Genomic DNA, 71301 nt, shown 5'->3' with positions numbered 1-71301 from the left:
GAACTTCTCTCTTAAAAGTGTCTTTTTAAGATGTCAGAATGTTAGAAAAGTATCCAGTGCGTAGTGGATGCAGAACTGAGTGAGAACCGGGTGAAGGTGGGAATGCTGCCAGGCTTGGAGACTGAGATGGACGTGCTGAGGCCTAATAAAATGATACGTGCTACTTGAAGATCTACTATAGCTGCGATATTCATCTGTTTTGACAAAAACTTTGAACTCAAATAAACTCTCCCACTGGCTGGTGACCTTGCAGAAGGATTTAACACCTCATTGAGACTGCACATGGCCTGACTTGACAACATCAATGCAAGGCATAGGGGTCAAACAGCCATCAGTGATGGAAATGTTCACAGCGCAGCCACACAGGGCCTGCGGGAAAATGAAGAGAGAATGAGGAAAGGGTTAGGGATTGAGTGGGTGGGAAGAAGGGAAACTAACAAAGTGGGAAAGAAGATCCCTTGGGTGGGGAGGAACAGGAGTATCCCTATAACTTATCACTAATCAAGACTGGCGTGCTGCAGTCCATGGGGTCGCAAAGAGTTGGACAGGACTGAGCGACTGAACTGAACTGAATCAAACTTCTCCCACTCCCTGACTCCCTTCCCAACCATCTGATGCTGGCGCCACCTGCTCGTGACTGACTAGAACACTGACAAAATGATGGACTTGGCGCCATCCTGACAAGTGTGTGAGTGTAGCCTGGGGACAGATAGTGTTAGAGGGAAAGCTAGCCTTTGAGCACAATCAGGGATGTTCTGAGGCATCCCAAACTCCTTTTTGGCCTTCCTTACAGCCATTCTTTCTGATATCATGCAGGATCTTGTACTCAATGCCAACACCTGGCCGATCAGGGTTGAGGTGTCCTCTGCGGGCTTCCCAGGTGGCATTAGCGGTAAAGAACCCGCCTGTCAATGCAGGAGACATAAGAGACCTGGGTTCACTCCACTATTCTTGCCTTGAGAATCCCATGGACAGAGGCGCCTGACAGGCTACAGTCCATAGGGTTGCAGAGTCAGACATGACTGAAGCGACTTAGCACGCACTAGCTGGGATCGTTAGTTATAAGCTTGATACAGTCATGGGATATCTTCTTCAGGACACAGAAAGCACATGCACCACAGGTGGTTCTGCAATTTATCACAAGAGTGCAATCTTTCTGGGCTTACCTTGGACTGCTACTCAACCAACTGAAGCCAAGGTGACCAAAGATTCTAAAGACTCTCCACATCCCTCTCCAACAATACGACCTGGGTTAACACCATTGAAGGGCAGAGTGGCATGATGGCTGAAAAAGAAGAGCCACAAAAAGTGGAGTCACCCTAAAGGAGGAGTCCCCATGAAATTGAAAACAGAGCCACTGAGCTACCTGTGTTGCCATTTCCACCTGGAGGAGAGAGGAGGTCGGGGTCAGTGTAACCACACCAGTCTCTTCAGCTGCCTTGGTGCCCATATCCAGGCCATGAGAATCAGCCTTTATCGCCTACAGATAAGTTCATACAGAGCAAGTAAAGCCTGGGGAGAATTACTACCTGCTTTTTTATTATACAATGAATAACCCTTCTCACTCATTCAAAAACAGTCTGATTCTTCTAACTTGAAGTTTAGACAGGATGAGTAACCACACACACAGAAGACCCAGGACTAGGGAACCTGGAGGAGGAGTGTCTCAGGACAGTGACCTTCGTTTTGCTCCCATTGACGAAGACTACTCACCAGGAGAGGCAGTGGCTTGGAGTGCCCATGACTGGCCACGGGTCACATGACAAGTTACACCTGACTCACAGATCTTTGCTTTTCCTTAGGAGCTGGCCTATAATCTGAAGTCATACACTAATACAGCCTAGCATCCCACCCTCTGACCTCCACCTTCAATTTCTCCAAATTGTCTAAATTGCCCTCCAGCCACCAGTTAGTCAAGGAATTACAGTCTGTGGGTCCTTAGTTTCTTCTTCTCCATCACCAGCCTCTGATCTGTTCTCTCTCTCCACGTATATTATGGGCTGAAATGTGTACTCCATACAAATTTGTTTATTAAAATCTCAACATCCAGTACCTAAGAATGCAATGGGATTTGGAGGTAAGGCCTTTAAAGAGGTGATTAAGTTAAAATGAGACCCTTAGGGTGGGGTCCTAATCTAATATGACTAGTATCTCCCCACCTTCCTCCCAACCCTGCTGGATCTTAGTTCCCCTACCAGGGATTGAACCCATGCCCCTTGAAGTGGACGTGCAGAGTGCTAACCACTGAGCCCCCTGGTGTCTTACTGGTGTCCTCATAAAAGGAAGAGATACCAGGGATGGGCACACACAGAGAAAAGGCCAGGTGAGGACACAGCAAGAAGGCAGCCATCTGCAAGCCAAGGAGAGAGGCCTCTGGAGAAACCAAATCTGCCTGCGCCTCAATCTTGGATTTCTAGCCTCCAGAACTTTGAGAAAATAATTCTCTGTTGTCTAAGCCACCCGGTCTGCGGCATTTTGTTATGGCAGCTCCTGGAAACTAACAGAGCGGACTTCCTGGTCCATCAGTTGAGCCACATTTTTCACGCCCTCCCGTCACTCTTGTGTCATCACTCCTGTCTGGCAGAAGTCAAACCCTCTGCCTCTTCCACACCTGACCTCAGGTACGTGGTGGAGACCTATTAGATAAAATCACACAAACGGATATATCGTACTACCGTAGTTCTATGGTCTACGACTAATGGGCCTCTCCAATACTACATGGAATTCATAATTTCAGTCACCCTCTATCTTTGGTAAGTTTCTTCTCTGTGCACTGAAGGCTTCCCAGATGGTGTAGTGGTGAAGAATCCACCTGCCAATGCAGAAGATGGGGGTTCCATCCCTGGGTTGGGAAGACCCCCTGGAGAAGCAACATACTCCAGTATTCTTGCCTGCAAAACCCCATGGACAGAGGAGCCTGGTGGGCTACAGTCCACAGGGTCACAGAGAGTGAGGCACCACACACACAGGTGCACCTAGAATACATAAGTGAACAAAGTCAGAAACCTCCCTGGTTTCTTGGAGCTTATATCATTGGTTCCAGCATTAACTCTCTTATTCTTCACAAATGATTTCAAACATTCTCCTCTTTGACAAACTTCCATCCCCCAGTCTCAGATGTGCTGGGTGCCACTTCATAAAGGAAGTAAAAGCCACTAGAAGAGAACATTTTTGTCACCAATGGATAAAACATTTACCACCTTTCTTCTTCCTCCTTCCTGTTAGTGATAAAAGTTTCCCAGATGGTAGTCCTTCTTTGAGTTTTCCAGCTGGGAAAGCTGCTTTTATTGCCCCAGGCATGTACATTTCAGTCTATGTTGTGACTTCTGGCTGACTTATCTATTTTCTTCCAGAACATGCATCATTGCTCTATTACTAGTCTCGGGTGCTTCGGATTTTCTTGGCACTCAAAAGCCATTTGGGAAATGAATGAGGAATGAGGGGGCTGGCTGGAGAGAGGGCCCCCACAGCATGTCCTGGGACAGAGCCCCCAGAAAGGACCAGACTCTGAGGGATGCTCCCTCAGGCTGTCTAGCAGAGGCCACCACAGCTTTCTCCTCAGGAACTGTGCTCTGCCTCTGTGGCTTCTGGAAGACAAGTGCAGGAGACTCACCCTTATAGATGAGGTTCAGGCACAGCTTTCTGGACACGGGGGGAAGCCTGCAGTGCCCCCATCAGAGGGCTGCTGCTCTCAGTTCCTCTATCAGGGTTCTGCAGCCAGGGCTCAGCTCCGTGGCCTCTGAAGCCACTCCACCCAGGGGAAGCCTTGGAACCTCAGCACCCCTGTGCTCAGCCTCAGCCTCAAGCAGCCTTCTTTAAAGGGCTGCTTGTGGTCTGGGCCTGCTGGAGCAGGCACCTCCCTTCTCTGCTGCAGGTCCACGGAGATAACCATGGTAATGATATTTAACACAGAAAACTGCATATAACCCCCAAATCTCATCTACTAACTGGAGAATATTCATATATCCTAATAATGTAGTTGTGAGGAACAGAATAAATAGGCAAGCACTTTAGACAAATTTAAGGCCTGGCCTGGTTAGAGTTGCCACATAGATTTGGCAAATAACACTGTCCAGGGCCCACCCAGCCCATGCCCCTGAGTCCTAGAGCCATGGCAATATCAAGACTGGCCCAGGGAGACCTCAACAAGGCCCCTAGCCACTAAAGTTGAGGGGTTGGCATCTCAAACTGTCTCTAGAGGATCAATATTCTTTTTGGGTATGCTTTTATATAATTATACCAAAGGTATCACTGTACAGTTAATTTCTATATATTTATCATGGAAATCTTTCCAGGGAAGTTCACATAGATTGTCCTAATTTTGTGTTTGGGGTGTGATATACTTGATGTTTTTTTCAGATGTTTTTAAACTTAAGGATCAGAGAAGTTAGCATCTCCCAAATGGGGGCTCCTGGACAAAGGGATGTCTGCAGGCATGTGAAGGAGCAGTGCCCAGGCTCCGATGCTAAGACTGTGTCTAGCACAGAGGAGAAATCACACAGCATGCTTGAAGCTCTTTCTGGAGCCCCTAAATCTTAGCAAGTTGTTTGGCAGATCAAAACTACTTTGTGAAAAGTATAAATAAATGATACAAATAATCTCAATGTTCATTTCACTCATTTCAGACTACCTCTGGTGACAGTATAGGCAAACCAATGTTATAAAGACAAAGATAACTTATAAGGGAAAAAATACAGTAAGGGATGGGAGAAGGGGATGTTTCCAGATTTTCAGACATAATTTTCACAATGCTTCACGTCAAAAATTCTTCCCAGTGTTGGGATTAGGGTTAGGCAAGTTAGAAAGTTGCCTCAAATGCAGAGAGGGGGTGACAAGTGACTTAGTAATGTGGGGAAAATATACATTAGTGCAATATTTTAAAAAATTAAAATTAATGGTAAAAAGCCTTGATGAACAATATATAGAAATTATACAAGACAAGATCTGGCCCCACAACTTAAAAAGTCTAAGAGGTGTACAAGTTGGGGGGGCTGGGAGGGGCTTGTGGCACAAAGTTAAATTGTGACAAATTTCATGCATTCTATATATTACTCACCAAAGAAACCTAAATGTACTTGCTTGTTAAATATCTGGACACTTCTCACATAACATTAGTAAAAAGTGGTGTGATGTGTTTACCTGAGATACTGAAGCTTTTATAATGAAAAGTTTTGGTCACTTTTCATTCTCAATACATAGAGAAGAACTTGATGAAAATTTTGATCCTGTCAAAAGAGAAAGAGCCCCATAAAGATGTGGCAACAAGATGGTTATCACTGTTGTCAAAGAAGGCTATCAAAACATTGGACTGCCATAGAATTGTAATTTCAACTAGGGGAGAAGAAAAATATGTCCTATAATTTGGAAATGCATCATGGATGAGATGGAGGAAAGAATTAATATGAATCAGAAATTCATATGCTGTCTCTCCAAAACTTTCAGCAAGCTAAAATTAAATTAATTCTCTCCATTGAAAATGAGATAAGCAAAGAAGTAATTCTGACAAAATTATTGTTCAATTTGTCTTCAAAATGTCAGTAAATTATAAAAAATTCTGGTTTTGGTATAAATAAAATGTTTAGTTAAAATAATCTGAATTTTAATACACCCACATTTCAATACTTTTTAACTACTATAAGGCTGTTGAAGGAGTCTTTATGAGTTACCAGGGAAGCCTGAAAATGAAAGTGTTAGTCTCTCAGTCCTGTCCAACTGTTTGTGACCCCGTGGACCGCAGCCCACCAGACTCCTCTGTCCATGGCATTGTCCAGTCAAGAATACTGGAGCGGGTAGCCATTCCCTTCTCCAGGGAACTTCCCAACCCAGAGATAGAACCCGGGTATCCTGCATTGCAGGCAGACTCTTAACCGCTGAGCCACCAGGGAAGCCAAATTAATCATTAGTTCAGTTCAGTCGCTCAGTCGTGTCTGACTCTTTGTGACCCCATGAACCGCAGCACGCCAGGCCTCTGTCCATCACCAACTCCCGGAGTCCACCCAAACCCATGTCCATCGAGTCGATGATGCCATCCAACCGTCTCATCCTCTGTCGTCCCCTTCTCTTCCTGCCCTCAATCTTTCCCAGCATCAGGGTCTTTTCCAATGAGGCAGCTCTTCGCATCAGGTGACCAAAGTATTGGAGTTTCAGCTTCAACATCAGTCCTTCCAATGAACACCTAGGACTGATATCCTTCAGGATGGACTGGTTGGATCTCCTTGCAGTCCAAGGGACTCTCAAGCGTCTTCTCCAACACCACAGTTCAAAAGCATCAATTCTTCGGCGCTCAGCTTTCTTTATAGTCCAACTCTCACATCCGTAAAGTTTAATAAAATCATTGTAATAATCTTCGTCTCCGGATTGGAGATGCCTTTCCCCCTTCCCCCGGAAATAATCCTGAATCTGAAAACACATCACAACATGCTCTGATTTCCAGCGGTCAATCGCAGCTTTAACGGGCACCGGTGTAAACCGCTCTGGCCAAAATCTCCTCCCAGGAAGGGGAGGGTGGACGCAGAGGCAGGTGCAGAAAATGCGAGGCTCTGAGCGAAGCCGCGGCAAGGTTCCCCTGGGCAGTCGGGTTGGAAAAGGAAGTTTACTCACGGCTCCCGCGTCCCCACGCGCTCCCTGAACCCCGGCGGCGCCTCGCCCGGGCTCCCGGGATCTCCCGGTGGATCCAGCGCTGGAGTTCGCAGCGCTGGAGGCGGGTTGCGCTGGGTGGGCGGTGTGGTCAGCGCGCTATGGCGAGTTCGGGCGCCCCCTCCCGGCCGCTGGGGCGCAGCGAGGGCAGGTTGGAGAGCCTTGAGTTGTATGTCTGAGACTCAGTTTCACTAAAGCGCTGAGTTTGGGGACTCCTGGTCTCTCAGACGACGGCAATGGTGATCACCATTCTCCAGGACTGGAGAACATCATTCTTGTTGTCATCAGTGAAGGAGCTGGCAGGCCCCCGCCCTCCCACCTGGGGCAGAGGGTGGTTGATTATGCTGCATATTTATCCAGCTGCTCTGAGGACCTTCCTGCAAATGAGATGCTTAATTAGGCCAGAATTGTCATTTTCAGCACTTTTCTCATTTTAGTTTCCACCTAAAAACTTCCCCTGTCTATTTCCGGCATCAGAGAATGTCACAGCTTTGATGCTTCTTTTGTGTAATTACACTGGAAATGAAATACACTCATGGAAAAGTCTCAGTCCAACAGGATGTATTCATCTAAATCAGTCAACTCAGGTTGAAATAAAACCCAAAGCTCAATCTAACTCTCTTCTTTAAGTCTAATAAGAAAACTTAAGAGGTGTGACCCCCTACTCTATTTTGACAGTTTTTAAACTGCACCAAAATATATCTAGCCACAACTCTCTGTATTTCCTTTTTAAGATCTAATACATAAGGTTTGAATTCTTCCACAATGATTTACAGGACCATAGCTCTCATTTTCTGATGGTCTACAGATAATAGTAGCATAATATTGAACATGGATTAATTCATACAGTTCTCTTCATTCTGTCACTAAAGTGTGCTGACTGCATAAATAGTGACAATGTGCTTGGTGATGTGGATTCCAGGACAGTCAGGTAGGGATGGTGGCTGCCCTCCTGGGAGCAGGGGTGAGGACCTCGGAGGCAGGATGAGAGGAAGGAGGCAGCAGGAGGTCAGAGCAGCTGAGGGCCAGTACTCAGAGCTGAGGAAGAGGAGGGACTGGGCGCAGCAGAAAGCTCTACTTCCAGACAGTCTGGGGCTCCTGAGTGTAACTGACACCAGAATTTGATTTCCCTTCTAAAAAACCAAGACAACTTCAGTTGTGGTCACAGAGGATATCATGTTCATCAAATATAAAGTTTGCAAATTACAGGCTGAGAATCTGAACTTAATGAATGATAGTAGCCTTTCCTATCAATATAACCAATAGTAATGTCTTTAGTTTATTCTCAGTTCAACCAGGAGAAGCTTTGACTATAAGGCCCTTAATGCTGTCAGGGGTCTGTATGTTGAGGCCCCCAATGCAAACTCTAGGAGAGGGGGCTGCCCATAGGATTATGAAGAAGCAGAGCCCAAGATTCCAGTCTTAGAGAAGTGCCTGGAACATTCTGGAAAAAAATCTTACAGCACTTGAATCCTTTTGCAGAGAACCAGCACCTCAGAAAATTGTCCAAAAAACCAAACCAAAACAAAACAAAAACATGGCTGCTCTGTGAAAAATACAAATGAGATAAACTGTCCCTTACCTCATCCTCAGTTAGTCTCAGACCACCTCTGGTAAGATTATTTTAAGACAAAGATTTTTTTAAGGGTTAAAGAGACCAGGAAATCAGTTATACAACGAGATAGGGGAGAGGATGGCAAGAAATGGGACATTCCTATACTTTCATCCAGGGAAGATGGCAACAGTACTTCTAAAGCTATTTCTTGGGTTAGTATTGGGGTAAACTAAGAAAGGACTTTTCTTAAGTATGAAATGTAAAAGGCACCAAATCTAAGATGTCAAGATAGGTAATATTGTAATTCAATGTTAAAAAAAGAAAATGCCAAAACACACACTGAACGAAACATGAAAATTTTAAATAAAGACAAGAAATGACCCTGCATTTGCAGGGCCATGTCTTACAAGGGATGGTTTCACGTCAATGAACTCTGGGAAATTTACGTTGAATCTATAAAATTCTTACCAAAGAAAATGAAAAGATAGACCGGGTAAACTTCCTCAATGCTTCCTACAAGACATTGCCTCTTTTTCCTTCCCTGCTTCCTCCCTCTCTCTCTCCCTTCCATTCTTCCTTTTTTTTTTTGGCTGCACAGCACTGCATGTGGGATCTTAGCTCCCTAACCAGGGATCAAACTGGCACCTTCTGCACTGAAAACTTAGTCTTAATCCTTGGACCACCAGGGATATTTCCACTAACTCTTCTTTCCATACGACACTCAGGTGGGGTCCTGGCAGCAGTGTTTCAGAAACCCAGGTTAAAAAAAAATTAAGACTGTTACAGAGTCACAAAAAATTGTCAAGCAAGAACAGAAATGATCTTGAATATATGAATGAGTTTGCTTCCACTAAAGCAAAGAAAGCAAAATTAAATTCTTGTTGTAATATAAAGAACTGTAGTTTAAATAGAATTTAATAAAATGCTGTTTAATACTCATATGCATTTTAATACCATATAGCAAATATTTAAATATTTTCATTAAAATATCTCAAAATATAAACATTTTAAACAAGTTAAATATGATCAATATGAATTGTATTTAAATATTAATAAATTCATACATATAAAAATGCAGTGCTATGAGTGTTTCAATATTCCTACTTCTCAGTTAATTAATGCGTACTCCCCCACTTCAAGGCCGATACCTTAAAAGACACCCTGAAAGTCCCAGAGCATCTCCAGGGGCGCACAGCTCCCCCGTCCTCGGCCGGGGTGGGGACCGCGCTCCGATTCACCCCCAGGAAGTCCCCAACACCGTCCAGTCGTCCCATCGCCGCGGCCAAGTTCCCTGTTCCCTGAGCTGTCCTTTCATCGCGTCAGAAACGAGCCCGAATCTGTAAAATAGGCCCCAGCTCGCTCTGATTCTCTGCCTCAAACCCCTTGGTAAACGTATTTTCTTTGTAAAGACATGCAAAGTCGCTCAGTTCTGTCCGACTTTTTGAGACCTCCATGGATTGTAGCCCACCAGGCTCCTCTGTCCATGGGATTCTCCAGGCAAGAATACTGGAGTGGGTGTATTTCCTGCTCCAGGGGACCTTCCCAACCCAGGGATCGAACCCAGGTCTCCCTCATTGCAGGTGAATTCTTTACCGTCTGAGTCACCATGAAAGACCTTTGTAAAAATGGCCTCGCTCAAGTTTCTGGGCGAAAAGAAAGCACCAAACTCAGGGGAAAGCAGAAAACGCAAGGTTCCGGGCTTGCCACCACACGAAAATGTCTCTGGCGAGGGCTCGGAAATGAAAGTTTCTTCGTGCACTATTAAAGCCGCACCAACTTGGTCTCTGAGCAGCGACGGTTTCCTGAAAAATGTCTCTGGCGAGGGCTCGGAAATAAAAGTTTCTTCGTGCACTATTAAAGTCGCACCAACTTGGTCTCTGAGCAGCGACGGTTTCCTCTCTGGCTGCCAAACCCGCTGAAACGAAGTCTCAGAACTCGCAAAGAGTCTAAGAAAACCGATAAAAAACATCCTGAGCCTTCTTGCGGACTGCTAGAAAACCGCGCTGTGACAGGACTGGGCGGAGAAACCTTTCGCTCATTGATTAGTGGTGCCGCGCGCCCCCTAGTGGCCCTCCAGTGAATCACGGAAACTCTCTATGGCCAAGATCTATCTGCTAGTGGCAGGAGTCATGCTCTGCTCCATCCCTGCTTGTTCTCTTGACAACAAAGAAATCTCCAGACATTTGAGACAGATGAAAAGGATCCCCTCTCAGTCATGCCTAGAGCACAGACACGACTTCAAGTTTCCTTGGAGAAGAGAGAATATCACCTCAATCCAGATGACTCAAGGCACCTGTTATCACCAAGTGATGCTCCAGCAGATCTTCAACCTCTTCACCACGGAGAGCAGCTGGGGTGCTTGGAACAGCGCCCTCCTCGACAAACTACTCTCCAGCCTGGGTCAGAGCCTGGAAAAGCTGGGAGAAGTGACTCTGGATTGTCCCGATTTGGCAATTGATGTCCAGAAGTATTTCCAAGGAATCCATCTCTACTTGAAGGGAAAGGCATACAGCCCCTGTGCCTGGGAGGTTGTCAGGGTGGAAATTGAAAAGTGCCTTTCCCTCATGTAAGAATCCTCAAGAAAAGTCAACAGATAAAATGAAAATTATACTTGTGACAACTCTCTACTCAATCAGATTGTTGTTTTCTCAACTCTCCAAAGTGAGCTGGACTTCTGTTTGCTTACAAGCTGAAAAATAACTGAAATAAAAATCGTAGTTTTGCAAAAATAGAAAAACAAAGTCTCTTTTCTTAAATAAACAATTTTATAACACAATGTAAAAGATCTTTATGTATTTGGGGGTATTTACTATTTTCAACATCTGAAGTTTACTTTTTTATGGGAGTTTTTAGGAGAGTATGTTGTTATTAAAGGTATTTGTCAGTTAACCTAATGTTTAACCTCTGTAACAGGTAAACAGAAAAGTGTCAGGAATTTGATTCTAATGGACACTTTCCTTTACTTCTTTGAAGAGCGCAATGCAGGCCTTCTTGATCAGGTGAATCTTCTAGTTTGCCATTCTCCAAAAAGTGAGTCAGGGAAATGGGTCCCCTTGTTTTTCAATTTTTCCATTATTAACATGTGACTTCAATTTTATCTGTAGTACTTGAGTCTATTCTCCTTGAAGGCAAAGGGAAAAGATTAGTGGATCACATGAGATGTTTCCAAGGGCCAGGACTACACGGGGGTAATAGCACTTCTGCTCACATTACCTGGCCCGGACTTATCCTCATTGGAGTCTCATTGCAAGGAAGTTTGGAAATAATTGGATGATTAAGACAAAAGGAGACAAGTTCAGTGCACAAGACCATTTTTTCATTTTTTCACTATTTGTCCTGATGGAGCTCTGGGTGGGTGTGCAAGGGGAAAACCAATATCTTGCTTGCACACACTCTGATTTAAACTCTTATTTCATAGTTTCAGCTTGGGGAAGATGACAGAGATGTCACTCGGAGTTCAGAGCATCATAGACTATTTGAAAGAAGCACTCAGATTGACTCCCAAAGGCATAGGCTAATGAGGAAAACATCTACAAGTGTAGACAATGTGTTTCCTTACTACCTGAGGGAGGCAAGGAAAGAATGATCAGGCGGCTCCTTGCAAGAACTTGAGAATCACTGAACTAAAAGTGGACAGTGAGTCTTCCACTCACCATACATTCCAAATATTGAAAATGCAAACTTTAATAAAATATTTCTGCAGATGATCTTTAAAACGTATCTCACACAATATTTCATCATATCTTCCCTTGTAGAAGCATGAAGAATCTTTAAATTATTGTGTTCTCACATCACACACACATATATATATATATATATCTAATAGATATTGGTATTATTGTTTCTCCTATCATTATCATCCTTGTGAATTGATGTTACTTGAATATTGATTGAGCTCAAGAAATGTTTCCGCCCAGACTAGACGTCTAGGAAACAGGGTTCAGTAATATAATTTCTTTCCCTTCAGAAATTTTACAGACTCCAGAGGTATTCTGAGGATAAAACAGGGCATGTAATATCTTACTATTCAAGCTTCTTCAACAAAATAGCATAGACTGGGTAGTTTGCAAAGACCAGAAATGTATTGCTCAAAGGTAGTTCTCAAGTCTGGATATCCAAGAACTGTGTGTCAGTTTGGTCCAGCTGTGGTGAGAGCCTGCTTCAGGTCTCACACTGCAGAATTCTCCTTGTATCATCACAGGGAAGCAGAGGGAGTGGTTTATATCCACCTCTTTTATAAGGGCATTATTTATGTGAGGAAATAATCCTCACACCCTAATCATGTCCCAAAAGGTCTGTCACCTATATCATTACTTTGGGGTTTATGACCTTGTGATACGACCTTGGTGGGGTCCTAACCATTCAGAACATAAAGGTCTTTAAAGTCTACATGCTTGACACGCAGAAGTAAGAAAATAGTCACACTGAATTAAAAAGAATGAGCAGGTTAGTAGGCAAAATAAGGAAAGCAGGGATTCAGATCCAAACTCTAGATTTTCAACCTGTTGTAAGGCTTTAATTATTACATGTCAAAAACTGGAAGCCAAACTAAAATAAAGCTTACCAGCCATGCAATGGAATAAAACAGAGCATGGAAATGATCATTCATCATTCCTTGTGAGCAGTCTCTGAAGCATCTCAGGATCAGTGTAGTAGTAATTGCCATGTTGGTAAAGATCCACCAGAGAGTATTGTGGTAAACTGCCTGCTTCTTGCTGTGAGCTGTGAGCATCAAGGAGAGTCTGAGTTCAGATCCATAGCTCTGCCAGCTTTTTCACCATATTTCAAAAGCATCAATTCTTTGGCACTCAGCTTTATGGTCCAGCTCTCACATCCATACATGACTACTGGAAAAAACATAGCTTTGACCATACGGACCTTTGTGGCCAAAGTAATGTCTCTGCTTTTTAATATGCTGTCTAGATTGGTCATAGCTTTTCCTCCAAGGAGCAAGTGTCTTTTAATTTCATGTCTGCGGTTACCATCTGCAGTGATTTTGGAGCCCAGGAAAATCAAGTCTGTCACTCTATCCTTTGTTTCCCCATCTATTTGCCATGAAGCAATGGCACTGGAAACCATGTTCTTACTTTTTTGAATGTTTTCAGTTTTCAGCCAGCTTTTTCACTCTCCTCTTTCACTTTCATCAAGAGGCTCTTTAGTTCCTCTTTCCTTTCTGCCTAAAGGGTGGTGTCATCTGCATATCTGAGATTATTGATATTTCTCCTGGCAATCTTGACTCCAGCTTCTGCTTCATCCAGCCCGGCATCTCACATGATGTCCTCGGGATATAAGTTAAATAAGCAGGGTGACAGTATACAGTCTTGATGTACTCTTTTCCCAGTTTGGAACCAGTCCATTGTTCCATGTCCCGTTCTAACTGTTGCTTCTTGACCTGCATACAGATTTCTCAGGAGGCAGGTAAGAAGGTCTGGTATTTCTTTCTCTTGAAGCATTTTCCACAGTCTGTTGTGATCCACTAAGTCAAAGGCTTTAGCCTAGTCAGTGCAGTAGAAGCAGATGTTTTCTGGAATCATGACCTAGTTGAGGACAATTAGGGACGAGGCATCCTCCTGAGTTTAATATACTGCTGGGCAAAGGCTGAAAAGTGTGTTGCACTTGCTACTTGAATCCCCAGACCATGTGTGCCTTCAAGGAAGGAGACACTAGTGGTTTTAGCAACAAACTCAATATGACTGGCACCAGCAAGAATAGAGTGGAAATACCAGCCACTGTCTATTATAATTCCAGGAAATGGGGCCCAGATGAAGCAAAATAGCTTGGTCATTTGTAAATACCTTCCAGTAGTAGGAGGAAATCTGAGAAACTGCTTTAGCCAAAATGACTTGTTGAGGACTTCCCTGGTGGTGCAGTGAATAAGAATCTTTCCTCAGGAGAGACAGGTTCGATCCCTGGTGCAGGAAGTGCCCACCTGCCACAGAACAACTAAGACAGAGTTCCACTGATCCTGAGACCCTGCTCTAGAGCCCACGTGCTGCAGCTGCTGAAGTCTGCATGCTGGAGCCCGAAGAAGACTCACAGGAAGGAAACCAGGAGCTGTGAGGAAGAGTTGAGCCCCACTGGACACAACTAGAGAAAGCCAAGGGCTCCCCTGGTCAAGGGGGACTCCAGCCTGGCTCTGAGGAAATACTTCCACAGAGTCACTCTCTATCTGCAAGAGAAGGGACACAGCCCTTGTGCCTGGGAGGTTGTCAGAGCAGAAGTCATGAGAGCCTTCTCTTCCTCAACAAACTTGCAGGAGAGATTCCGGAGGAAGGACTGACACACACCTGGTTCAACACGGAAATGATCCTCACAGACCAACAAGACCACATGCCTCCTGCGCGGCCACCTCAAGGGCTCTTATTTCTATTGTCATTGAGCCCTGAAATGAAACAGGTTGTCAAATGTTTTCTGGAATATTAAGTAACATCATGTTCTACTCTATAGACACTGGTTCCTCACAGATGCTGAAGCTAATCTATCTACATATTTAACTACCTGGACATTTATTTATCTATTTTAATATTTATTTAACTATTTATAAATATTTACATTATTTTGTTGATAAAATACTAGGTATGTATACTTATGGGAAAATGGATATTTTGTATTTAGTCCGTTTATGATTTTTCTTCCTTTATTAAATTCTTACTCTAAAAGACTTATTTTTTTTTCATTAAAACAGAAACACCAATCCTGAATGGCAACCTGATTGAAAAATGCATTTTACAATTCCTTGAGCCCTCTTTAGGATTTGCACGCTAGAAGTAAAAATATTCTACCTTTAGCTATGTTGTTTGTTGCCCTGAGGAACTTGAAGTGAACATAACCACTCCAATGCTTTTTGTAACTCTGATTTTTTTAAAAATAAGTAACCTAAAAGCAGTGATGAAAAAAAAATCCATGCTTCAGGATTTCATGAATTCTTGGGAAGGATTTTCTGCCTCTTGTTGGTTGTGGAATTTTTTCCCCCAGAAAACAATTGGAGAGATGCTTGAAGACGTGGTATTCAGTTGGCGAGAGGTCAGGTGAATATCTTATCCTCACACTCAAATATCACAATCATTCGCTTCCTCCCAGTGTAGGAATCCCTATTTCTCTCCTCATTCACTCTGCATGAAGGTGTCCTCTCCATTCAGACAGCTGTGTTCTTCTCCATTAGTTTCTGTTTGTCAATTTCCCCTTAAGCCTGCAAACCACCAACTAAAAGCAGAACCTGAGAGAAAGTTCTAGATCTGTCAGAGACTCTCCTATGACTTCACCTGCTCTGCCTGCCAAGCACTGCAGGTCCAGACTGTCCAGGCTCCCAGAGAAACACAGTACATAGAGGGAACCCCGTCCCCCAGTGAACAATGGTGGAGACTCCAGGGCTCCTCTGGGCGTCTACCTGGGCTCTCGCCCGTGCTGATTGCACTAGGAGGAACTCGCCTCGTTCAGGAATCTCAGTTGCTCAAAAGCCCAAAGCACGGGAAACTTGGAGTTGAAAGTCAGCAGCAGCTTGAGAACTTGGAAGAAGAACAAAGATGTTTAATTGTTCACTGGAGCAGCAGCGGGTCCTCAGGACACGGAACAACACAGATGAAATACCCTGAGGCAAGTGTTTCTCCACAGCACTCCTTTTCAGAGAATGAGAAGACTGACGTGGACCCTGAGGGCACGGAGACAGAGCACGAATGCCTGGCCTCTAGCTGTGTCCCCAGCATGGGTGACGTTCACACCACAGCAGCCTGCAGAGTCCTGGAAGGGGCGAGGGTCACTCCTTCATGCAGACTGTTTTTTCCTTAGGACCCAGCAAGTTATCACAGAGCAGGGCAAGAGGTGCCTGGGGACAATGCAATCCAAGGAAGTTCTTAAATTCCATCATGGTGTCTTTGCATCTTTGAGAGACAAAATCAAACAAGATTGAATAGAAGGGACACAGGCAGGACTTTTAATACATTTAGAAACAGTGGGTCAGAGCTTTCCTCTCAGGACATATGTCAGTAACATGCACACCGGAAGAATACAATTTCTCAAAGAAACAAAGATCTTTGTGGAAATTCATGTATTTAATGTAGGCAATCTTCAGGACATTGACGGATCAATCATCTTTCTCTTCTTTCTGGTTGGGACATATAGCACTCAGTAGCTATACGTAAAGTCAGAGGAACTTTTAAAATAATTTTATTTATTTATTCATTATTCACTGTGCTGGGTCTTCATTGTCGCTGTTCTGCCCATAGTCCAAGTCCCCGGTCGGGAAAGAAGACTCCTCGAAACAATGCAACTCGCAATAGGGGAATTTATTACTGACTCGAGCCAGGGCCTCCCGCCCTCACCAGGTGTGTGAGGACGAAAGGCCCTGAGCCCCAGTTCTCTCGGGTATTTATTAGGTCAAAATAAGCAGCAGGTAGTTGGCGCAATCGGATTGGTTGGTGCAAGTTGATAGGTTACACAGTTGCAAGGTAATTGTTGGCCCCACGTGGGGCTTTCAGCTTTCCCCTGATAGGTTCCCTTTTCTCTGGCTAGGCATATGTTGATTGGCTGGCTCTAGGAGGCCTGATTATTATGTTACCCTGGGAAACCAGGCCTACTCCTAATCTAGGCTGCCTGCCATGGCGTTAGCCGTGACAGCCTCACATTTCCCCCCTGTCTGTTGTTCAAGTAGAGGAATCTTCCTCTTTACTCTGTGAAATTGACTGATATTGTTGTCTCAGTATCATAATTTGGATGGAATTTAGGCGCTCCCTAGTAAATGAGACCATACGGTTTAAAATGCATGGACCAAAGGTCAGTAACAATATTAATACTATGAGTGGACCCAGGAGGGTGGAAATCAAAGTACTCAACCAGGGGGAGCGCTGAAACCAAGATTTAAACCAGCCTTGTTGGGCTTTTCGTTCTCTCTTTCACTGGGCTAGTCCCTCTCTTACTTTTTAGAGAGATTTTTGTACCACCCCTGAATGGTCGATATAGAAACAGCATTCTTTTTTCAGTGCTGCACATAATCTTCCTTGTTGCAGAAACAGCAAATCTAAACCTCTCCTATTCTGTAACATTACTTCAGCCAAGGAGCTCAAGGATTCTTGGAGGTGCGAAATGGACTGTTCTCTTGGTTTCGCAACCCCAAGCGGCGCAATAAAAAGAGTCAATTTCCCCACATTTTTCAATTTGGTTCTGATCCCTTCCTCCCCCCGGGCAGACATAGACAGGCACCTGTTCGTAGTACTGTGGGCCTTTTCGCTCACAGTTACGGGTGAACAGACCGAAAAAGCCGTGGGCAAAGAACTTGGTCAGTTGGTGGGGACCAAACCCATTACCGTCAGCCACCAGCACGCACAAATCAAAGGTCAGTACTGGCCACCATGTCCCTTTGGGGCCACGTTGGAGCTCGAATTAAGCATTTTTCCAGTCTCAGGATTGTAGATTACCCAAGTCAGGTTAGCTGGCTGATGGGGGTTGTGGCTGGTTCCTCCTGGGCCAATGAAAACTGTTATCAGCAGGAGAGTTAAGAGGGCTCTCGTCATACGAGTTTCAGTTTCAAAAGATTTGATGGGTGAGGTCTTGCCTCCCATTTTGCTTGCATCTTCTCCTGTTCTTCTGGGGTGGCTTGCCGCACGTGATTGCAGTGAACCCAGGGCCCGATCCCGTCGACCTTAACAGCAGTAGGAGTGGTAAGGAGAACAACATAAGGGCCTTTCCATCTAGGTTCTAATGCTTTAGATTAGTGTCGTTTTACCCAAACCTAATCACCCGGGCCAATATTATGTGAGGAGATGGTCCCCTTGCTTGGACTCTCGTGTATCAGTGTTTGCTGAAATTGTCCCAAGGTAGGGGGTGGTAGGCATTTTCCCTCGAATATAGGACACCACAGGAGGGGGTCTTTTATATAGAATCTCAAAAGGGGTAAGATTCAGCTTATAAGGGGTGTTACGCGCTCGAAAGAGCGCAAAGGGAAGGAGGGTCACCCAGTCCCCGCCAGTCTCTATTGCCAACTTTGTCAGAGTTTCTTTTAGGGTCCGATCCATTCTCTCAACCTGTCCTGAGCTCTGGGGATTATAATCACAATGTAACTTCCATTTTGTCCCCAGAGCTTGGGCCAGCCCTTGTACAATCTGGCTCACAAAGGCAGGTCCGTTATCAGAGCCCATAGTCACTGGCAGCCTGTATCTAGGCACTATCTCTTCTAAGATCTTTTTAGCAACCACTGTTGCTATCTCTCCCTTAGTGGGGAAGGCTTTTATCCACCCTGAGAAGGTATCTACCAGAACCAACAGATAGCGATACCCGTACTTGCCTGGTCTTACCTCAGTGAAATCTATCTCCCAGTGTTGCCCTGGCTCTTCCCCTAGTTACCTTGTTCCAGTGTTTGATTTAAAACAGAGTGTTGGGCGCCAGTGTCCACCATGAAGCCAACGGGTTTCCCCTCTACATGTATGGTTACCCAGGACTCGGGGAGGGGTGTCGAGTCTTGACTCCCCTAGTCACTGTCTTCCCCCGCATATAGAACTCAAGTTCCAGGGGAAATTCTCTCTCTGGGTTGTTCTTTTCTTCAGGTCCCTCTTAGGGCATTCATTTTTCCAGTGCCCCCGTTCTTTGCAGTAAGCACACTGATCTTTCTTTAGGGTCTGCCTTTTTGGTCTCTCTGTTTTTCCCGTCTGGGGGTCTCGAGGCTCCCTCAATTCTGTTCTGGCCTTTATCCCCACAAAAAGAATCTTGGTTAGCTCTCTCTGGTTTTTCCGGTTTTCTTTTGCCCTATGTTCTCTATCTTCTTTCCTGATCTTCTCAGCTAGTTCCCTTTCCTCCTGACGAAGTCATTCCTCCCTTTCTTCTGGGGTCTCCCTATTATTAAATACCTTTTCAGCTGCTTTCAGTAAGTCTTGTATTGTCTGCTCTCTTAACCCCTCTATCTTTTGTAATTTTTTCTTAATATCTGGGGCTGCCTGATTCACAAACACTAGTAGAACTGCAGCGCGTGATTCCTCAGCCTGGGGGTCCATGGGTGTATATTACCTAAAGGCTTCCATTAGCCTCTCTAGGAAGGCTGACGGGCTCTCAGTGGGCTCTTGCCTTACTAAATTTACCTTTGCCAAATTTGTCAGCTTCCTAGCTGCGGCCCGCAGGCCAGCCATTAGAGTCTGGTGGTACACTCGGAGACGCTCCCTACCTTCCACTCGCTCAAAATCCCAGTTAGGCCACAACAGAGGAAACCCCTCGTCCACGAGATGAGGCTGGGCGGTTGGTCTCCCGTCGACCGGCGGGACCCGTTTCCGTGCCTCTGCCAGGATTTGCTCCCATTCTTCCGTGTTGAAGAGCACCTGCAACAGCTGCTGGCAATCATCCCAGGTGGGATTATGAGTGAACAAAATGGGAAAAGGGCCAGTATTGATAGGTTCGCTCTCCGTCCGGGTTAGCTGGTCCCACCCGGACGGGGAGTGCCTGTACAGTAGATGAAGGTTCCCCATGATCTTGCTCACCCCTATTTCCTCTGTTTTTTCTCTGGGGTTGGGATTCCCTTGTCCCTTCTGATTCATTGGGGGGGGGCTCTTCCCCCTGGGGGAACCTGCAACGGAGGAGGGGCATATGGCGGGGGCCTAATTTCTGTCTCCAAGTTAATCAGGTTCTGGTCCGAGGATTCCTGCAAGACTGGTTTTGGGCCCTTATTTTTCTTGGCTTCCTCTGGGGCAGTGGGAGTTTTCATAACCAGGGCCTGTACATTAGGAGAATCAGGGAGTTTGTGAACAAAAGGTTTTAACCATTCGGGCAGATCTTTTATTAGATCTTGCCAGACCATAACATATGGGACTTGGCTCGGGTGGCCCCAGGGATCAGGAGCCATAACTTTTTCTTTTTCACTGCCCGAATAATAGAAGGTTGAAAAGTTTTTCTGAAGGCCATCCAACCTGGAAGGCGGGCCACTCTGCAGAGCAAAAGGTTATTAATTTACTTTTTGTAACCAGTAGCGACAGATCATACGCTCTGGCCCTGACATCCAAGAAATGATCAGTCATGAGAGAGAGTGAGGTAGATTTTCTTGCCCCATAGCGAGAGTCAGAAGAAAGTCACTGAGAATTACCACCAATAAATCCTATCGGGAGTGGTGGCGGCCAGGAGGTTGGGCTTGTGGTATGCTTTGTGGAACTATTTGAGTGCCTTAGTCGTTGCACGGAAGTTTTCTTGCTGGGGGCGGGCACCCTAAGGGTTTCTAGCCCGTTCCGTGACCCCCTTATCCTTTCACAGGAGTCTTCCAGTGGCAGGTGCCCTATCAGCTCTTAAGTGCCTGTCCCGTGCCCACACAGACGGGTTTTTATTTGGCCAGATTTTCGGTTTAGAATACGAGAAGAAAAGAAAGGAGTTTCACCCTCTCGGGCTCCCGTTACTGGGGCTGACTTGTTGGGAGGCCTTCAGAATCCGCCAGGGAGTAGCCCTGGCCGGGACTCGTCAGTTGCCCCGACAACTGTCTGCCTGTTCACTGAAACTCCCAGAAACAGAAATGAGGCTCCAAGGCTTTATAGGAAGAAGTAGACAATGACACACCAGAGAACAACGAGACAGGAGACAATGCCGGCAGTTACACAGAAAAACACACAGACAGACATACATCGGCCGATGACACATCCTCTGGAACAAGGGTCATCTTACCGTATGGCGTCCACTGTTCCCCAGATTCGGGCTTAGGAGAGGAGGTCTCCTTCCCGCAGAGCTGGCTGCCTCCCAGCGCGCTCACTGGCTGCGGCTTCACGCCAGCCGGAACGGCCAGTCCGTTCCCTCATGGAAAGCTTTCCCTAACGCCAGACACCTTCCCGCTTCACAGCAGGGCCCCGGATTTACTCTGGTCTTTTTCTGCGCCAGACACCTTCCCGCTTCACAGCAGGGCCTCGGCTTTACTCTGGTCTTTTTCTGCGCCAGACACCTTCCCGCTTCACAGCAGGGCCTCGGCTTTACTCTGGTCTTTTTCTAAACCTGCCTGAGCACCGGTGCTATTCCCTATCTTCTTTTCCCCTTTGTTCCAAAGAGCGTTCTTCCCCGGTCAAGGGATCCCAGACGAGCCCCCAAATGTTCTGCCTGTAGTCCGAGTCCCCGGTCGGGAAAGAAGACTCCTCGAAACAATGCAACTCGCAATAGGGGAATTTATTACTGACTCGAGCCAGGGCCTCCCGCCCTCACCAGGCGTGTGAGGACGAAAGGCCCCGAGCCCCAGTTCTCTCTGGTATTTATTAGGTCAAAATAAGCAGCAGGTAGTTGGCGCAATCGGATTGGTTACACAGTGGGTAGTTGGCGCAAGTTGATAGGTTACACAGTTGCAAGGTAATTTTTGTTGGCCCCACGTGGGGCTTTCAGCTTTCCCCTGATAGGTTCCCTTTTCTCTGGCTAGGCATATGTTGATTGGCTGGCTCTAGGAGGTCTGATTATTATGTTACCCTGGGAAACCAGGCCTACTCCTAATCTAGGCTGCCTGTCATGGCGTTAGCCATGACAGCCTCACAGTAGCATGGCCTTTTCTCTAGTTGTGGCAAAGGTGGGTCCTCTCCAGTTGGGGTGCACAGGCTCCTCACTCTGGTAGCTTCTCTCGTTGGGGAGCACAGGCTCTCGTGCACTTGGCTTTGGCAGTGGTGGTCCCGGGGTCTAAAGCACAGGCTCACTAGTTGCGGTGCCCGGGCTCAGCTGTTCTGCAGCACGTGGCTTCCTCTAGGACCACATGTGGTCCGATTGGCAGGTGGACTACCTACCACTGAGCCCCCATGGAAGCCCCTCAGGGAACATGTAAAGCACTTGAGAGGTTGGGAAACCTTCTTGAGGATTAGGGTGCTAAACAAGTAAAAGACATGCTGATATTACTGCTAAAAATATCATTTCATTGACAAATTATTTTCTAAATAAGCTTTTCATCTCTATTCTATAGTATTACATAATGATGTTTGATAGGTTGACCAAGAAATTTTTAAAAAAAGATAACTCTACAAGACTTTGAGGCTTATTTCACAATTCAAGCCAGTCTCTCCCTGCTAAGGAGAACATTGTTCGCTGCTTCTGTCTAGGAAGCACACGTGTTCCTCCATCTTGGTCTCACACAGGCCTCCTCAACACCCACATCTTGAACAGAATTCGGAAAATAGAGTAGATGTTCTTCACTGGAATCCATCAGGAGACAACAGGATGACCGTCTGGACTGGAGGTGAGAAATGCAGGTGATTTCCTTTAGAATGAGAACAGCAGGTTACCTGAGGAGGTTTCCTGGAAGGGGAACATCAACCACTAAAAAACAACAACCCAAAAACATGATTCCTGAGAGTTTATTTTATTGGGAGTACTTGCTGAGGACTGCAGGCTGGAGGTCAGCCTCTCCTCAGCTCTGAGAAACTGCCCCACGGACGTAGAGGAGGTCAGTATGCATGTGACTATGGTGAAGGGATGACGTGCAGATCAACTCACATCTTGGGAGAAAGCGGCTGAGAATCAGGAGGAACAGATGTCTCTCTGAAAGATTTTAGAGCATTTCTATCCATGAGAAGTTGTAACAATTGGGTTCATAAATTTCCTCTGGAAATTATCTAACTCTCTGCTGACCTGCTGTTTCAGTTTCCCCAGAGCACAGAGTGCCTCGTTCCTGATCTCCATCCTGAACTCCTGTCAGGGCGTGTTGGAGGTCGGGGACTGCAGTGGGTAGTGACTTCATTCTGCAGAACCTGATGCTGAAAGATGTTTTCATTGTCATTCTGAAGGAGAAACATCAGAGCTCATGTGGCGAGGAACTGTTAGCTTTTTCTTTGTTCTTAAACTCACAAGAAAGGTCAAGAGGTTAAAATACATAGAAAGTAGGGCTCACCTCTCATAGGGTTAATAAAACTATTTTACTATATTTCATTGAAGAAAACACTCATAAAAGCTGAGACTTCTGCGAGGTTTGTGTGATCGGACATCCCCAAACAGGGATTAAAATCAGGTCACAGCAGTGAAAGTGCTGGATCCTAACCACTAGACCAATGAGCAAAGTCCTTCTTTTCTTTTAGCTGGCAGAACAATCTATTCCCTTCCAACTACTTAATAGTGATTTTGTCTATTTATGATTAGATCTTACTTTTGTGGACTTCAGATCACACACTGTGGCCTACAAAACAATAGATAGTGACTCTTTGCATTTGAAATGGATTAAGGGGTTTTTGTCAACTCTTTCTCCTCCTGTCACTTCTTTCATTGCTTCCTTAATGTCATGTTCATTTGCACCCTTCCTTTTTTGTTTAATGGGATCTTTCAGACAAATCAAAGCCCCCAAGGTTTGCTCCTGAATCTTTGCTATGATTGGAATAGTTCATTTATCTAGATTTATATGATTCTCCAGGAGTATGACCCTAAGAGTTAATGAGAGGATTCAGTTAAAATTCTAAAGAACTTTGAAAGTGACTAGTCCATTAGTAGCAAGAAATAAAATTCAGGTATTATTTTTAATATCATAATTACTATTATCCAGATTAAGATCAAGATGTTTTGGAATCATTTAATTCCATTTCATTCTAGTTTTTTTCAAAGCAGCTTCTCATTGCGTGAGTGGATTTATTACCTAGACAGATGCTCAGCAAAGCTGGCTCCAAGACACTGACAGAGAGGGTTAGTATTCCAGCAACTGGCATTCCAGTTGTCCATCTCTTGTTAGGTGATGGGTTGGACTTCTTCCTTCTCTCCTGAAATGAATCCTACGTACATTAATTGAAAGAAAAATGAGGTAGCTGTTCTTGCAAAGTAAAGGACAGTCACTTGACCGGTACTTAACCTATGTTGAGCTTCTGTCAGAAACAGCAATGTCCCAGCCTTTCTGCTGTTCACACTGGCCTCATGCTTCCCCTCTGCCACAGCCTCATCCCCAGCTGTGCTGAACTGAAGTTTGTTAATTCAGAATACATCATTGTGCCAGGGAAAACCACTTCCCTTCGTTCATGTTCAAACAACCAGACTTAGATTAGTTTTCTTTTTTGCCCACAAAAAAACTGTGGAATTTTACTTTCTAGGAACATGGCAAAGGGAAACAACAACAACAACAAAAACCTAAAATATTAAATATGATAGAGATACAGCCCCTCTGCCTTCTTTACTTCGCTTTATTGTTCTTACCTCAACATGAATTAGATCTGGAGCAGGAGCAGCAAGACAAATCCTGGCCAACAAGTCACTAAATGAATGGAGAAACTAAGTGAAAAATTATAGTCAAGTGAAGGAAAGAAGGTGATTTCTCCCTGAAGGAGTAGCCTGGTTCTCACCGTCCTTTGTTCTCAGAGGGAGAAAGAGACAGAGGAACAGAGAAGTGCAGTGGAATCAACTGCCTGAATGAATGACTGAAACTCACTAGAGTCTGTGACATAAGCTTCCAGTGAGAGCCAACACCATCACTAAATCTCCTTCCTCCAGCTCAGAAACTCTGAGGAGAAAAGTGTTGAACAGTTTAAGTAAAAGTGTTGAATAATAAAATCTTTCTAATTTGATTAACAAATATCCAATTGGATGGATCCTTTTGAAGTTATTGGGAAATAGGTAAAATTAATACTTTAAATTGATGACATTTTCTTTTAACATATTGTGAATACATAAATGAAAATCAAAGAAGGAAGTAAAACTATATAGAAACATTTAGAAAATGAAAATTACCATGTTCCCTATTTAATGGTCTTGCTTAGAAAGCATGACATCAGAGAACCTACCTCAAGGTGCAGCAGACGCCATCTCCACCAGCCCAGCAGCAACCCCATCTTCCCCATGGCCTTCGTGCTCTGTCCACTGATGGCCCTGGTGCTGGTCAGCTATGGCCCGGGAGGATCCCTGGGCTGTGACCTGTCTCAGAACCACATGCTGGCTGGCAGAAAGACCCTGAGGCTCCTGGGCCAAATGAGGAGGCTCTCCCCTCGCTTCCGTCTGCAGGACAGAAAAGACTTCGCTTTTCCCCAGGAGATGGTGGAGGGCGGCCAGCTGCAGGAGGCCCAGGCCATCTCTGTGCTCCACGAGATGCTCCAGCAGAGCTTCACCCTCTTCCACACAGAGCGCTCCTCTGCTGCCTGGGACACCACCCTCCTGGAGCAGCTCCGCACTGTGCTCCATCAGCAGCTGGACGACCTGGGCGCCTGCCTGGGGCACGTGATGGGAGAGGAAGACTCTGCCCTGGGAAGGATGGGCCCCACGCTGGCCGTGAGGAGGTACTTCCAGGGAATCCATGTCTACCTGCAAGAGAAGGGATACAGCGACTGTGCCTGGAAAATTGTCAGATTGGAACTCATGAGATCCTTCTCTTCATCAACCAGCTTGCAAGAAAGGTTAAGAATGATGGATGGAGACCAGAACTCGCCTTCACATGACTCTCACTGAATAAGATGCCACATAACCCTCGTATACTCACCTGTGTTCATTTCAGAAGACTCAGATTTCTGCTTTAGCCACAATGTTTCCTGAGTTCAATCAGCAGTACTTTGTCTGTAGCAATAAGCAAGTAGATATAAAATGTATTCAACTGCACAGGGCTCAGTGGATAATGGATGACTGCTCTGATGTTATTTATGTTTATTTATGTATTTATTTTCTTTTATCTCATCATATTTATATTTTCATATAAAAAGTTTGTCTGCATTGTAATAAAGTTTAGAAAATATGTTCATTTACTTAATCTTGTAATTTGTTTTACTTATTAAATTCTTATGAAAGTAAATTTGTTATTTCATTCAGTTCAGTTCGATTCAGTCACTTAGTCATGTGCAACTCTTGTGAACCCATGAACCGCAGCACGCCAGGCCTCTCAGTCCATCACCAACTCCCAGAGTCCACCGAAATCCATGTCCATTGAGTCGGTGATGCCATCCAACCATCTCATCCTCTGTCGCACCCTTCTCCTCCTGCCCTCAATCTTTCCCAGGATCAGGGTCTTTGGAAATGTGTCAGCTCTTCGCATCAGGTGGCCAAAGTATTGCAGTTTCAGCTTCAGCCTCAGTCCTTCCAATGAACACCCAGGACTGATCTCCTTTAGGATGGACTGCTTGGACCTCCTTTCAGTCCAAAGGACTCTCAAGAGTCTTCTCCAACACCATAGTTGAAAAGCACCCATTCATCAAGAGGTTCTTTAGTTCCTCTTCACTTTCTGCCATAAGCGTGGTATCATCTGCATATCTGAGGTTATTGATATTTCTCCCAGCAATCTTGATTCCAGCTTGTGCTTCCTCCAGCCCAGCATTTCTCATGATGTACTCTGCATATAAGTTAAATAAGCAGGGTGACAATATACAGCCTCATGTACTCCTTTCCCTGTTTGGAACCAGTCTGTTCTTCCATGTCCAATTCTAACAGTTGCTTCCTGACCTGCATACAGGTTTCTGAAGAGGCAGGTCAGGTTGTCTGGTATGCCCATCTCTTGAAGAATTTTCCACAGTTTATTGTGCTGCACATAGTCAAAGGCTTTGGCATAGTCAATAAAGCAGAAATAGGTGTTTTTCTGGAACTCTGTTGCTTTTTCGATGATCCAGCTGCTGTTGGCAATTTGATCTCTGGTTCCTCTGCCTTTTCAAAAACCAGTTTGAACATCTGAAAGTTCATGGTTCACATATTGCTGAAGCCTGGCTTGGAGATTTTTGAGCATCATTTACAAGCATGTGAGATGAATGCAATTGTGCAGTAGTTGGAGCATTCTTTGGCATTGCCTTTCTTTGGGACTGGAATGAAAACTGAACTTTTTCAGTCCTGTGGCCACTGCTGAGTTTTCCAAATTTGCTGACATATTGAGTGCAGCACTTTCACAGCATCATCTTTCAGGATTTGAAATAGCTCAACTGGAATTCCATCACCTCCACTAGCTTTGTAGTGATGCTTCCTAAGGCCCATTTGACTTCACATTCCAGGATGTCTGGCTCTAGCTGAGTGTGAGTGATCACACCATCATGATTCTCTGGGTCATGAAGATCTTTTTTGTACAGTTCTTCTGTGTATTCTTGCCACCCCTTCTTAATATCTTCTGCTTCTGTTAGGTCCATACCATTTCAGTCCCTTATTGAGCCTAAAATGTTCCCTTGGAATCTCTGATTTTCTTGAAGAGATCTCTAGTCTTTCCTGTTCTACTGTTTTCCTCTATTTCTTTGCACTGATCGTTGAGGAAGGCTTCTTATCTCTCCTTGCTATTTTTTGGAACTCTGCATTCAAATGAGTATATCTTCCCTTTTCTCCTTTGCTTTTCACTTCTCTTCTTTTCACAGCTATTTGTAAGGCCTCCTCAGACAGCCATTTTGCTTCTTTGCATTTCTTTTTCTTGGGGATGTTCTTGATTCCTGTCTCCTGTACAATGTCACGAACCTCTGGCCATAGGTCATCAGGCTCTCTGTCTATCAGATCTAGTCCCTTCAATCTATTTCTCACTTCCACTTTATGGTCATAAGGGGATTTGATTTAGGTCATACCTGAATGGTCTAGTGGTTTTCCCCACTTTGTTCAATTTAAGTCTGAATTTGACAATAAGGAGTTCATGATCTGAGCCACAGTCAGCTCCCAGTCTTGTTTTTGTTGACTGTTTAAAAGCTTCTCCATCTTTGGCTGCAAAGAATACAATCAATCTGATTTCGGTGTTGACCATCTGGTGATGTCCATGAGTAGAGACTTCTCTTGTGTTGTTGGAAGAGGGTGTTTGCGATGACCAGTGTGTTCTCTTGGCAGAACTCTATTAGCCTTTGCCCTGCTTCATTCTGTACTCCAAGGCCAAATTTGCCTTGACTTCCTACTTTTGCATTCCAGTCTTCTATAATGAAAAGGATATCTTTTTTGGGTGTTAGTTCTAGATGAACTTGTAGGTCTTCATAGAACCATTCAACTTCAGCTTCTTCAGCATTACTTGTCGGGGTATAGACTTGGATGACCATGATACTGAATGCTTTGCCTTGGAAAACATTGGCTTTTTCATTATGAAGACATAAATACTTATTTTGTCTACATAAACGTATCATGGAATAGCATTTGTCCATTTATACTACAGAAGAGTCCTAACACTTTTCAGGAAATGATTGTCAAAAGGTGGAATTCCTGGAATTCCCTGGCAGTCCAGTGGTTAGGACTCCATGCTTCCAGTGTAAGAAGCTCAGGTACCAGGATTATCTGTCCAGGGAACTAAGATTCTGCAAGCTGTGGAGTGCAGCCACCCCTCCACCAACCCACCCCCCCCCAAAAAAAAAAAAACAGGTAGAAAGGCGTCTCTGAAACTGTGGTAAATGATTAGTCCTGAAGTCACAAGTATAGCTAGTTTATACCCAGTCAGCAAAGAACGGTTGGTGTCAGTAGGTGGGAGGAGGACTCATCCCCTCCAGGGAAGTTGCCAACATGAGGTGCCGAGTGGCTGATCCTGACACCTGTTACTCTTCCTCCCACCTTCTCCTCAGCCCTGCTTTACTGAACAATCCACTCCCTTACACAATATCTTCACTGCTTCCAACACAGGAGCTGTGTTCTCTGATGGTTTCTAGCTTCAAAGGTTCTCTCAGTGGAAATCACTGGAAGACAGCAAAAATGAAAGGAGAGTTCTCGAATTTCAAAACCTTTGAATTGCAGCTCTGCTATTTAACAGCAGTGTGACCCTGAAAAATGTCACAAACACTAACGAGAAGGACATGGCAACCCACTCCAGTATTCTTTCTTGAAAATCCCATGAACAGAGGAGCCTCATGAGCTACAGTCCATGGATCACAAGTCAGACACGACTGAACCAACTTAGCATGTGCGCAGGCATGCATGCTGTCGTGATCTTCTTCTTTAATACGGGGAAAATAACAGTAGTTTTTCATAGGACTACTGTTTGGATCAATGAGTCCATATTACAAGACGCATAAAATATGCCTGGCAGAAATAATCAGGACAGTGAGAGTCCAGAGTAGCTGCCCACAGTGGGGAGACAGGACAGCTGGCCTGAGGCAGTGACAGAAAGGCAACACTAGAAAGATGCTAGGTCTTTGTTAAAAATATTTAACTTGGGTGCTAGTTTCATAGTATATTCAGTGTGTGAACTCTCCTGTGCTCAGTGCTGAAGACAGTTCCAATTTCTGTCCTTCAGACTTCTAGAAGTATTCTTAGGAAGTCATAGAAATTCTTTGAGAAAGAAGGATTAGTAGAAAATGCTTTGATCTACTATAAAAATGCGTAATAGGGAAATCATAGAGATCTGATATAAATGCAGAATATCACACACATTACTCATTAATAATGTTTCTTGCTTCTGTAGTATGAGTACTACTCTACTACTCCTTTAAGAAACTTCTAAAATTACCTTCTCTACTCTGTTGGGCTTCAGACTTTCAGCAGCAAAGCAGAGTCAGGAGGAAAAGAGCAAGGGCCATGAAGTGTGAGGTTCTGCTCTCCAAGCCTGGGCTGTCCCGGGTTTGATCCTAGCTGTTTTCCATAAAAACTTCGGTCCCTAAGTGCTGGCAGTGTTACCCCTGAGAGTCAGTCCTTCTCAGAAATTAGTGCTTTTAGAGGAGAGATTGCTACAAGTAGATGCAGGTGTCTTATAATGCAAGTGAGTGTCTTTCTCTGAACAAGTGGCCATGAAGTCAATTTTATTGGTCAAAATACGTAAACCACGCACATGCATATTGCCAACTGTTCACAATAACAATGGCTACATTAAGCTATACTCAAGACCATTTAAGTACTTATATGTGCTCACACATTGACCAAAACAGGATCATATCATCCTTTTTGGTTTTTGCCAATCTGACTGGTGACACAGAGCATCTAGCAGCAACCATTAGTTTTCCTGTTCCTAATTGATGGTGGTTGTCATCAGTCATACTCCAGCCTTCTAGTCCATCTCTTGGAATTGGTTTGGGAGAACTCTGAAAGAAAAACAATCTGCAGGCAAAGGAGAAATGTACTGGAAGGGACTGGAGCCCCAGCATCACAGAGTAGATCTGAGAAGAAGAGCTGTGGAGATCAGATTTTAGTTTTAAGACCAGTATGCTAGAATAGGTGACAACCTTTCCCCATCATATCCACTGGAAATGCAGGTTTCTTCTATGAATTTCTGATTCATACACAATGTACCCATTGCTCTTGCATTGTCACTTTACCCATGGAAACAAGTTCATTATTCATTTTTGTTCAAACTCCGTGATCTCCAGCTAGAGGACACATAGATTTTAAGGTCTTCAACCAGATCCCAGGCTCCACACTCACACTGCCCTCCTGCCATCTGGCTGGTATCCAGTCCGAGTTTCATTTGTGACAAAGACACTTGTGGTTTTCCTCTGTTCAGGGCCCAGAAATGTTTTCTTTTCAAACTCATGAGCTAGGTCATGAGCTGCTCTAGTTTTCAGGGCTTTAGAAATCAGTCTTGGGGTGATGCCTTCCGAAGATGCATGCTGGAATCATATACCCAACTGTCTATTTCACAGTTGATACCTACTGAGCACACATGATGCTGAAATCAAAAGCATTTTGATTGCAGGTTTTTAAGCAACTTATGCATATTATCTGACATTTTGAACAGGTAATGCACCTCTCCAATGAAAAACTGACTACATAAAAAATGACTGTTTAATAGATGATCCTTGGTTAAAAGACATGAGAGGGAAAAGCACATTGAGATTGGTTAAGTTGAGATTGGTTATTTAAGATAGTTACTGGGTCATAATTTATCAAATATGGCATTCCATCAGTGAAGAGAGATATATACAAAGTAGCTATTTTGAAAACATTACTGCTGATTTTGCTTCCATTAAAGCCAGGAACATAAAAGTACTGTTGGGGCATAAGGAAAATATTTCAACTTGATGTGAGTTTAAGACATATATTTTAAAATATTTTTTAAACAATTAATATTACAAGAGAAATTTACCTTTTATATTACTATTGAATGAAATAATTTTCTCAACCCTGGGAGCTCCTTTAAGTCTCAGTCTTGTCCCCAATCTTCCTTCCCACTGGAGGATCCCAGTATCTAGTATATTTCTGTCCGGATTGTAGATGCCTTTCCCATTGTCCCTGAATTAGTCCTTTTCCCCAGGAACAGTCCTGAATCTGAAAACATACCACAACATGCTCTGATTTTCAGCCATCTGCTGCTGCTACTGCTAAGGCGCTTCAGTCGTGTCCGACTCTTCGCGATCCCATGGACTGCAGCCTACCAGGCTCCTCTGTCCATGGCATTTTCCAGGCAAGAGTACTGGAGTGGGTTGCCATTGGATTTCCAGCCATCAATCGCAGCATAAAAGGGCACCGCTGTAAATAGCTCTGGGTAAAATCTCCTCCCAGGAAGGGGAGGGTGGATACAAGGGCAGGTGCAGACATCAAAGGCTCTGACAGAAGCGGCGGCAAAGCTGCCCTGGGCAGTCGGGCCCAAAAAAGAAGTTTCCTCTCTGCTCGCGTGGCCCCAAGCGCTCCCTGGGCTCCGGCGGCTCCCTCCGAGGGCGACCCCCGAGTTCTCCCCGTGGATCCGCCGCCCGAGTTGGCTGCTCTGTACCTGGAGGCGGGTCCAGCTGGGTTTGCGTCGCCGGTCTGTCAGTTCCTGAGAGATCGGGCGCCCCCTCCCGGCCGTTGGGGCGCAGCGAAAGGAGCTTGGAGGGCGGCTTAGGTTAGTGCAGGACCTGAGCTGTTTCCCTGAGGCCCAGGGCAAGTGCTGACTTTCTGGACTCCTGTTTCCCTGCTGATGGCCATGGGGATGCTCTGCTCCATCCCTCACAACTCACCCGTTAGCATGCGTCGTCTTGTATTCTTCCAGTCATTTCCCACATTCATGTAATTTGGTAGCATTAAGTATGCTTTACCTATATCCACAAGTACCGTCAGCTTGGGGTTTTCTACAGTGGATTCACTGAAATGTTTGTAATCGAATCTCGCGCAGGGATCATAACTCTCAAGGACCTTGTCCGTCATGTATCTCAATTTTATGGTGAGGATCACTTAACAATCTATGAGTCATCTTGGACAGTGAACTATGATTATTTTATAATTATTAGAATTATTAATTTTGTCAAGCACAGTTAGACTCTCAGTAATAACTACCACTTGATAATTTCATTTTGCTTCTTCTAAAAAATAATCAGGATACTTTGTAAATCGCTCAGCTTATCTAGAATTTGGAGGGAGGCGTTAATTAATGGAAATAAGAGCTTTGTAACATCGAGGTATGAAACAAAAAGGAACATCTTGTGTTAGAAGTAAAATAGGGAAATAAGTGAGAGTTCAGTACATGCAGTGTGCTCAGGTGTTTATGCTGTGGATAGGGAGTTTGGAAGCTGACATATTAGGTTTTGAAATCTGGATTTGCAAATTCATTCTTAGATTATTTTATTCAAATAAAGTCTTAGCAGGGGGCTCTTGAAAAGGAAAATAACAACTCAGTTTCAACTATGTTGGAAGGATTAAGTGAGTCCCTTACAGAGGCTAAGGAATTTGTCCTTGTTGTCACTGTCATTTTTCATGAACACTGAGAGTCTGTGGAATTTCTCTGGCAAAAGTACTAGTCGCTCAGTTGAGTCTGACTCTTTGCGACCCCATAAACTGTAGCCTGTCAGGCTCCTCTGCCCAAGGAATTCTCCAAGCAAGAATCCTGGAGTGGGTTACCATGTCCTTCTCCAGGGGATCTTCCCAAGTCATGGATTGAACTTTGGTCTCCTGCATTGCAGGTGGATTCTTTACCGTCTGAGCCACCAGGGAAGCCTGGTAGATCCTTGGTAATTAGGTTCACAGTACAACATGAATAACAGTTAATTAGTAAACAATTCAGGGTGGATGTGCCATAAAAAGTGAGGGTAGCATCAGGCAATGTGTTCTTTCTCGCAAATAAATACCGAGAAGGAAACATATCCTAATGAATCTTTACCATAAACACAATACCTTGGTATGTTCTTATTACCATGTTACAGACTAAATGTGTGTGTGTTCCCCAAATTCATATATTGAAACCCTACCCCTTACGACTTCCCTGATGGTCCAATGGCCAGGATTCCATGCTCCCAAAGCAGGGAGCCTGAGTTGGATCTCTGTTCAGGGAACTAGATCCTGCATGAGGCAGGCAAGACTTCCCATGGCCCAAGTAAAGATCCTGCATGAAGCAGAGAAGATGCAATATCCAGCATGCTTCAACTAAGACCTGGCCCAGCCAAATAAGCACATAAATATTTTTAACATTCTTAAAAAACCTGCAGAAACCCAGCCCATGAATGTGATCATATCACAAACTGGAATATTAAAGAGATCATTAGGGTTAGCAATCAATAAAATGCAGCTCTTACTTTTAATATCATAATTTTACTGTTAACCAGATTAAGATCAGGATCTTTTGGAATCATTTCATTCCTTATTATTCTCGTTTTTCAAAGCATCTTCTCTTTGCCCAAGTGCATTTATCAACTACACAGATGCTAGGCAAGGCTGGTCTCCTCAACCCTGCCAGAAAGGGTTTGTGTTCTAGAAACTGGGGTTCTGATTCCCCATCTCTCTTCCATCTCCCCTTATACTGATCACATGTGGATTAAAGGAAAGGAAAATCAGCTAGCTGGTCTTCCAAAGCTGAAGGCAGTCAACTGACTCAGGACTTGGCCTTCATTGAGCTTCTGTAAGAAGCAGCCCTGTCCCAGGCTTTCTGTTGTTCATATTGGCCTCATCCTCCCCCTCTGCCACAGCCTACTCCCCAGGCGTGCCGCACTGCAGTTTGCTAACTCAGAATACCTATGACGTCAGGGGAAAACCACTTCCCTTCTTCCATATTCAAGACATTGAGACTTACCCTTGTTTTCTTGTTGCCCACAAAACAACTGTGCAATTTTACTTTCTAGGAAAGTTGCAAAGAGAAACAAGAAAGTGATAGAGATGCAGCCCCTCTGACTTTCTTTACTTCCCTTTATTGTTCTTGTCTCATCACGAAATAGAAGCAGAGCAGAAGAGGAATACCAACATTGTCCAATAAGTCACTACGTGTATATAAACAGTTTAAATGAAAAATTATGCTCTGGTAAAGGAAAGAAGGCTATTTTTCCTGATCTAGTAACCTGGGTCTCACTGCCTTGTAACCTCAGAGGAGGCAGAAACAGAGGAACAGAGATGCCCAGTAGAATCAACTGCCCGAATAAATGACTGAAACTCATTAGATTCTGTGACATAAGCTTCCAATGAGGGACAACACCATCACTTAATCTCCTTCCTCCAGCTCAGAAACTCTGAGCAGAACAAGTGTTGAAGAGTTTAAGTAAAAGGGTTGAATAATAAAACCTATATTTGGCAAAGTAAATATTATTTATCTACGAAAAAGTAAAATAATTGCAGTTGGAAACTCCTCCACCAGCTTGTGCAAACACACTTTGTCTCTCAGCTTCTGAGCAGTGCTGACAATTTGGACACCTGGCGATATGGGTCAGGAGAAGAAGAGGTCACCACCGAGAACTAGGGTCCTTCACACAACCACTCCAGGGGAGTGGGTGGGGTTTCAGGAAGACTATCTTCCCAATAAGTAAACAAGCCCTCCACAGAAAGGAGATTCTTATCCACAGGATGTAGTGAGCCTGTCCTCAGGGAGGAAGTCAAGCAGGTGAGGAAGGGACTCACTCACTCCAGAGGACAGGCTGTGGCTCCGTGTGATCTCTCCCTTGTGAGTGAGGTGCTGCTGGGGAAATTCAATTATCCTGGAATTAGAATCTCCTCACCCATGTGCCCTGAGAAGAACTAGGATTCTGGTGGGTGTATTGGCCCAGTCTGTGGAGGACCACAGGTGTCCAATAAGAAAATGGTGGAAAGAAAGGGTGATGTCTCTAAGAGACCTGCCCTCGTGGTTCCCTGAAGGGCAGGGATCTGCAGGAATGTGTTCCAGAAGGAAGAGAAATGTGGGAGGGGTTCAAGGACTGATAATAATCAGCTTCTTCTCTAAATCAAACACTAAGGAAAACTCATCCTTTGTTTCCAAGAGCTTAACTGCCAGAGTGATCTGGTAAATCCCTTACAAATAGGGAAACAATAGGGCTGACAGAGCCTGGCTTCCTTTGGAAACTAAGAGGGAAAAACGGAGCCTAAGAGCAAGCCAACAATGTGTTCATGGATGAGAGGACAGCAACACTTATGAATGAGAGATAAAGGGCAATAACCTGTGTAATTACACATGTCCATCAATTCTGAGTTAAGACACAGATCCTATCTTTGGACTGAAAAATATCCATTTGGATGGGCACATCTGAAGTCACTAGGAAAAGGCAAAATTAACAGTCTAGAAGGAAGAAAATGTCTTTGACTATATTGAGGATACATAACAGAAAACCAAAAAAGGAAGTAAAAGTGTATAGAAATGATTAGAAAATGAAAACTACTGTGTTCCCTATTTAATGGCCTTGCTTAGAAAGCATGGCATCAGAGAACCTACCTCAAGGTTCAGCAGACGCCGTCTCCGCCAGCCCAGCAGCAGCCTCATCTTCCCCATGGCCTTCGTGCTCTCTCTACTGATGGCCCTGGTGCTGGTCAGCTACGGCCCTGGAGGATCCCTGGGCTGTGACCTGTCTCTGAACCACGTGCTGGCTGCCACTGAGAAGAACCTCACTCTCCTGGACCAAATGAGGAGACTCTCCCCTCACCTCTGTCTGCAGGACAGAAAAGACTTCGCTTTTCCCCAGGAGATGGTGGAAGGCGGCCAGCTGCAGGAGGCCCAGGCCATCTCTGTGCTCCATGAGATGCTCCAGCAGAGCTTCAACGTCTTCAACACAACGCGCTCCTCTGCTGCCTGGGACACCACCCTCCTGAAGCAGCTCTGCACTGGATTAGGTCAGCAGCTGGCTGACCTGAATGACTGTTTGCAGCAGGTGACGGGAGAGGAAGACTCTGCCCTGGGAAGGACGGGCCCCACACAGGCCGTGACAACGTACTTCCAGGGAATCCATGTCTACCTGAATGAGAAGGAATACAGCGACTGTGCCTGGGAAATCGTCAGACTGGATATAAGGAGAGCCTTCTCTCTCTTCATCAACCAGCTTGCAAGAAAGGTTAAGAATGTAGGATGGAGACTGATCTCACCTTGACATGACTCTCACTGACTAAGATGCCACATCACCCTTGTATACCCACCTGGGGTCATTTCAGAAGACTCTGAATTCTGCTTCAGCCACCAAATTTATTGAATTAACTCAGCCAATACATGCCAGTGGTAATAAGCAAGGAGATATAAAAGTACCCAGCTGCAGGAGTATCAGTCTATAAGCAACAACTGCTTTGATATTATTTATTTATATTTTATATATTTAATGTTATTGTATCTCAATATTTCATATTTTCATATAAAAGATGTGTGTGCTTACATTGTATTAAAATTTAGAAAATATATTCCCCTTTCTATGATTCAAATTGTAATTTGTTTTATTTATTAAATACTTATCAAGGTCAACTTCTTGAGTTTTTTTATTTGAAAAAACTAAGTCCTTATTTTGTCTATAGATAGCTATCACAAAACAGTATTTGTTCACTTTATAGTGTGGAACAGTTCTATGACTTTCTAACAAATGTCTGTCAAAAGGTGGAATTCTTCAAGCATTCTGGTGGTGCAGTTTTTAGCACTCTGAGTTTTCCCTCCAGGTTGCCTTGGTTGAGAACTAAGATCCTCTAAGCTGTCGAGGGTGCCAAGAAAATAACAGGTAGAAAGGAGTTTATGAAATTGTACAAAATGGTTCATCTTGATGTCATAGGCATAACTAATCTATACCCACTCATTACAGAATGGTTGATATAAATGTCTGAGGGAAGCAGTCCCCTCCTGCTGGAAAGCTGATGACATGCGGTGTTGATGGCCGCTCCTGACTCCTATTACTCTGTCTCCCACCTTCTCCTCAGCCCTGCTCCTCAGGACTGAGCAGGTCACCCCCTCACACAGCGCCTTCACTGCCTCCATCACAGGAGCTCCGTTCTCTGCTGATTTCTTCTAGCTGCATGGTGTAGTCAGACTGGAAGCCACAGGAAGAGAGCCCAAGGGAAAGGAGAGTTCTAGAAATTCCAAAACCTCTGAATCCCAGCCCTGCTATTTACCAACAGTGTGACCCTGAAAAGTCTCACAAACGCAACAGGTCAGTCTCCTCATCTTTAGTACGCGGACACAAAGCGTAGTTTTCACAGGATTACTGTTTGGGTTCAATGAGTTCAGTCACAGAAGAATCATCAAGCGCTCCTGCAGAAATCATCAGGACTGTGATGATGACAGAGTGGCTGCCCGCAGGGAGGAGACAGGAGAGCTGGCCTGAGACAGTGACTGGAAGGCGACACTGGAAAGGTGCTGGGCCCCCGGCAAAGGTATTTTCCTTTCACCTTGGGTGCTAGTTCCAAAGTGCTTTCAGTGTGAGAACTTTCCTTGGTTGTATGCTGAAGAGAATTCCAATTTCTGGGTTTCATATCTCTAGGAAGCAGTCCTATGAGTTCATCAAACACTCTTTGAGAAAGATGAATTAGTAGAAAATGCTTTGATGTAGTACAAAGATGAATAATAGGGAAAGAATACAGATCTCATATCAATGCAGAAAATCAAACACATGCACAGGCAGGAAGGAAAGAGCAGGTGCTGTGAAATGGATTTCTGCCCTCCAGTCCTACAGTGTCCCGGGCTGGATCCTAGTTCTCTTTTCAATAAAGCCCCTTGTCTATACTTGCTGGCAGTGTCACCTCCTGGAGCCTCTGCATTGCTACTGAAAGACCAAAACCCAACAAAGAATCCAGAAACCAACTGTTACCCTTCTCATACTAAAGACATGAGAAACATTATTAATGAATGAAGTGTGAATCTTAAAATAGTTTAACCAGTTAAACTGTTTGAAAACAACAATCCTGCTTTTTTGGAAAAAATTGGAAAAAATCCAATTTTTTCTTTTCATTTTTTGTGGGTTACTGTTGTCTTCTCAGGTGACCAGTGTATTTTTTATCTCGTCATCTCTTTACTTTTCCCTCAGTTCTCTGCATCATTTAGTCCAGTTGATCTTTCTGTCCTATCCTACAGTTTTCTCAGCGTTAAAAAGGAAGGAGTGGATATATGTGTACTCAGAGCTGGTTTACATGGCTGTACAGCAGGAACCAACACTACATTATAAAGCAATTATTCTCCAATTAAAATCAAAATAGGGATAATGAGAATACTGTACTCCATTCAATATACCCTCTCATGTTATTGAATCTATATGATGTTAATACAACAACTTATAAAATTATCATTTATGAGTAAATTATATAAAGCATCAGGGACACAGTAAACATTAACAGATTAGAATTAAACATATTAAAAGTGAGACTTGTTACTGTGACAGGTGTATACAGAGCTCTGACCATTATTTCATATCTACCTTAGAGAGGATTATGCCATATCTGTGCCTTGCTCAACTCTAATTTTTAATGCAAAACTTCTACTTCTGCAAATTAGAATAGGTTAGTCTTCTCTAGGATTGTACAAAGAATAACTACACATTTTTAAATTTTACTAGCAAATGAGATAATCTCACAGCTGTAGCAAGCATGGCCAGCTATTTACTGGGCATCAAGTCAGCATACAATCCATGCATTTAGCATATAAGGTGCCTATTAAGTAGCAAATGGTATATTAAGTGGAAACCTACATTATGTTGAACACAAAAACATCTTGATTATTAATTTTAAAGCAACTTATCTGTATGAAATGACATTTTTAAAAGTTCATAAAACTCTCCAGTGCAAGACCATGTATAAATTTGAAAGCTTAACATAAGATCCTAGGCTAAAAGAGAAGAAAAGGAAGAAAGATTTTGAAAATTGAGATTAATTATTTTAGGTAGTTACTGGGTCATAAGTTTGTCAACTACAGCTTTTGCTCAACTGAACTGAGATGAACAAAGAAGTCATTTTGAAAACATTTGCATTTGATCTTGTTTTGGCATAAGGAAAATATGTAAACTTGGTGTGAGTTTCAGACTTATTTATACATTTTAAAATATTTTTCAACGAGTTGAACATTGAAGGAGAAATTAACCATTTATATTAAATGAAATCATTTTCCCTTTCCTGTAAGTCTCAGTCTTGTCCTCAAGTCTTCCCACAAGAGGGCCCCAATATCTAAAGATGCCAGTCCAGACTGTAGGTGCCTTATCCCCTTTCCCCGAATCAGTCCTTTCCCCAGAAACAACCCTGAATCTGAAAACACACCCCAACATGCTCTGATTTCCAGCCATGAATCACTGCATAAATGGGCACTGGGGGAAAGCGCCCTGGCTAAAATCTCCTCCCAGGAAGGGGAGGAAGGACACAGAGGCAGGTGCAGAAATCACAGGCTCCAAGCAAAGTGACTGCAAAGCTGCCCTGGGCTGTTGGCCGGAAAAGGGAGTTTCCTCAGTGCTCCCGTGGTTCCATGTGCTCCCGGGGCCCCAGCAGCGCCTTGCCCAGGCCTGGGGCTCCTGCCCACTGGGACTCCCCTGTTCTCCTTGGTGGATCTCGTGCTTGAGCTCAAGGCGCTTGACCCGCAGGTGGTGCCCGCTGGGCGGGCAGGGCCAGTTGGTCTGTTACAGGGAGATCTGTGGTGTCCATCCCAGACGCAGAGGCAGGGGGAAGGCAGCTCTGAGCTCCTTGTAGAGCTGGAGCCCTGGGACTCAGTTACACTGAAGCGCTGAGTTTGGCGATTCCTGGTCTCTCAGAGGGTGGCAATGGTGATGATCACCATTCTCCAGGGCTGGAGAACATCACCCTCCATGTCATCAGGGAAGGGGTTGGCATCTGGTGAGCTTGGTGATCCTGCAGATGTTGGGCTGTGCCAGCCTTTATCCAGCTGTTCCCAGCAACTTCCTGCAAATAAGATCTTTAAATAGGCCAGAATTGTCATTTTCTGCACTTTTCTCAATTTTGTTTTCATGGAGAAACTTTTTCCTTCCATCCTGGCCATCAGAGAATGTCACAGCTTTGATGCTTCTTTTGTGTTTTTACAATGGAAATGAAATATACTCATGGAAAAGTTAATCCAAAAGGAGCTATTCATCTATATGAGTCAACTCAGCTTGAAATAAAAACCTGAAGCTCTATCTAACTCACTTCTTTAGTCTAAAAGAGAACTCAAAGGTGTGACTACATAGTCTATTGTGACAGTTTAAATTGCACCAAAATAAATCTAACCACAACTCTCTGCATTTCCATTTAAGGTCTAATACATAAGGTTTGAATTTTTCCACAATGATTTTCAGGACCATAGTTCTTGTTTTCTGATGGTCTACTGATAACAGTGACATAATACAGAACATGGGTTAATTCATACAGTTTCTTTATTCTGTCACCAAAGTGTGCTGACCACACACACATAGGTGACAATGTGCTTGGAGATGTGCATTCCAGAAGAGTCAGGCACGAATGGTGACTGCCCTCCTGGGAGCAGGGAAGAGGTCATCGAGGCAGGATGAGGAGGAAGGAGGCAGCAGGAGCTCAGAGCAGCTGAGGGCCAGTTCTCAGAGCTGATGAAGAGGAGGGCCTGGGGGCGGCAGGAAGTCTACTCTCACACTATCTGGGGCTCCTGAGTGTAGCCGACACCAGACGTTCATTTCGTCTTCTAAAACATCAAGACCACTTTAGTAGCAGCCACAGAGGACATCCTTCACTTCAAATAATACAAAGTTTGCAAATTAGGCTGAGAATGTGAAACATAGTGAATGATAGCAGTCTTTCATATCAATATAACCAATAGGAACCTCTTTACTCCACCCTCAGTCCAGCCAAGAGAAACTCTGCCTGCAGGGCTCTGAACACTGTCAAGGGTCTGCATGTTGAATCCCTAAGTGTTAATTCCAGGAGAGGGACTGCCCGCAGGACTTTGAAGGGGCCCAGGAGCCCACGTTTCCTTCCTTTGATCAGTGCCTGGTACAGTATGGAGAGAAATCCCACAGTACTTTAAGTTCTTTGCAGAGAAACAGATTCTAGGCAGTTGTCTAATACAACACCATTGCTCTGTTAATAAATGAGATAAAATAAGCAGTCCCTTTCTTCAACCTCAGTAAGTTTTAGACCACCTCTGATACTACTTTTTAAGATACAGATTGTGTTTTACTTCAAAATCATACTAAGAGAAAAAGAAACCAAATTTGTAGTTAGTTAAATGAAATTTTTTTTCTAAAAGAAAATACCTAACTTAAAAAAAAAAAAAAGATGTGGAGAGAAGGAAATTGGCTAAAATGCTGTGTTTTGAGGCCCACCAAAACCAAAGTGTAGGAGAGGGGACTGCCCAAGAGATTCTGAAGGAGCAGATCCCAAGATTCCACACTTACAGCAGTCCTGGAATATTATGAAAACAAATCTTACAGCACTTGAATCCTTTTGCTTGGGGCCAGCATCTTGAAAAATTGTCTTACAAAATAACAGCTTGAAGAGTACTCTGTGAAGAGTACAAATGAGGTAAACATTCCCTCACACCATCCTCAGTTAGTCTTAGACCATCTCTGGTGACATTATTTTAAGACATAGATTTTTTTTTTTTTAATGGTTAAAGAGACCAGGAAATCGGTTATAAAATGTGACAGAGGGGAGGAGGACAAGAAATGGGACATTCATATACTTTCCCTGCCACCAGGGAAGCTGGCAACAGTACTTCTGAAGCTATTTCTTGGGTTAGTATTGGGGAATAGTAAGAAAGGACTTCTCTTGAGTATGAAATGTTAAAAGGCACCAAGTCTAAGACATCAAGATAAATAACATTGTAACTCAATATTAAAAAATGAAAATACCAAAATATATGCACTAAACAAAACATCAAAATTTTCAAGAAAGACAAGAAATGCCCTTTCATTTGCAAGACCATATGTGTCTTATGAAGAAAGGCTTCACATTGCCATTGAAATCTGGGCAAGTTTCATTTCACTTACAAAATTCTTCCCAAAGAAAATGAAAAGATCAGACCTGGTAAATGCCCTCAACGCTTTGTACAGGACACTGCCTCTTCTTCCTTTGGTTCCTCTCTCTCTCTCTCTCTCCCTCTCTCTTCCATCCATCTTCCTTTCTTTTTGACTGCACAGCACTGCATGTGGGATGTTAGTTCCCAGCCAGACAGCAGATTCGCACCTCCTGCATTGAAAGCACAGTCTTAATCATTGGACCAGGGACATCTGCACTAGTTCCTTTTGCTACACGACACTCAAGGTGGAGTGCTGGCAGCGGTGTTTCAGAAACTCCAGTTACATAATAATTATTGAAGACTGTCACAGACGCACAACAAATTGTCAAACAAAGAAGTGAGCTTGAATATATTAATGAGTTGGCTTCCATTAAAGCCAATAAAGTAAAATCATATTAAATTCTTGTTTCAGTATAAACCATAGCTTAAAAAGAATGTAATAAAATATTAATAAATATTAATATCATTTTAACACTCATTTTAATATATTATCTATTAAATATTTTAAAAAATGAATAAACATTTCAATACTCACATATTTTAATATCATATATAATATTTTAAATGTTTTCATAAAATATTTCAAAAATAAAAAATATGAAATATTTAATGAGACAAGTATAATTAAATAGAAATTTCAACACATAAAAATACAGTGCTGTGAGTTTTTGAATATTCCTACTTTTCAGTTGTTCAATACTTACTCCCCCACTTCACGGCCAATTCCTTGAACGACACCCTGAAAGTCCCCCGTCCTCGGGTGGGGACCGCGCCCCGACTCACCCCCAGGGCGTCCCCAACACCGTCCCGTCGTCCCGTCGCCGCCGCCAAGTTCCCCTTTCCGTGAGCGGTCCCTTCATCGCGCCAGAAAGGAGCCAGAATCTGTAAAATCGGCCCCAACTCGCTCTGATTCTCCGCTTCAAACGCCTCCCTAAACGCATTTTCTTTCTAAAAGTGGCCTCGCTCAAGTTTTTGTGGGAGAAGAAAGCACAACACTCAGGGGAAAGCAGAAAACGCAAGGTTCCGGGCTTGCCACCGCACAAAACGTCTCTGGCGAGGGCTCGGATTGAAGATTTCTGAGTGCACTACTCAAGGAGTACTAACCTGGTCTCTGACAGCGACGCCTTTCCTGCTGAAAAGGCTGCCAAACCCGCTGAAACGAAGTCTCAGAACTCGGAAACTCACTATAAAACCTGTAAGAAGACATCCTCCGCGCTCCTGTGAAAGCCCAGGGAAGCGCGCTGTGCCAGGACCGGGAGAAGAAACCTTTCGCTCATTGACTAGTGGTGTCCGCGCGCCCCCTGGTGGCCTCCCAGTGACTCACGGAAACTCTCTGTGGCCAAGATCTATCTGCTAGTGGCAGGAGCCATGCTCTGCTCCATCCCTGCTTGTCCCCTTGACAACAAATTCTTCATACATTTGAGACAGATGAAAACGATCCTCTCTCAGTCATGCCTAGAGCACAGACACGACTTCACGTCCTTGGAGAAGAGAGAATATCACCCCAATCCAGATGACTCGAGGCACCTGTTATCACCAACTGATGCTCCAGCAGATCTTCAACCTCTTCACCAGGGAGAGCAGCTGAGCTGCTTGGAACAGCGCCCTCCTCAAAAACCACTCCAGCCTGGGTCAGAGCTTGGAACAGCGGGAAGAAGTGACTCTGGATTGTCCCGATTTGGGAATTGCTGTCCAGAAGTATTTCCAAGGAATCCATCTCTACCTGAAGGGAAAGGAATACAGCCCCTGTGCCTGGGAGGTTGTCAGAGTGGAAATTGAAAAGTGCCTTTTTCTTCATGTAAGAATCCTCAAGAAAAGTCAACAAATAAAATGAAAATTATATTTGTGACACTCTGCACTCAATCAGACTGTTGTTTGCTTAAGCCTCCGCAGTGATCATCTGTTTGCTTACAAGCTGAAAAATGTCTGAAATGAAAATCACAATTTTACAAAAATATTTAGACAGAGAAACACAATCTCTTTTCTTAAATAAATAATATTATAACATAATTTAGATTTTTGTATGTGTTTTGAGGGTATTTTCTATTTTCAACATATGAAATTTATTTGTTTGTGGAAAAGGTTTTAAGAGAGTACGTTGTTAATGGTATTTTTCAGTTCACCTAATGCTCAGCTTCTTTAACAGGTAAACAGCAAAGTGTCAGGAATTTGATTCTAGTGGACACTTTTCTTTCCTTCTTTGAAGAGCACAATGAGGGTCTTCTCGGTCAGGTGAATCTTCTAGCTTGCTCTCTTCCAGAGAGTGAGTTGAGAACATTGATGCCGTTGTTTTGAGATTTTTTTCCATCATCAACTTGAGACTCCAAATTTGCCTGTAGTGCCTGAGTCTATTCTCCTTGAAGGCAAAGAGAAAAGTCTGGTGGATCACATGGGATGCTTCCAGTGACCAGGACTAGATGGGGTAATAGCACTTCTTCTCACATTACTTGGCCTGGACTTATCCTCATGGGAGTCTCATTGCAAGGAAGTTGGGAAATCATCGAATGATGAAGAAAGGAGAAGACAAGTTCAGTGCACAAGACCATTTTTTCATTTTTGCATTGTTTGTCCTAATGGAGCTCTGGGTGGGTGTGCAAGGGGAAATCCAATGTTCTTGCTTGCACACACTCTGACAATCTCTTATGTCACAGTTTCAGCATGGGGAAGATGACAAAGATGTCACTCAGAGTTCAGAGCATCATAGAATATTTGAAGGAAGCATTCAGGTTGACACCCAAGGCATAGGCTAATGAGAAAATCATCTACACGTGTAGAAAAAGTGTTTCCTTATTACCTGAGGGAGACAAGGAAAGAATGATCAGGAAGCTCCTTGCAAGTACTTGAGAATCACTGAACTAAAAGTGGACAGTGGGCCTTCCACTCACCACAGCTTCCAAATATTGAAAATGCAAACTTGAAGAAAATATTTCTGCAAATGATTGTTAAAAATCATCTCACACATTAGTTCATCATATCCTCCCTTGTAGAACCATGAAGAATATTTAAATTATTGTGTTATCACATCATATCTATTAAGAGATGTTGGTATTATTTTTTCTCCTATCATTACCATCCTTGTGAATTGATGTTACGTGAATATTGACTGAGCTCATGAAATGTTATGGCCCAGATGACATGTCTAGGTAACGGAGTTGAGGAAGTTGATTTCTCCTTTCAGGTATTTTACAGACTCCTGCAGGTATTCTTAGGATAAAACAGGGCATGATATATCTTATTGTTCAAGCTTCTTCAACAAAATAGCATAGACTGGGTAGTTTACAAAGACCAGAAATGTATTGCTGCAAGTTAGTTCTCGAGTCTGGATATCTGAGAACTGGATGTCAGCTTGTTCCAGTTCTGGTGAGAGCCTGCTTCAGGTCTGACACTGCAGAGTCCGTGTGGGACTAGTTTATATCCACCTCTTTGATAAGGGCATTATTTCCTTTTGTGAGGTCTCCATCCCCACACCCTAAGCATATCCCAAAAGATCTATCACCTGATATCATTAGTTTGGGCTTTAGGACTTCAAGATATGAATTTTGTGGGGTCCTAACTATTCAGAATATAAAGGGCTTTAAAGTCTACCTGCTTGTAAGAATATAGTCTCACTGAGTGAAAAAAAAAAAAAAATGCAGGTTAGCAGGCAGAAATAGGAGATCAGGGATTCATACCCAAACTCTAGAGTTTCAGCCTTTCATAAGCCTTTAATTATTACGTGTCAAATACTGGAAGTCATCCTGAAATGGAACTCAACAGCCGATGCAGTGGAATAAAATGGAGCATGAAAATGATCATTCATCATTCCTTGTGAGGATTCTCTGAAGTGTCTGCATCAATGTAGTAGTGATTGCCATGTCGGTAAAGATCCACCAAAGAGTATTGTGGTAAACTGCCTGGTTGCTGTGAGCTGTGAGCATCAGGGGGAATCTGAGTTCAGATACATGTCTCTGTGTATGACACCAGCATGTTCCTTCTCTCATGACCTCAGGTGAATTCAGTCCCTCAGTTGTGTCCAACTCTATGTGACCCCATGCACTCAGCATGCCAGGCTTCCCAGCCCATCACCAACTCCCAGAGCTTGTTCAAACTCGTGTCCATGGAGTCAGTGATGCCATGCAATCATCTCATCCTCTGTCGTCCCCTTCTCCTCCTGCTTTCAATCATTCCCAGCATCAGGGACTTTTCTAATAAGTTGGCTCTTCACATCAGGTGGCCAAAGTATTGGAGTTTTAGCTTCAGCATCAGTTTTTCCAATGAATATTCAGGACTGATTTCCTTTAGGATGGACTGGTTGGACTCCTTGCAGTCCAAGGGATTCTCAAGGGTCTTCTCCAACACCACAGTTCAAAAGCATCAATTCTTCGGCGTTCAGCTTTTTTATAGTCCAAGTCTCACATCCATACATGCCTACTAGAAAAACTATGGCTTTGACCAGATGGACCTTTGTCAGAAAAGTAACATCTCTGCTTTTTAATATGCTGTCTAGGTTTGTGATAACTTTCCTTTCAAGGATCAAGTGTCTTTTAATTTCCTGGCTGCAGTCACTATCTGCAGTGATTTTGGAGCCCAAGAAAATAAAGTCAGTTTCTCTTTGCATTGTTTCCCCATGTATTTTCCATGAAGTGATGGGACCGGATGCCATGATCTTCGTTTTCTGAATGTTTTAACTTTTAAACCAGCTTTTTCACTCTCCTCTTTCACCTTCATCTTTAGTGAAAGTGTTCCTTTGGTTCCTCTTTGCTTTCTGCCATAAGGGTGGTGTCATTTGCATGTCTGAGGTTGTTGCTATTTCTCCCAGCAATCTTGATTCCAGCTTGTGCTTCATCCAGCCTGTCATTTCACATGATGTCCTCTGGATATAAGTTGAATAAGCAGGCTGACAGTATACAGTCTTGATATACCCTTTCCCCAGTTTGGAACCAGTCATTTGTTCCATGTCCAGTTCTCACTGTTCCTAATCTAACAGATTTCTCAGGAGGCAGGTAAGATATTCTGGTATTCCCATCTCTTGAAGCATTTTCCACAGTCTGTTGTGATCCACAAAGTCAAAGGCTTTAGCCTAGTCAATGCAGTAGAAGTAGATGTTTTCTGGAATCATGACCTAGTTGAGGACAATTAGGGGTGAGGCATCCTCTTGAGTTTAATATAGTGCTGGGCAAAGGCTGAAAAGTGTGTTGTACTTGCTATTGAATACCAGACCATATGTGCCTTCAAGGTAGGAGACACTAGTGGTTTTAGCAACAAACTCAGTATGACTGGCACCAGCAGGAATAGAGTGGAAATACCAGCCACTGTCTATTATAATTCCGGGAAATAGGGCCCAGATGAGGCAAAATCGCTTGGTCATTTGTAAATGCCTTCCAGTAGTAGGAGGAAATCTGAGAAACTGCTTTGGCTAAAATGACTTGTTGAGGACTTCCCTGGTGGTGCAGTGAATAAGAATCTTTCCTCAGGAGAGCCAGGTTCGATCCCTGGTCCAGGAAGTGTCCACCTGCCACACAACAACTAAGACAGAGCTCCACTGATCCTGAGACCCTGCTCTAGAGCCCACGTGCTGCAGCTGCTGAAGCCTGCATGCTGGAGCCCGAAGAAGACTCACAGGAAGGAAACCAGGAGCTGCGAGGAAGAGTGAGCCCCATTGGCCACAACTAGAGAAAGCCCTGGCAAAGCACTGAAGACCCAGGGTAGCCAAAAGTCGATAAATAAATAAATAACAAAAAAACAACTTGTTGAGAGATTACACTGGGCCTGGTACAGAGGACACCACAGAGAAGAAATCAGGGTTCAGTTACTACAGAGCTGACTTGCCAAGGATAATCACATCCTTATTATCTGAAGTTTAGAATATAGGGCGCTTTGATAGCATAAAATTCAATGTAAAATCAAAAGAATACAGGAGCAGAGCCAAAAGTTAAATCTTCCCATGAAATAAACAATATTTGTCCCATTTTGAATTCATTACAAAGATGGCTTCCTATTATTTGAAAATAATAGACTCGTAATGGAACTGGAAAGTCATTTGGGAAATCTGAAATTTAATGCAAAGGAACAGAGAGAAAGATTCAAATGGATGGTGATTCCTAAATCATGCTTTCTCATTGGGGATAATGCTCCTTCCACGCATGCAGACATTAGTTCTCTGAACAAATATTGTCATTACAATGATTAGTTATTACATGTCAAAGCTCAACCTGATACAACAAAATCTAACCCCCTAGTATTTATTTCTGTCTTTGGCCTTTCTTGTGTATCATACATAAGAGAAGCATTGAGATTCAGTTTATGGAATATAAACAAATTGTATACAAGATCAGTGGTACAACCTAAGATGACTAGATGGTTCACTGGAGGACTTTCCACCGTTTGCTTGATCTCAAAGTCATATTGTGAGAGGTGGCCTTTCTGTACTTCTGAGAAACCACAGTCTTTCTCGTGCATGTTGGTTATGTTTGAACCTCGGTGTGATTTGGGCTCCAGATTAAATAAAAATGGAAACTTGTTTTTGCAAATAAAATACAAAAAATATTATATTTTCTTACATAATTCTACAAAGGTGGTTCAACATGTCAAAGTATTAAAGAGAAAAAATGTTGATAATATCCAGATGAATATCTAGTAGGCAGTAAAACTAAAAATTATTTTCTGACATGAAGAAAATTCAATGATAAATACTGAAAATAAATATTAAAGAACTATTTTTAAGTTATTCAATGATTTGAGCAACTTTGAATGACTTTGAAGTATGTCTATATCTTGGTATTATTATCAAGTATTTATGTAAATTTTATTTCAATATGTAATTGGATACATACCTACTTATATAAGTAAACATATGACATTAAAGTCACTCTGAAAACTGAGCTTATAAAGAAACAATAAAATTCAGTAGCTTTTACATTTAAATTATAGCTTAAAAGTTTCTGTCATTCTTAACTACACTGGATACAAAGAGTAAGATTTACACTTCCTTTTTCTATGTACAGAGAAAAGATATTCATAGAGTACATAAATACATACATAGTATATCTATGTTATCAAAATTTCACAGTGCAGTGCAATTAAGAAAAATATCTAAAAAGGCTCTGTGGGCAGAAAAAAGAAGGGCAACATGAAAAAAAAAAGATTGAGAAGTGCTGCCCTAACACACTGGAGAGTGCAAATTGAAAAGCAACAAAAGTAGAAAGCAAGAGGGAAGTTTCAGAAAATGGAAACCATGGGCTCCTATTTAAGACACAGGCCTGAAGGAAGGTCTTCAGGGAACCTAGAGAGCAGGTTCACAGAGTCACCCACCTCCCCAGGCCAGCAGCATCCGCAAGGTCCCCGATGGCCCCAGCCTGGTCCTTACTCCTGGCCCTGCTGCTGCTCAGCTGCAACGCCATCTGCTCTCTGGGCTGCCACCTGCCTCACACCCACAGCCTGGCCAACAGGAGGGTCCTGACACTCCTGCAACAACTGAGGAGGGTCTCCCCTTCCTCCTGCCTGCAGGACAGAAATGACTTCGCATTCCCCCAGGAGGTGCTGGGTGGCAGCCAGCTGCAGAGGGCTCAAGCCATCTCTGTGCTCCACGAGGTGACCCAGCACACCTTCCAGCTCTTCAGCACTGAGGGCTCGGCCGCTGCGTGGGACCAGAGCCTCCTGGACAAGCTCCGCACTGCACTGGATCAGCAGCTCACTGACCTGCAAGCCTGTCTGAGGCAGGAGCAGGGGCTGCAAGGGGCTCCCCTGCTCAAGGGGGACTCCAGCCTGGCTCTGAGGAAATACTTCCACAGAGTCACTCTCTACCTGCAAGAGAAGGGACACAGCCCTTGTGCCTGGGAGGTCGTCAGAGCAGAAGTCATGAGAGCCTTCTCTTCCTCACCAAACTTGCAGGAGAGGTTCCGGAGGAAGGACTGACACACACCTGGTTCAACACGGAAATGATCCTCACAGACCAACAAGACCACATGCCTCCTGCGCGGCCACGTGGAGGACTCTCATTTCTGCTGTCATTGAGCCCTGAAATGAATCAGGTTGTCAAATGTTTTCTGGAATATTAAGTAACATCATGTTCTACTCTATAGACACTGGTTCCTCACAGATGCCAAAACTGATCTATCTACATATTTAACTACCTGGACATTTATTTATCTATTTGAATATTTATTTACCTATTTATAAATATTATAAATTATTTTGTTTATAAAATATTATGTATGTATACTTATGGGAAAATGGATATTTTGTATTTAGTCCATTCATGATTTTTCTTCCTTTATTAAATTCTTACCCTAAAAGACTTACTTTGTTTTTTCATTAAAACAGAAACACCAATCCTGAATGGCAACCTGATTGAAAAATGCATTTTACAATTCCTTGAGCCCTCTTTAGGATTTGCACGCTAGAAGTAAAAATATTCTACCTTTAGCTATGTTGTTTGTTGCTCTGAGGAACTTGAAGTGAATAGAACCACTCCAGTGCTTTTTGTAACTCTGATTTTTTTGAAAATAAGTAACCTAAAACAATGATGAAAAAAAATCCATACTTCAGGATTTCATGAATTCTTGCGAAGGATTTTCTGCCTCTTGTTGGTTGGGGAATTTTTTCCCCCGGAAAACAATTGGAGAGATGCTTGAAGACGTGGTATTCAGTTGGCGAGAGGTCAGGTGAATATCTTATCCTCACAGTCAAATATCACAATCATTCACTTCCTCCCAGTGTAGAAATCCCTATTTCTCTTCTCATTCAGTCTGCATGAAGGTGTCCTCTCCATTCAGACAGCTGTGTCCTTCTCCATTACGGTTTCTGGTTGTCAATTTCCCCTTAAGCCTGCAAACCACCAACTAAAAGCAGAACCTGAGAGAAAGTTCTAGATCTGTCAGAGACTCTCCTATGACTTCACCTGCTCTGCCTGCCAAGCACTGCAGGTCCAGACTGTCCAGGCTCCCAGAGAAACACAGTACATAGAGGGAACCCCGCCCCCCAGTGAACAATGGTGGAGACTCCAGGGCTCCTCTGGGCGTCTACCTGGGCTCTCGCCCGTGCTGATTGCACTAGGAGGAGCTCACCTCGTTCAGGAATCTCACTTGCTCAAAAAGCCCAAAGCACCGGAAACTTGGAGTTGAAAGTCAGCAGCAGCTTGAGAACTTGGAAGGAGAACAAAGATGTTTAATTGTTCACTGGAGCAGCAGCGGGTCCTCAGGACACGGAACAACACAGATGAAATACCCTGAGGCAAGTGTTTCTCCACAGCACTCCTTTTCAGAGAATGAGAAGACTGAAGTGGATGCTGAGGGCACGGAGACAGAGCACGAAGCCTGGCCTCTAGCTGTGTCCCCAGCACGGGTGACGTTCACACCACAGCAGCCTGCAGAGTCCTGGAAGGCACGAGGGTCACTCCTTCATGCAGACTGTTTCTTTCTTAGGACCCAGCAAGTTATCACAGAGCAGGGCAAGAGGTGCCTGGGGACAATGCAATCCAAGGAAGTTCTTAAATTCCATCATGGTGTCTTTGCATCTTTGAGAGACAAAATCAAACAAGATTGAATAGAAGGAACACAGGCAGGACTTTTAATACATTTAGCAACAGTGGGTCAGAGCTTTCTTCTCAGGACATATGTCAGTAACGTGCACACTGGAAGAATACAATTTCTCAAACTAACAAAGATCTTTGTGGAAATTCATGTATTTAATGTAGGCAATCTTCAGGACATTGACGGATCAATCATCTTTCTCTTCTTTCTGGTTGGGACATATAGCACTCAGGAGCTATATGTAAAGTCAGAGGGACTTTTAAAATAATTTTATTTATTTATTCATTATTCACTGTGCTGGGTCTTCATTGCCGCACGGCCTTTTCTCTAGTTGTGGCTAAGGTGGGTCCTCTCTAGTTGGGGTGCACAGGCTCCTCACTCTGGTAGCTTCTCTCGTTGGGGAGCACAGGCTCTCGTGCACTTGGCTTTGGCAGTGGTGGTCCCGGGGTCTAGAGCACAGGCTCAGTAGTTGCGGCGCCCGGGCTCAGCTGGTCTGCAGCCCGTGGCTTCCTCTAGGACCACATGTGGTCCCATTGGCAGGTGGACTCCTTACCACTGAGCCCCCACGGAAGCCCCTCAGGGAACATGTAAAGTACATTGAGAGGTTTGGAAACCTTCTTGAGGACTAGGGTGGTAAACAAGTAAAAAACATTCCTATATTAGTGAATTATTATATATTATATGTTACTATAATACATATATAATTATATAATATATTTATATATAATTAAATAATAATTATATATATTTATATATAATATGTATATATTTATATATTATATAATTATATATATTCCTATATATAATGAAATATATCATTTCACTGAAAAATTATTTTCTAAAGAAACTTTTCATCTCAGTTCTACAGTATTACTTAATGATGTTTAATAGGTTGAGCTAGAAATATTTTAAAAAGACAACTCTGCAAGACTTTGAGGCTTATTTCACAATTCAAGCCAGTCTCTCCCTGCTAAGAAGAACATTTTCACTGCTTCTGTCTAGGAAGCACACGTGTTCCTCCATCTTTGGCTCACACAGGCCTCCTCAACACCCACATCTTGACCAGAATTTGGAAGATAGAGCAGAGGTTCCTCACTGGACTCCATCAGGAGACAACAGGATGACCCGTCTGGAGTGGAGGTGAGAAATGCAGGTGAGAACAGCAGGTTACCTGAGGAGGTCTCCTAGAAGGGGTCCTCGTCAACCAAAAAAAACAAAAAAAAAACCAAAAACCCAAAACATGACTCCTAAGAGTTCATTTAATTGGCAGGACTTGCTGAGGACTACAGGCTGGAGGTCAGCCTCTCCTCAGCTCTGAGAAACTGCCCCACAAACGTAGAGGAGGTCAGTATGCATGTGATTGTGGTGTCATCTGCAAATCTGAGGTTATTGATATTTCTCCCAGCAATCTTGATTCCAGCTTGTGCTTCCTCCAGCCAGCATTTCTCATGATGTACTCTGCATATAAGTTAAATAAGCAGCGTGACAATATACAGCCTCGATGTACTGCTTTCCCTATTTGGAACAAGTCTGTTCTTTCGTGTCCAGTTCTAACTGTTGCTTCCTGACTTGCATACAGGTTTCTCAAGAGGCAGGTCAGGTGGTCTGGTATGCCCATCTCTTGAAGAATTTTCCACAGTTCATTGTGATGCACATAGTCAAAGACTTTGGAATCGTCAATAAAGCAGAAATAGGTGTTTTTCTGGAACTCTGTTGCTTTTTTGATGATCCAGCGGATGTTGGCAATTTGATCTCTGGTTCCTCTGCCTTTTCAAAAACCAGTTTGAACATCTGGAAGTTCATGGTTCACGTATTGCTGAAGCCTGGCTTGGAGATTTTTGAGCATTATTCACTAGCATGTGAGATGAGTGCAATTGTGCGGTAGTTGGAGCATTCTTTGGCATTGCCTTTCTTTGGGATTGGAATGAAAACTGACCTTTTCCAGTCCTGTGGCCACTGCTGAGTTTTCCAAATTTGCTGACATATTGAGTGCAGCACTTTCACAGCATCATCTTTCAGGATTTGAAATAGCTCAACTGGAATTCCATCACCTCCACTAGCTTTGTAGTGATGCTTCCTAGGCCCACTTGACTTCACATTCCAGGATGTCTGGCTCTAGCTGAGTGTGAGTGATCACACCATCATGATTCTCTGGGTCATGAAGATCTTTTCTGTACAGTTCTTCTGTGTATTCTTGCCACCCCTTCTTAATATCTTCTGCTTCTGTTAGGTCCATACCATTTCAGTCCCTTATTGAGCCCATCTTTGTATAAAATATTCCCTTGGTATCTCTAATTTTTTGAAGAGATCTCTAGTCTTTCCTGTTCTACTGTTTTCCTCTATTTCTTTACACTGATCATTGAGGAAGGCTTCTTATCTCTCCTTGCTATTCTTTGGAACTCTGCATTCAAATGAGTATATCTTTCCTTTTCTCCTTTGCTTTTCACTTCTCTTCTTTTCACAGCTATTTGTAAGGCCTCCTCAGACAGCCATTTTGCTTTTTTGCATTTCTTTTTCTTGGGGATGTTCTTGATTCCTGTCTCCTGTACAATGTCATGAACCTTCGTCCATAGGTCATCAGGCTCTCTGTCTATCAGATCTAGTCCCTTAAATCTATTTCCTACTTCCACTGTATGGTCATAAGGGATTTGATTTAGGTCATGCCTGAATGGTCTAGTGGTTTTCCCCACTTTGTTCAATTTAAGTCTGAATTTGACAATAAGGAGTTCATGATCTGAGCCACAGTCAGCTCCCAGTCTGGTTTTTGCTGACTGTATAAAAGCTTCTCCATCTTTGGTTGCAAAGAATATAATCAATCTGATTTCGGTGTAGACCATCTGGTATGTCCATGTGTAGAGTCTTCTCTTGTGTTGTTGGAAGAGGGTGTTTGCTATGACCAGTGCGATCTCTTGGCAGAACTCTATTAGCCTTTGCCCTGTTTCATTCTGTACTCCAAGGCCAAATTTGCCTGTTACTCCAGGTGTTTCTTGACTTCCTACTTTTGCATTCCAGTTCTCTATAATGAAAAGGATATCTTTTTTGGGTGTTAGTTCTAGATGAACATGTAGGTCTTCATAGAACCATTCAACTTCAGCTTCTTCAGCATTACTTGTTGTGGTATAGACTTGGATTACCGTGATATTGAATGCTTTGCCTTGGAAAACATTGCCTTTTCCATTATGAAGACATAAATACTTATTTTGTCTACATAAACGTATCATAGAATAGCATTTGTCCATTTATACTACAGAATAGTTGTAACACTTTTCAGGAAATGATTGTCAAAAGGTGGAACTCCTGGAATTCCCTGGCAGTCCAGTGGTTAGGACTCCATGCTTCCAGTGTAAGAAGCTCAGGTATCATGAATATCTGTCCAGGGAACTAAGATTCTGCAAGCTGTGGAGTGCAGCCACCCCTCCACTCACCCCCCCCGCCCCCCAAAAAAACAGGTAGAAAGGCGTCTCTGAAACTGTGGTAAATGATTAGTCCTGAAGTCACAAGTATAGCTAGTTTATACCCAGTCAGCAAAGAACAGTTCGTGTCAGTATGTGTGGGAGGACTCACCTCCTCCAGGGAAGTTGCCAACACAAGGTGCCGAGTGGCTGATCCTGACACTTGTTACTCTTCCTCCCACCTTCTCCTCAGCCCTGCTTTACTGAACCATCCACTCCCTTACACAATATCTTCACTGCCTCCAACACAGGAGCTGTATTCTTTGATGGTTTCTGGCTTCAAAGGTTCTCTCAGTGGAATTCACTGGAAGACAGCACAAGTGAAGGGAGAGTTCTCCAAGTTTCAAAACCTTTGAATTGCAGCTCTGCTATTTCACAGCAGTGTGACCCTGAAAAATATCACAAACACTAAGGAGAAGGACATGGCAACCCACTCCAGTATTCTTTCTTGAAAATCCCATAAACAGAGGAGCCTCTTGAGCTACAGTCCATGGGTCACAAGTCAGACAGGACTGAACCAACTTAGCATGCGCACAGGCATGCATGCTGTCTTGATCTTCTTCTCTAATATGGAGAAAATTACAGTAGTTTTTCATAGGACTACTGTTTGGATCAATGAGTCCATATTACAAGAGGCATAAAATATGCCTGGCAGAAATATTCAGGACAGTGAGAGTCCAGAGTAGCTGCCCACACGGAGGAGACAGGACAGCTGGCCTGAGGCAGTGACTGAAAGGCAACACTAGAAAGATGCTAGGTCTTCGGTAAAAATATTTAACTTGGGTGCTAGTTTCACAGTATATTCAGTGTGTGAACTCTCCTGTGCTCAATGCTGAAGACAGTTCCAATTTCTGTGCTTCAGACTTCTAGAAGTTTTCTTAGGAAGTCATAGAAATTCTTTGAGAAAGAAGGATTAGTAGAAAATGCCTTGATCTACTATAAAAATGAATAATAGGGAAATCACAGAGATCTCATATGAATGCAGAATATCACACACATTACTCATTAATAATGTTTCTTGCTTCTTTAGTATGAGTACTACTCTACTACTCCTTTAAGAAACTTGTAAATTTACCTTCTCAATTCTCTGTTGGGTTTCAGACTTCCAGCAGAAAAGCAGAGTCAGGACGAAAGGAGCAAGGGCCATGAAGTGTGAGGTTCTGCTCTCCAAGCCTGGGCTGTCCTGGGTTTGATCCGAGCTGTTTTCCATAAAAACTTCAGTCCCTAAGTGCTGGCAGTGTCACCCCTGAGAGTCAGTCCTTCTCAGAAATTAGTGCTTTTAGAGGAGAGATTGCTACAAGTATATGCAGGTGTCTTATAATGCAAGTGAGTGTCTTTCTCTGAACAAGTGGCCATGAAGTCAATTTTATTGGTCAAAATACGTAAACCACGCACATGCATATTGTCAACTGTCCACGATAACAATGGCTACATTAATCTATACTCAAGATCATTTAAGTCCTTATATGTGCTCACACATTGACCAAAGCAGGATCTTATCCTTTTTAGTTTTTGCCAATCTGACTGGTGACACAGAGCATCTAGCAGCAACCATTAGTTTTCCTGTTCCTAATTGATGGTGGTTGTCATCAGTCATACTCCAGCCTTCTAGTCCACCTCTTGGAATTGGTTCGGGAGAACTCTGAAAGAAAAACAATCTGCAGGCAAAGGAGAAATGTACTGGAAGGAACTGGAGCCCCAGCATCACAGAGTAGAGCTGAGTAGAGCTGTGGAGTTGAGACTTTAGTTTTAAGACCAGTATGCTAGAATAGGTGACAACCTTTCCCCATCATATCCACTGGAAATGCAGGTTTCTTCTATGAATTTCTGATTCATACACAATGTACCCATTGCTCTTGCATTGTCACTTTACCCATGGAAACAAGTTCATTATTCATTTTTGTTCAAACTCCGTGATCTCCAGCTAGAGGACACACAGATTTCAAGGTCTTTAACCAGATCCCAGGCTCCACACTCACAGTGCCATCCTGCCATCTGGCTGGTATCCAATCTGAGTTTCATTTGTGACAATGACACTTGTGGTTTTCCTGTGTTCAGGGCCCAGAAATGTTTTCTTTTCAAACTCATGAGCTAGGTCATGAGCTTCTCTAGTTTTCAGGGCTTTAGAAATCAGTCTTGATGGCGATGCCTTCCGAAGATGCATGCTGGAATCATATACCCAACTGTCTATTTCACAGTTGATACCTACTGAGCACACATGATGCTGAAATCAAAAGCATGTTGATTGCAGCTTTTTAAGCAACTTATCCACATGATTTGACATTCTGAAAAAGTTATTGAACCTCTCCAATGAAAAACTGACTACATAGAAAAATGAATGTTTAATAGATGATCCTTGGTTAAAAGACATGAGAGGGAAAAGGATTTTGAGATTGGTTAGTTGAGATTGGTTATTTAAGATAGTTACTGGGTCATAATTTATCAAATATGGCATTCCATCAGTGAAGAGAGATATATACATAGTAGCAGTTTTGAAAACATTACTGATGATTTTGCTTCCATTAAAGCCAGGAACATAAAAGTACTGTTGGGGCATAAGGAAAATATTTCAACTTGATGTGAGTTTAAGACTTATCTATTTTAAAATATTTTTCAAACAATTAATATTACAGGAGAAATTTACCTTTTATATTACTATTGAATGAAATAATTTTCTCAACCCTGGGAGCTCCTTTAAGTCTCAGTCTTGTCCCCAATCTTCCTTCGCACTGGAGGATCCCAATATCTAGTAGATTTCTGTCCGGATTGTAAATGCTTTTCCCATTGTCCCTGAATTAGTCCTTTGCCCTAGACAGCCCTGAATCTGAAAACATACCACAACATGCTCTGATTTTCAGCCATCTGCTGCTGCTACTGCTAAGTCGCTTCAGTCGTGTCCGACTCTTCGCGATCCCATGGACTGCAGCCTACCAGGCTCCTCTGTCCATGGCATTTTCCAGGCAAGAGTACTGGAGTGGGTTTCCATTGGATTTCCAGCCACCAATCGCAGAATAAACGGGCACCGCTGTAAATCGCTCTGGGTAAAATCTCCTCCCAGGAAGGGGAGGGTGGATACAAGGGCAGGTGCAGACATCAAAGGCTCTGAGAGAAGCGGCGGCAAAGCTGCCCTGGGCAGTCGGCCTGAAAAAGAACTTTCCTCTCTGCTCGCGCGGCCACAAGCGCTCCCTGGGCTCCGGCGGCTCCCTCCGAGCGCGACCCCCGAGTTCTCCCCGTGGATCCGCCGCCCGAGTTGGCCGCTCTGTACCTGGAGGCGGGTCCAGCTGGGTTTGCGTCGCCGGTCTGTCAGTTCCTGAGAGATCGGGCGCCCCCTCCCGGCCGTTGGGGCGCAGCGAAAGGAGCTTGGAGGGCGGCTTAGGTTAGTGCAGGACCTGAGCTGTTTCCCTGAGGCCCAGGGCAAGTGCTGACTTTCTGGACTCCTGTTTCCCTGCAGATGGCCATGGGGATGCTCTGCTCCATCCCTCACAACTCACGCGTTAGCATGTGTCGCCTGGTATTCTTCCAGTCATTTCCCATATTCATGTAATTTGGTAGCATTAAGTATTTTTTACCTATATCCACATGTACCGTCAGCTTGGGATTTTCTACAGTGGATTCACTGAAATGTTTGTAATCCAAATCTCGCGCAGGGGTCATAACTCTCAAGGACCTTGTCCATCATGTATTTCAATTTTATGGTGAGGATCACTTAACAATCTATGAGTCATCTTGGACAGTGAACTATGATTATTTTATATTTATTAGAATTATTAATTTTGTCAAGCACAGTTAGACTCTCAGTAATAACTACCACTTGATAAGTTCATTTTGCTTCTTCTAAAAAATAATCAGGATACTTTGTAAATCGCTCAGCTTATCTAGAATTTGGAGGGAGGCGTTAATTATTGGAAATAAGAGCTTTGTAACATCGAGGTATGAAACAAAAAGGAACATCTTGTGTTAGAAGTAAAATAGGGAAATAAGTGAGAGTTCAGTACATGCAGTGTGCTCAGGTGTTTATGCTGTGGATAGGGAGTTTGGAACCTGACATATTAGGTTTTGAAACCCAGGTTTGCGAATTCATTCTTAGATTATTTTATTCAAATAAAGTCTTAGCAGGGGGCGCTTGAAAAGGAGAATATCAACTCAGTTTCAACTATGTTGGAAGGATTAAGTGAGTCCCTTACAGAGGCTAAGGAAATCGTTGTTGTTGTCACTGTCATTTTGATGAACACTGATAGTCTGTGGAATTTCTCTGGCAAAAGTACTAGTCTCTCAGTTGATTCCGACTCTTGGTGACCCCATAAACTGTAGCCTGTCAGGCTCCTGTGCCCAAGGAATTCTCCAAGCAAGAATCCTGGAGTGGGTTACCATTTCCTTCTCCAGGGGATCTTCCCAACTCAGGGATTGAACCTTGGTCTCCTGCATTGCAGGCGGATTCTTTACCATCTGAGCATGAGGGAAGCCTGGTAGATCCTTGGTAATTAGGTTCACAGTACAACATGAATGACATTTAATTAGTAAACAATTCAGGGTGGATGTGCCATAAAAAGTGAGGGTAGCATCAGGCAATGTGTTCTTTCTCCGCAAATAAATACAGAGAAGGAAACATATCCTAATGAATCCTTACCATAAACACAATACCTTGGTATCTTCTTATTACAATGTTACAGACTGAATGTGTGTATGTTCCCCAAATTCATATATTGAAACCCTACCCCTTAAGACTTCCCTGATGGTCCAGTGGCCAGGATTCCATGCTCCCAAAGCAGGGAGCCTGAGTTGGATCTCTGTTCAGGGAACTAGATCCTGCATGAGGCAGGCAAGACTTCCTATGGCCCAAATAAAGATCTTGCATGAAGCAAGGAAGATGCAATATCCAGCATGCTTCAACTAAGACCTGGCCCAGTCAAATAAGCACATAAATATTTTTAAAATTCTTCAAAAACCTGCAGAAACACAACGCATGATTGTGATCATATCAGAAACTGAAATATTAAAGAGATCATTAGGGTTAGCAATCAAATAAAATGCAGCTCTTACTTTTAATATCATAATTTTACTGTTAACCAGATTAAGATCAGGATCTTTTGGAATCATTTCACTCCCTATCATTGTAGTTTTTTCAAAGCATCTTCTCATTGCCCAAGTGCATTTATCAACCACACAGATGCTAGGCAAGGCTGGTCTCCTCAACCCTGCCAGAAAGGGTTTGTGTTCTAGAAACTGGGGTTCTGATTCCCCATCTCTCTTCCATCTCCCCTTATACTGATCACATGTGGATTAAAGGAAAGGAAAATCAGCTAGCTGGTCTTCCAAAGCTGAAGGCAGTCAACTGACTCAGGACTTGGCCTTCATTGAGCTTCTGTAAGAAGCAGCCCTGTCCCAGGCTTTCTGTTGTTCATATTGGCCTCATCCTCCCCCTCTGCCACAGCCTACTCCCCAGGCGTGCCGCACTGCAGTTTGCTAACTCAGAATACCTATGACGTCAGGGAAAAACCACTTCCCTTCTTCCATATTCAAGACATTGAGACTTACCCTTGTTTTCTTGTTGCCCACAAAACAACTATGCAATTTTACTTTCTAGGAAAGTTGCAAAGAGAAAAAAAAAAAAAAATCTAACGTCTTGATAGTGATAGAGGTGCAGCCCCTCTAGCTTTCTTTACTTCCCGTTATTGTTCTTGTCTCATCACGAAATAGAACCAGAGCAGAAGAGGAATACCAACATTGTCCAATAAGTCACTAAGTGTATATAAACAGTTTAAATGAAAAATTATGCTCTGGTAAAGGAAGGAAGGCTGTTTGTCCTAATCTAGTAACCTGGGTCTCACTGCCTTGCAACCTCAGAGGAGGCAGAAATAGAGGAACAGAGATGCCCAGTAGAATCAACTGCCCAAATAAATGACTGAAACTCATTAGATTCTGTGACATAAGCTTCCAATGAGGGGCAACACCATCACTAAATCTCCTTCCTCCAGCTCAAAAACTCTGAGCAGAACAAGTGTTGAAGAGTTTAAGTAAAAGGGTTGAATAATAAAACCTATATTTGGCAAAGTAAATATTATTTATCTATGAAAAGGTAAAATAATTGCAGTTGGAAACTCCTCCACCAGCTTGCGCAAACACACTTTGGCTCTCAGCTTCTGAGCAGTGCTGACAATTTGGACACCTGGCGAAATGGGTCAGGAGAAGAAGAGGTCACCACCGAGAACTAGAGTCCTTCACAAAACCACTCCAGGGGAGCGGGTGGGGTTTCAGGAAGACTATCTTCCTAATAAATAAACAAGCCCTCCACAGAAAGGAGATTCTTATCCACAGGATGTAGTGAGCCTGTCCTCAGGGAGGAAGAAAAGCAGGTGAGGAAGGGACTCACTCACTCCAGAGGACAGGCTGTGGCTCCGTGTGATCTTTCCCTTGTGAGTGAGGTGCTGCTGGGGAAATACAATTATCCTGGAATTAGAATCTCCTCACCCATGTGCCCTGAGAAGAACTAGGATTCTGGTGGGTGTATTGGCCCAGTCTGTGGAGGACCACAGGTGTCCAATAAGAAAATGGTGGAAAGAAAGGGTGATGTCTGTAATAGACCTGCCCTCCTGGTTCCCTGAGGGAACTGCAGGAATGTGTTCCAGAAGGAAGAGAAATGTGGGAGGCGTTCAAGAACTGATAATAATCAGCTTCTTCTCTAAATCAAACACTACGGAAAACTCATCCTTTGTTTCCAAGAGCTTAACTGCCAGAGTGATCTGGTAAATCTCTTACAAATAGGGAAACGATAGGGCTGACAGAGCCTGGCTTCCTATAGAAACTAAGAGGGAAAAACGGAGCCTAAGAGCAAGCCAACAATGTGTTCATGGATGAGAGGACAGCAACACTTATGAATGAGAGATAAAGGGCAATAACATGTGTAACATGTCCATCAATACAGACTTAAGACAAAGACCTTTCCCATTTAATTGAAAAATATTCATTTGGATGGGAACTTCTGAAGTCACTAGGAAAAGGCAAAATTAACAGTCTAGAAGGAAAAAATTTACTTGACTGTATTTAGAATACATAACAGCAAATCAAAAAAGGAAGTAAAAGTGTATAGGAATGATTAGAAAATGAAAACTACCGTGTTCCCTATTTAATGGCCTTGTTTAGAAAGCATGGCATCAGAGAACCTACCTCAAGGTTCAGCAGACACCGTCTCCGCCAGCCCAGCAGCAGCCTCATCTTCCCCATGGCCCTCGTGCTCTCTCTACTGATGGCCCTGGTGCTGGTCAGCTACGGCCCTGGAGGATCCCTGGGCTGTGACCTGTCTCTGAACCACGTGCTGGCTGGCACTGAGAAGACCCTCACTCTCCTGGACCAAATGAGGAGACTCTCCCCTCGCTTCTGTCTGCAGGACAGAAAAGACTTTGCTTTTCCCCAGGAGATGGTGAAGGGCAGCCAGCTCCAGGATGCCCAGGCCATCTCTGTGCTCCACAAGATGCTCCAGCAGAGCTTCAACCTCTTCGACACAAAGCGCTCCTCTGCTGCCTGGGACACCACCCTCCTGGAGCAGCTCCGCAGTGGACTGCTTGAGCAGCTGGCCGATCTGGACGACTGCCGGTGACAGGTGATGGGAAAGGAAGACTCTGCCCTGGGAAGGATGGGCCCCACACAGGCCGTGACATCGTACTTCCAGGGAATCCATGTCTACCTGAATGAGAAGGAATACAGCGACTGTGCCTGGGAAATCGTCAGAATGGATATAAGGAGAGCCTTCTCTCTCTTCATCAACCAGCTTGCAAGAAAGTTTAAGAATGTAGGATGGAGACTGATCTGACCTTGACATGACTCTCACTGACTAAGATGCCACGTCATCCTTGTATACCCAGCTGGGGTCATTTCAGAAGACTCTGAATTCTGCTTCAGCCACCAAATTTATTGAATTAACTCAGCCAATACTTGTCAGTGATAATAAGCAAGTAGATATCAAAGTATTCAAGTGCAGGGGTATCAATTCATAAGCGATGACTGCCCTGATGTTATTTATTTATTCTTTATTTAGTTCAAGTAATATTTTATCTCATCATATTTATATTTTCATATAAAAGATGTGTATGCTTACATTGTATTAAAATTTAGAAAATATATTTCCCTCTTTCATTAAAATTGTTATTTGCTTTGTTTATTAAATAGTTATCAAGATAAATTTCTTGAGTTTTTAATTTGAAAACATAAATCCTTATGTTGTCTACATACACCTATCAGAAAATAGTATTTGTTCACTTTATACTGTGGAACAGTTCTATCATTTTCTAGGAAATGTTTGTCAAAAGGTGGAATTCTGAGAATTTTCTGTGGGTGTGGTTGTTAGGACTCTTTTTTCCTTCAGGGAGCCTTGGTTGAGGAACTAAGATCCTATAAGCTGTGGAGGGTGCCAAATAGAAAAAAGAAGAAGGGAAATTATGAAATTGTAGAAAATGGTTAATCTTGATGTCATAGGCATCACTAATTTATACCCACTCATTACAGAATGGTTGATATAAGTATATGAGGGAAGCAGTCTCCTCCTCCTGGAAAGCTGATGACGTATGGTGTTAACTGGCCTCTCCTGATTCCTATTACTCTGTCTCCCACCTTCTCCTCAGTCCTGCCTGACTGAGCAGTTTACGCCCTTACATAGTACCTTCACTGCTTCCAACACAGGAGCTCTGTTCTGTTTTGGTTTCTAGCTGCATGGTGTAGTCAGAGTGGAAGCCACAGGAAGAGAGCCCAAGTGAAAGGAATTCTAGAAATGTCAAAACCTCTGGTTCCCAGCTCTGCTATTTACCCACAGTGTGACCCTGAAACATATCACAAACACTACAGGTCAGTTTCCTCATCTTTAATATGGGGACAATGAGTGGTTTTCATATAATTACTGTTTGGATTCAATGAGGGCATATAACACAAGAGGCATCAAACGCTCCTGGCAGAAATCATCAGGACTGTGAGGATCACACAGTGGCTGCCCTCACGGAGGTTTAAGTTCCTGGCTTTAATGGAAGCAAAATCATCAGTAATGATTTCAATATTACTTCTTTGTATATCTCTCTTCATCTGAGCAAAAGCCATATTTGACAAACTTATACCCAGTAACTACTTTGAATAACTCATCTCAATTTACAAAATCCTTTTTTTCCTCTCATTTCTTGTAACCAAGGGTCATCTATTAAACATTTTTTTTTAGTTAGTTTTTCATTGGAGAGTTTCATTAACTTTTTCAAAATGTCATCTCATATGGATAAGTTGTTTAAAAAATTGCATTAAATTCTTTTGATTTCAGCATAATGTGTGCTCAGTAGACACCAACTGTGAAATACGCAGTTGGGTATATGATTCCAGCATGCATCTTTGGAAGACAACTCCATCAAGATAGATTTTTAAAGCCCTGAAAACTAGAGCAGGTCATGACCTACTTCATCAGTTTGAACGGAAAACAGTTCTGGGCTTGGAACACAGGAAAACCACAAACTTCTTGGTCACAAACAAAATTCAGACTGGATACCAGCCAGATGGCAGGAGGGCAGTGTGAGTGTGGAGCCAGGGATCTGGTTGAGGACCTTGCAGTCTATGTGTCTTCTAGCTGGAGATCACAGAGTTTGAACAAAAATAAATAATGAACTTCTTTACATGAGTTAAGTGACAATGGAAGAGCAATGGGTGCATTGTGTATGGATCAGAAATTCACAGAGGAAGACTGCACTTCCAGTGGATATGATGGGGAAAGGCTGTCACCTATTCTAGTGCACTGGTCTTAAAACTAAAGTCTCAGCTCCACAGCTCTTCTTCTCAGGTCTACTCTGTGATGCTGGGGCTCTGGTTCCTTCCAGTACATTTCTCCTTTGCCTGCAGATTGTTTTTCTTTCCCATACCAGTTCCAAGAGGTGGACTAGAAGGCTGGAAGGAACTTTGTGTTTTCCTGACTGGAGTATGACTGATAACTTTAAACTGCCATCAATTAGGGAAAGGAAAACTAATGGTTGCTGCTAGATGCTCTGTGTCACCAGTCAGATTGGCAAAAACTAAAAAAAGAAGATAAGATCCTGTTTTGGTCAATGTGTGAGAACATATAAGAGCTCATATGGTCTTGAATATGGATGAATGTAGCCATTGTTATCATGGACTGTTTGCAGTATGAATGTGTAAGGTTTATGTATTTTGACCAATAAAATTGACTTCATGGCCCCTTGTTCAGAGAAAGCTCTCACTTGCTTATAAGACAACTGCATACACTTGTAGCAGTCTCTCCTCTAAAGGCATAATTTCTGAGAAGGACTGACTCTAGGAGGTGACACTGCCAGCATTTAGGGACTGAAGTTTTTAATGGAAAACAGCTAGAATCAAATCCAGGACAGCCCAGGGTTGGAGAGCAGAACCTCACACTTCATGGCCCTTGCTCTTTTATTCCTGCCTCTGCTTTGCTGTTGAAAGACTGAAACCCAACAAAGAGTTGAGAAGGTAATTTTAGAAATATGTTAAAAAGTAGTACAGGACTACTCATACTAAAGAACAAGAAACAATATTAATGAGTAATGTGTGTGATATTCTGCATTCATATGAGATCTCTATGATTTCCCTATTATTCATTTTTATAGTAGATCAAAGCATTTTCTACTAATCCTTCTTTCTCAAAGAATTTCTATGACTTCCTAAGAATGCTTCCAGAAGTCTGAGACACCGAAATTGGAATTGTCTTCAGCATTGAGCGCAGTAGAGTTCACAAACTAAACTGTGAAACTAGCACCCAAGTTAAATATTTTTACCAAAGACTTAGCATCTTTCCAGTGTTACCTTCCAGTCATTGCCTCAGGCAAGCTGTCCTGTCTCCTCCCTGTGGGCAGCTACTCTGGGACTCACTGTCCTGATCATTTCTGCCAGGCACACTTTTATGCTTCTTGTAATATGGGCTCATTGACCCTAACGGTAATCCTATGAAAAACTACTGTTATTTCCCCCATATTAAAGAAGAGGATCAAGATAGCATGCATGCCTGTATGCATTCTAAGTTGGTTCAGTCATGTCCTATTCTTGTGACCCATGCACTGTAGCCCACGAGGCTCCTCTGTCCATGGGATTTTCAAGAAAGAATACTGGAGTGGGTTGCCATGTCCTTCTCCTTAGTGTTTGTGACATTTTTCAGGGTCACACTGCTGTTAAATAGCAGAGCTGCAATTCAAAGGTTTTGAAACTTCGAGAACTCCCCTTTCACTTGTGCTGTCTTCCAGTGATTTCCACTGAGAGAAACTTTGAAACTAGAAACCATCACAGACACAGCTTCTGTGTTGAAGGCAGTGAAGATATTGTGTAAGGAGTGGATTGTTAAGTAAAGCAGGACTGAGGAGAAGGTGGGAAGAAGAGTAACAGGGGTCAGGATCAGTCAGTCAACACCACATGTTGGTAACTTTTCTGGAGATGAGTCTTCCCCCAGATACTGACACCAACAGTTCTTTGCTGACTGGGTATAAATTAGTTTATTTGTGATTCAGGAGTAATCATTTCCCACAGTTTCAGAGACTCCTTTTTCTACCTTGTTTTCTTTTTTTTTTTTTGAAGGGGTGGGATGGAGGGCTGCACTCTGTAGCTTGCAGAATCATAGTTCCCTGAGCAGATATCCATGGTACCTGAGCTTCTCATACTGGAAGCATGGAGTCCAAACCACTGGACTGCCAGGGGACTCCAGGAATTCCACCTTTTGACAATCAAGTCCTGAGAAGTAATAGAACCATTCTAAAGTATAAATGGACAGATGCTATTCCACAATAGGTTTATGGAGACAAAATAAGGATATGGTCTTCAGAATGAATAAACAAGTTTACCTTCATAAGAATTTAATGAAGAAAACAAATTAGAAGATTGAGGAAATGAACATGTTTACTAAATTTTATTATGATGTAAACAAAAATTTTATATGAAAATATAAATATGATGAGATAAAATAATAAATGAAAATATGTACATAAAGAAACATATAAATAACATCAGGGAAGCCATCGCTATGGACTGATTCCCATGCAGCTGGATACTTTTTTTATCTACTTGCTTATTACTACTGAGAAAGTATTTATTTATTGAATTCAATAAATATTGTGGCTAAAGCAGAATTCAGAATCTCTTAAATGACCACAGGTAAGCGTACAAGGGTGATGTGGCATCTTAGTCAGTGAGAGTCATTTCAAGGTGAGTTCAAGTCTCCATCCAACATTCTTAACTTTTCTTGCAAGCTGGTTGATGAAGACAAGGATCTCATTATCTCCACTCTGACGATTTCCCAGGCACAGTCGCTGTATTCCTTCTCTTGCAGGTAGGCATGGATTCCCTGGAAGTACCTCTTCACGGCCAGTGTGGGGCCCATCCTTCCCAGGGCAGAGTCTTCCTCTCCCGTCACCTGCCCCAGGCAGGCGTCCAGGTCGTCCAGCTGCTGATGGAGTCCAGTGCGGAGCTGCTCCAGGAGGGTGGTGTCCCAGGCAGCAGAGGAGCGCTCTGTGTGGAAGAGGTTGAAGCTCTGCTGGAGCATCTCGTGGAGCACAGAGATGGCCTGGGCCTCCTGCAGCTGCCCACCCTCCACCATCTCCTGGGGGAAAGTGAAGTCTTTTCTGTCCTGCAGACAGAAGCGAGGGGAGAGTCTCCTCATTTGGCCCAGGAGACTGAGGGTCTTCCTGCCAACCAGCATGTGGTTCTGAGACAGGTCACAGCCCAGGGATCCTCCAGGGCCGTAGCTGACCAGCACCAGGGCCATCAGTAGACAGAGCACGAAGGCCATGGGGAAGATGAGGCTGCTGCTAGCCTGGCAGAGACGGTGTCTGGTGGAACCTTGAGGTAGGTTCTCTGATGCCATGCTTTTGAAGCAATGCCATTAAATAGGGAACACAGTAATTTTCATTTTCTAGTCATTTCTCTACACTTTTACTTCCTTTTTTGATTTTCATTTATGTATTCACAGTATGATCGAAGAAAATATCATCAATCTAAACTATTGATTTTACCTATTTCCTAATAACTTCAAATATACCTATCCAAACAGATATTTATCAATCAAATGAGAAAGGTCTTTGTCTTAAGTCAGAATTGATGGGCATTTGTAATTACATACATTATTGCTCTTTGTCTCTCATGCCTAAATGCTGCTCTCTTGTCCATGAACACATCTGTAGCCCTGATATTAGGCTCCATTTTTCCTCTTACTTTACAGGGGAAGACAGGCTCCCTTAGCTCTCTTGTTTTTGTATTTATTTAGGGATTTACCAGATCACTCTGCAATTAAGTTCTTTGAAACAAATGATGAGTTTTCTTCAGTGTTTGATTTAGAGAAGAGGCTGATTATTATGAGTCCATGAACTCCTCCCATGTTTCTCTTCCTTCTAGAACACTTTCCTTCAGGTCCACTTGGTTGTGCTTCAGGGAACCGTGAGGTTAGGATTGTTGCAGATATCATCATTTCTTTCCACCATTTTCTTCTTGGAGACTTGTCATCCTCCACAGACTGGCCAATACTTGCTCCAGAATCCTGGTTCTTCTCAGAGAACATGTGTGTGGAAGTTCTAAATCCAGGATAATTGTTATTTCCCCAGCAGCACCTCACTCACAATGGAGAGATCACACGGAGCCACAGCCTGTCCTCTGCAGTGACAGAGTCCCTTCCTCACCTGCTGGACTCCCTCCCTGAGAACAGGCTCACCACATCCTGTGGACTCGAAAATCTTCTTTCTGTAGAGGGCTTGTTTATTTGTTGGGCAAATAAATCATCTTCCTAAACCTCCATTCTCTCCCCAGCACTGTTTGTGTGAAGAACCCTAGTTTTCAGTGGTGACCTCCTCTTCTCCTGACACATGTCCTCAGATGTCCAAAGTGTCAGCAGTGCTCAGATACTGAGAGCAAATATGTATTTGTGCAAGTTGGTAGAGGAATTTCCAACTGCAATTATTTTGCTTTTAGTAGATAAATATTATCTGTGTTGCCAAGTATGGTTTTATTATTCAGTCCTTTTACTTAAACTGTTCAAGACTTGTTCTGCGCAGTTTCTGAGCTGGAAAGAAGGAGATTCCGTGATGGTGTTTTCTCTCATTGAAAGCTTATGTCACAGGATCTAGTGAGTTACAGTTGTTCATTCAGGCAGTTGATTCCACTGGGCATCTCTGTTCCTCTGTTTCTTTCTCCCTCTGAGAATTCAGGATGGTGAGAACCAGGCTACTTGCTCAGGGAGAAATAGCCTTCTTTCCTTTACTTGAGTGTAATTTTTCACTTAAAGTTGCAACATTCGTTCAGTGACTTGTTGGTCAGCATTCGTCCTGCTGCTTCTGCTCTGGTTCTAATTCACGTTGAGGTAAGAACAATAACGCAAACAATGGCAGAGGGGCTGTATCTGTATCATTTTAAGACTTTAGTTTTGTTGTTGTTGTTGTTTCCCTTTGACACTTTCCTAGAAAGTAAAAGTCCACAGTTGTTTTGTGGGCAAAGAGAAAACTAATGTATTCTGAATGTCTGAAAGAAGGGTGGTTTTCCCCTGATACAATGACGTATTCTGAGCTAGCAAATTCAGTGCAGCACAGCTGGGGCGAGGCTGTGGCTTCCTCATGTGGAAGCATGAGGCCAGTATGAACAACACAAAGGCTGGGAAATGGCTGCTTCTAACAGAAGCTCAACGAAGGCCAAATCCTGGGTCAACTGACTGCCCTTTGCTTTGGAAGATCAGCTATCTCAGTTTTCTTTCAATTAATCCATGTAGGATTAGTTTCAGGAGAGAAGGAGGAAGTCAAACTCACCACCTAACAAGAGGTGGACAACTAGAATGCCAATTGCTAGAACACTAATCCTCTCTGACAGTGTCTTGGAGACCAGCCTTCCTGAGCATCTGTCTAGGTAACAAATCCACTCAGGCAATGAGAAGAAGCTTTGAGAAAAACTAAAAGGAAATGGAATTAAATGATTCCAAAAGACCCTGATCTTAATCAGGGGACTAGTAATTATGATATTAAAGTAATCACTGAATTTTATTGCTTGCTACTAATGGACTAGCCACTTTCCAAGTTCTTTAGAATTTTAACTGAGTCCTCTCACTAACTCTTAGGTCACACTTACATATAATCCTGAAGAAAAATATAAATCTGAACAAATGAACTATTCCAGTCGTAGCAAAGATTCAAGGGCAAACCTTGGGGGCTTTGATTTGTCTGAACGATCCCATTGGAAAAAAAAAAGGAAGGGTGAAAATCAACATGACATTAAGGAACCAATGAAATAAGTGATTGAATGAGAATGAGATGACAAAGACCCCTTAATCCATTTCAAATGCCAAAGGGTCACTATCTATTGTTTTGTAGGGCCACAGGGTATGGTCTGAAGTCAACAGAACTAAGATCTAATCGTAAATAGACAAAATCACTATTAAGTAGTTAGAAGGGAATAGGGAATAGATTGCTCATTGTCTAGTGGTTAGGATCCAGCACTTTCACTGCTGTGACCTGATTTCAATCCCTGGTTGGGGAAGTCCAATCACACAAGCCTCGCAGAAGACAGTCTAAGCTTTTATGAAATATAGTGAAATGAAGAAATATGAAATATTTCTTCAATGAAATATAGTGAAATAACTTTATTATCCCTACTAGAAGTGAGCCCTCTTTTCTATGTATTTTAACTCTTGACATTTCTTGTGAGTTTAAATACAAAGAAAAAGCATCCAACAGTTTCCCGCCACATGAGCTCTGATGTTTCTCCTTCAGGATCAGGATGACAACGAACACATCTTTCAGCATCAGGTTCTGCAGAATGAAGTCACTACCTACTGCAGTCCCTGACCTCCAACACACCCTGATATGAGTTCAGGATGGAGATCAGGAACGAGGCACTCTGTGCTCTGGGAAAACTGACACAGCAGGTCAGCAGAGAGTTAGATAATGTCCAGAGGAAATTTATGAACCCAATTTTTACAACTTCTCATGGGTCGAAAAGCTGTAAAATCTTTCAGGGAGACATCTGTTCTTCCTGATTCTCAGCCACAATCTCCCAAGATCTGAGCTTATCAGTACATCACCCCTTCACCACAGTCACATGCATGCTGACCTCCCCTATGTCCGTGGAGCAGTCCCTTAGGGCAGAAGAGAGGCTGACCTCCAGCCTGTAGTCGTCAGCAAGTCCTCCCGAGAAAATGAACTCCCACAACCTGTTGTTCTCATTCTAAAGGAAGACACCTGCATTTCTCACTTCCAGTCCAAATGGGTCATCCTCTTGTTGAGTCCAGGGAAGAACCTCTGCTCCTTATTTTCCAACTACTGGTCAAGATGTGGGTGCTGAGGAGCCCTGTGTGTGACAAAGATGGAAAAA

The 71301-nt window shown here is 43.3% G+C and overlaps 4 protein-coding genes, 2 long non-coding RNA genes and 2 pseudogenes across 6 annotated transcripts; 5 read left to right on the top strand and 3 right to left on the bottom strand.

The window, feature by feature from the left end:
* Window positions 1-10287: 10287 nt before the first annotated feature.
* LOC122453322 (interferon alpha-1/13-like) lies at window positions 10288-10761 on the top strand. Its single transcript, XM_043487299.1, has one exon. It carries the CDS (start codon window positions 10288-10290, stop codon window positions 10759-10761), a length of 474 nt encoding a protein of 157 aa, XP_043343234.1.
* An 11351-nt stretch (window positions 10762-22112) lies between these two features.
* On the bottom strand, window positions 22113-23863 carry LOC122453324. Its single transcript, XR_006273005.1, has 3 exons — window positions 23730-23863; window positions 22739-22887; window positions 22113-22648 (listed from the first exon to the last, which is right to left on the bottom strand). It is a non-coding gene; the product is annotated as an uncharacterized LOC122453324 (long non-coding RNA).
* Window positions 23864-24916: 1053 nt separating this feature from the next.
* On the top strand, window positions 24917-25519 carry LOC122452955 (interferon omega-1-like). The gene has a single exon (XM_043486762.1). The coding sequence runs from the start codon at window positions 24917-24919 to the stop codon at window positions 25517-25519; it is 603 nt and encodes a 200-aa protein (XP_043342697.1).
* Window positions 25520-35574: 10055 nt separating this feature from the next.
* LOC122453106 lies at window positions 35575-36145 on the top strand (annotated as a pseudogene).
* Window positions 36146-40269: 4124 nt separating this feature from the next.
* LOC122453314 lies at window positions 40270-43256 on the bottom strand. Its single transcript, XR_006273003.1, has 3 exons — window positions 43119-43256; window positions 42020-42184; window positions 40270-40727 (listed from the first exon to the last, which is right to left on the bottom strand). It is a non-coding gene; the product is annotated as an uncharacterized LOC122453314 (long non-coding RNA).
* Window positions 43257-49337: 6081 nt separating this feature from the next.
* LOC122453310 (interferon alpha-1-like) lies at window positions 49338-49907 on the top strand. Its single transcript, XM_043487292.1, has one exon. It carries the CDS (start codon window positions 49338-49340, stop codon window positions 49905-49907), a length of 570 nt encoding a protein of 189 aa, XP_043343227.1.
* Window positions 49908-62194: 12287 nt separating this feature from the next.
* Window positions 62195-62765, top strand: LOC122453311 (annotated as a pseudogene).
* Window positions 62766-67156: 4391 nt separating this feature from the next.
* LOC122453309 (interferon omega-1-like) lies at window positions 67157-67744 on the bottom strand. Its single transcript, XM_043487291.1, has one exon. It carries the CDS (start codon window positions 67742-67744, stop codon window positions 67157-67159), a length of 588 nt encoding a protein of 195 aa, XP_043343226.1.
* Between the last annotated feature and the right edge of the window lie 3557 nt (window positions 67745-71301).

This window comes from Cervus canadensis, chromosome 14 (genome assembly GCF_019320065.1).
Source record: "Cervus canadensis isolate Bull #8, Minnesota chromosome 14, ASM1932006v1, whole genome shotgun sequence".
Lineage (NCBI taxonomy): Eukaryota > Metazoa > Chordata > Mammalia > Artiodactyla > Cervidae > Cervus > Cervus canadensis.
Note: the sequence above shows the minus strand (reverse complement) of the source record. Positions and strands in the feature narration are given on the sequence as shown.

Bases quoted from the DNA above. Each gene is read 5' to 3' on its own strand.
- LOC122453322 (XM_043487299.1), top strand. From the start codon at position 10,288: ATGGCCAAGATCTATCTGCTAGTGGCAGGAGTCATGCTCTGCTCCATC.
- LOC122452955 (XM_043486762.1), top strand. From the start codon at position 24,917: ATGGCCTTCGTGCTCTGTCCACTGATGGCCCTGGTGCTGGTCAGCTAT.
- LOC122453310 (XM_043487292.1), top strand. From the start codon at position 49,338: ATGGCCCCAGCCTGGTCCTTACTCCTGGCCCTGCTGCTGCTCAGCTGC.
- LOC122453309 (XM_043487291.1), bottom strand. From the start codon at position 67,744: ATGGCCTTCGTGCTCTGTCTACTGATGGCCCTGGTGCTGGTCAGCTAC.